General features: G+C 43.3%; 2 protein-coding genes across 2 annotated transcripts; both read left to right on the plus strand.

Annotated features, from left to right (window-relative positions):
• Window positions 1–3,696: 3,696 nt before the first annotated feature.
• nog2 (noggin 2) lies at window positions 3,697–6,200 on the plus strand. Its single transcript, XM_010786396.1, has 2 exons — window positions 3,697–4,566; window positions 4,803–6,200. Exon 2 carries the CDS (start codon window positions 4,876–4,878, stop codon window positions 5,506–5,508), a length of 633 nt encoding a protein of 210 aa, XP_010784698.1. The 5' UTR covers window positions 3,697–4,566; window positions 4,803–4,875; the 3' UTR covers window positions 5,509–6,200.
• Window positions 6,201–32,671: 26,471 nt separating this feature from the next.
• ntn2 (netrin 2) lies at window positions 32,672–59,598 on the plus strand. Its single transcript, XM_010786414.1, has 7 exons — window positions 32,672–33,798; window positions 44,403–44,591; window positions 47,492–47,504; window positions 50,673–50,818; window positions 53,045–53,098; window positions 57,418–57,492; window positions 57,587–59,598. Exons 1-7 carry the CDS (start codon window positions 32,760–32,762, stop codon window positions 57,970–57,972), a joined length of 1,902 nt encoding a protein of 633 aa, XP_010784716.1. The 5' UTR covers window positions 32,672–32,759; the 3' UTR covers window positions 57,973–59,598.
• Window positions 59,599–72,089: the final 12,491 nt, after the last annotated feature.

A 72,089-nucleotide genomic window follows, 5' to 3' on the forward strand; every position in this document is an offset into this window, starting at 1 on the left:
AATGACTTTGGTAATTGTTCATCTCTAGCGCCACCATAAAGCTCACATTTGTGCTTTCTTTATTTAACTTTTAGATAGATTCTCATGACTATTGTATAGCATTAATACCCCCTCAGAACGAATTTAAATCAGGTTGGAATTTCAATTTACTTTGATTTACGACCAAATACTTACAAACCAAAGCTAATTGATTAGCCTTAGCTGTGACTGAAAACACACAAAATCTAAGCAAAACATTTTATATTCAGATTGTGTGTAGCACAGTGATGTTTTTCTGGCATTGCTTGAGTTCATCAGTCTCTGAGTTCAAAGTGGGCCCCGCGATCGCATCACAAAGACAGCGAGCCGTCTACGATGTGATCACTATTAATCACAGCTTGTGATCAAGCATGGAGCAACATTTTTTCCATCATGACTGGAATGTCGTAGTAGAAACAAAGGATGCAGGGCCATGCTCAGATTAGCTTCAGATTGCACATCAGAGTGCTGTTACGTTCTTTCAATAACAGGGACGAGCTTTTCACTTAGTGCTTCATTCTTTTGTTCTCCCTGTCATCAGAGGAAAGGGGAAAATATATCACTTTGATGCTGTTTACTGGGTATTTTGCAAAAATAACTTTATGATGAATTTTAGGGGGGAGAAAAAAAAGTGTAGAGGGGGCTTCAAAAGTAGCGTTAACGGGAGACAGATTTTTGACATGCCTCCCGAGCCATCTGCTTTGGGTTAAGGCTCGGAGACAGAGTCGAATATGGAGGAGAGAAGAGGGGAGTAAGACTGGAGAAGATGGCGAGGGCAGCAGGGAATAGGGGGAGTGCAATATTGACAGGCAGCGGTGGAAAGCTATTTACTTGCATTTTGAACCTCTCTGTTTTAAATTATTGTGGCAAGAAATATACATCTTGCCAATACAAGGGTACAATGAGTTGATATTGTTCGTACAGCTAATACAAGCGAATACTTCAGTGGGCTGTTATACAACATTTTACAGTAGAAACAAATATGCTGTGGTTCCCCAGATCTAGGGCTCTTGGAGATGTTTAGTTAAAAATATATATATATTTTGACAATTTCCAAAAAAGACTTGTGACAGCTGTGGTTGGTTCTGAAATCTGTTAGCCTGCCAAAGATCCAACAGAGAGTGTTCTGCTGGAGACGCCACAACACAAAACTAATTAGGATACGTGCTCCAGGCTATCTGTCGGGTGGAAGGGAGGTGGGCTTTGGGATTTCAGAGTTGCAATATCTCCATCACTTAAGACTATTTCCAAATGTCTACAGCATCTTGCCAAATCCCTCAACTGTCCTTATCTCCTGACATTCGCTCATTAAATGCAGCAAGAAAGAGATATGAGAGTAAAGAACAATGTTGATTTTGTTAGTCCAGCTCTGCTTGTTGATGGTTTTCTGAGTCTCCCTGCTTACTCCCCCTCTCCTCTCCAAGCTGTCCGTCTCCATCACCCCCCCTGTGCCATTCTACCAGTCCCCAGTGGGCACAGCCAGCCAGTCTGGCCAGGCCTGCCCCTTGCTGTGCCCCCGCACTGGATAAGCTCCTGGCTGGACCTTGGGTAGAGGCCTTTGTATAGAGCTGTGGGGGTGTTATAGTGTGTGTATGTGTTTGTGTATGTGTTACGTGTTGGTGTGTATGTGTATATAGCATTCACAGCACAAGGGGAGAAGGGGGTCCTATCTGTGCCTAAGGGCTGCCCCCCAACTCACCCTCACCATGCGCCCTATTGAGACCTAAGGGAGCGTGAACAATCACTGCAAAACCAAAGAGCTAAGTCCCCTTGTTATACAAGGCCAATTTTCGGCACCAGCCCCACCTCTCTCCTCCGTGGTGCGTCCTCCCCCCCTCCCAGCACCCCAGCCCCACTCGTCAGAGGTTGACGGGCTTCGTTAAAGCGAGCCGGGGTCCTTTTATGGCGTTATTTAATTAGCCATTCCACAGCAAACTGCCATCCGGCACCACCACTGACCCCCCCACCGATCCTCTTCTCTTCGCTGAACCCACCATCTTCATCATCCCCACCTCACCCCCACTTACTGAACATCATCAACACCGCCCCCCCTCCCCACTGTGCTCACCGGTCCCCTCCTCTCTCCTCTCCTCGTCTTTATCTCCAGTAATTAGCCAGGGGATGGGGGTGTAACCATTGCTAGGTTGCTCGCCAGTATTAGTGCTTGAGACTAAGAGGAAGGGAAGTGTCTCTCCCTGCATGGGGTTTTCTCTCTCAGTCCGGCACCCCAATACCTGTGGAGTAAAACAAAGAAATGGCCGGTTCTACAGTAGCCAGCTCAGCCTTACTGTCCCCGCTGCCCACTGAGCTCTGTCTGCACTGGCACCCTAATCATTAACCAGATTATGACTTTGTGTCTGCTACATGTTGTAGGGGTCAGCGGAAATTTACTCACAGTATGCAAAAGACTGCTGGCAACTATTTTCAAGTGATTCATGCAGATTGGTTAATGAAGTCTCTTTATCCTGCCATACTCAAATTAGATTGATTCAGGTTTACTAGTTCATTTTGGAATAATAGCTCCAGCATTGGCTTTCAGATCTTTGATCACAAAGCTGGTGAGCAATTTCATTTGAGCTGCACCATAACTATGTATGAGTGCACATTCCTTCCCCATGCACTCAAACATGAGTAGCCAAACAGTGAGAGTGTGGGAGCCCCTGTCTGCAGGGCCACACCGTGCTGGATCGACGCCCTCTAGTGACCACTACAAAAGACAAGCACAATGACAAGCCCACATGTAACCCTGGTCCGCCTATCCAAACACAAAATGGGACACATTATTGGGAAACATATAATAAAAGACTGACTTTGATGACATAATAGACACTTTATTTGTTTTTTTTAATGATTTTTTAAATTTTTATTATTGATATTTATTGCTATATTTCCAGCTGGAGGTCAACTTCATTATTGTTTCTTATGCATACAATGTTTGTAACACCAACTTATTAAGGTTAAATACAAATAATTAAATATGTTAAACTTAATTTTCAATAACTTAAACTTGCCAGCGTTATTTTTAAAGCAGCATTATAAGAAGACAAACATAGTTCAAGCTAAAGTAAGTCCAGCATGGCCTAATGACTGCTTAGCATGGGAAAGGTACCGCTTAGTTATCCATGGCCATTTATAGCCTTAATTACGCGCCTATTTTGTGACCCCTAAGTTCAACGGGCCAATTCCTGTGTAGACCCAAATGCTGACGAACAAAGGTGGAATGTGATGCCCCTTTTCCGTAGACAAGCTACTAAACGTTTCCCATCAATTTCATGGGAAAGTTCAAGCCAAGGAAACTCTTTTAAACGCTCGAGCTGAGTATTGACAGCGTATTGAACCTATTAGTGTACATAACAGACAGCCTGCTAATGAAAAGCGCAGGGGAAAATAGTTGCTATAGCACTTAAAAGTTGGTGTTAGATTTCAAAACCTCAGTAATATAATAACACTGTTGATGTTGTGGAATATTACACTTTAATACGGGTTAAAACTGGTGCTTTAGGACCCAGTTGATCCTTGTGATTGTGGCTGATATTTTCCACGTTGTGAGGGGAGGGGGTGGCCAGGAGGAGGAGGGTGGTTGTCAATCATAGTGAAAGTGGCCGGGGTGGGCAGGCCCCTCTGACACTTTGTACCGTCGGAGGGGGATATTTAACTTGGGACTGAGCACCACTCGCTACAGACACACTCACACACAGTGTGCCTAAGCAAAGAAACGCTCCAGCGCCAAGTCTCTCAGACTCCTGAAGTAGGAGCGACTCAGTAGGAGCTTCTGTAGTTATCAAAGGAGGAGAGACGCTCCCTCAGGAATTGACCGCTTGCATCGACCGGGCAAAAAGGCTCCAGGTTTTTTGGACTGTCTCGTTATGCAGCGATTTTGGGATCTGGAGCTTTTCTGAAGGGATTCAGCAATGCCACAGTGAAAGGAACTCTGAACTCACAACGTGTACTGGCTTTCTGCAGTTTGCATTTGATATGCACTGACACGCTGCTTTTTTCAGCGTCTCTTTTTCTGTGGGAATACACCAGACTGTTATGTTAGTAACTGCTCTGCGATTTGGAACATCCTCTGGAAAGATACTTGGCTGTTATTTCATAAATTGAGATTGCATCCCACTGCTGCGCATTTTTCTCCAAGTGTTTGGACATTTTCAGAGAGGTGCACAGATCCACGGCTGGAATACCACAGGGCTGCACACAGCGTTTCCTCAGTGTATGGATTGTGCGCGCTGGGACCTTGTCAAACCTGAGAGCGTCAGGCGACGTTAAGAGAAGCCACGTTTATAAAAGCCGTGCGTAAAAATAACATTGGCCAAGGCAGCCCTCATTGCCGGGTGCGTGACATTTAAAACTCGGTGAAGTACTCTTTTGTGCGACCCTTCTCTCCCGGGACGCTGCGGATCTATTCTGCCTCTTTAGAAAACACTTCATCCCATGCAGCTCTCGCCTCGGCCGCTGTCATCCAGTGCAGACAGTTCGTCGTGGCTTCGAGTCCCCGGGGTAACCATGACAACCGAAAGAAACCCAAAGTGAATCCAAGGGAGCGGGGTGAGGCTGGAGAGAGCGTGAAAAGAGTTTTCCCCATTTAGATTATTTTTTTGTGTTTAGACTAAACACTTCTTTGCAGAGCTTGGCGCTGCACAGTTGCATCAGCGGGCAAAGTTGAAGGAGCCCTAAAAAGAAAACGCTCCATGTCATTCAAACCCGACGTGGTCTATTAAAAGTATCGCCTTGCCGGTGACTGAACTTCTACTATTTATGACGCCCCTGACTTGTCATTGCAGAAAACACAGTGACCGGGAAAAGATTTGACTTTAATCTACGCGAGAAGAACCGGTGTGTAAAACCAGAGGAATAATGGGCCTCTCACACACGCTGCTCGTGTACGTGCTGGTGTGCGTCCACCTTGGAGTTTCACAGCATTTCCTTCGCCTCCGTCCATCGCCCAGTGATCACCTCCCAGTGCCCGACCTCAAAGAGGACCCCGACCCGGAGTATGACCCCCGGGAGCAGGACTTGGTGGAGAGGACTCTGCGGAAAAAGCTCGGCAGTAACTTTGACTCCAACTTCATGTCGATAACCTCGCCCATGGTGAACATCTCCACGACAGACATGCAGGGGAAGCTGCCGGGGTCCATGCCTCCCGAGATTAAAAACATTGACCTCACGAGGACCCCCTATGGAAAGAGGGTTAAAGTGGGCAAGAAAGCCCGTAGGAAATTTCTGCAGTGGCTGTGGACCTATACGCACTGCCCAGTGGTGCACACCTGGAAGGATTTGGGCGTGAGGTTCTGGCCACGTTACATCAAGGAGGGAAACTGTTTCTCTGAGCGCTCGTGCTCCTTCCCCGAGGGGATGTCTTGCAAACCCGTCAGGTCAATCAACAAGATTTTCCTCCGGTGGTATTGTCAAGGGTTTCTAAGACAGAAATACTGTACGTGGATACAGGTGCAATACCCAATCATCTCAGAGTGCAAGTGTTCGTGCTGATTCTCTCTAAGGAAGGAGTGGTGGTCGAGGGGGAGTGGACTGGAAATACGGTTTCTATTGCACTGTTAACTCTCTACAGAGGTGGGCACCATAGCAGATCTATTTTTTTATATAGCATTTTAAGTGAAATACCAACATTGTACATATTTAAGAAAAATGCAGCTATTTTTTCTAATTGAACCAGGACCATATTTTATTCTCAACCCTGAAACGTGTTTTTGGGGGGAACACGAGCACTTCATAAGGAAGAGCTTTTTTTGATATTTTTTATGAGACATTGAAGATGCAATGCATATGCTACACTTCTCCAAGAGGTGAACTTTTTTCTTCAACTGAACATTGATGCTGACTGTTATTTCACTGCAATGCTGCCTAGAGTTTTTGTATAATATTAATATCAATAATAATTAAATTGTAAAAAAAAAAGAAAAGTTGAGGTTAAAGATATATATTAAGGCGTGAACTCAGCTTTTTTTGGAATACATAGTATTGTAGAAATAAACAAATCTGTATGTTTTATTTATTATTTTAACGATTGTGAGTATAGAGCATAAGGAAAGAGAATAGCAGAGTATACCAGAAAAAATATGGGAGATGTCTACTTGAATATTTCTAAAAATAAAAAAAAATCAATAAAATCAATAAAAAAGTAAAACATATCGGTGTACATGTTATGTTTACACGTTTTAGCAATAAAGTCTACCTTTTCAACGTGTATTAGTGTCAAGCCATGTTGCTTACAGTGTCTATATCAAGGGGAAGGGGGGCGTGTACACTGTAAAAAAAAATGTCATCTGAACATGTTGTCTTATTTAATCTTAAAAATATTTCCTTGCATGAAAAGTTTGCTGGTGGTTTACACTTGTTTCCAAATGAATTATCTATAAATAAGTGTCATTTCCTTTAGAAAAACGAGTGAAACAAGTGAAAATTAGCCACATTTGATGAGAAATTTCGTTCAAGACTGACATTTTTTGCAGTGTCCGGGCTCCGAAGTGGAGTGGAGTTACTAACTGCACAGTAAGTCCGAGCTTCAGTGACTCTGTGTGGACTGCCTGACGCTCCACGCCGTCACAGTGATTTTAGAAAGAGCTGATTTACTACGCTGTGTAATGCGCAACACATACCTCAAGCGCCTCCACAGAACTGGCATTCATTTGTCTCAGCCAGAGAGAGAGAGAGAGAGAGAGAGAGAGAGAGAGAGGGGAGGCCACACATTCATCTCCCCCCTGTCTACGCACATGCTCGTTTCAGGGCTCCGAGGTGTTAACATAATGGGTAAAATATGATTCAGACATTTCAAACAGTGTCAGATGATGAAATGGCGAGCGTGTATGCAAGAGCCAGGGGCGTCTGGGGTCTGTGCTTTTCACTCTGGAAGCTCCACACAAGTTCCACTGAGGTATTTGTATAGAGGTGGACTGCAGCAGACCGGCGCCTATTCAAGTCTGACCGCCCTGGAGAGAAAAAAAAAACACAAAGCCCATAAAACAATGGTCAACTGTTTTTGACGTTAGCAGACTATTAATTGGAGAGCCGGGGCACGCTGTCTGCAACTTAAAGAGATATGGCCAATTAAACGCGCTGCAGACGCGCAGGGAAATGAACTATGAAATCAAAGCGAGGAGTCATTTTCTGTAAGTAGGGGGTTTATGGTGTTTATATTATTCTTTAAATGCAATCAACGACTTAAACAGAGCTATGACTAAACGTCTGAGAGCTAAAAGCAGCTTTCCACTGAGCGCATCTTGTGTGCGTTACAGTGATTTGTGTTTTTGCGGGCAGAGTTGGATTTGACACTTGCCGCCCGGTTATTGTGACAGAACCACTGAGGGGATTTGGTAAGCAGAGGAGAAGAACGGCAGCATGCCAACGGAGGGAAGGAGGAGGAGGAGAAGGAGCAGGAGGGGGGGCTGCTTTCCTTACTGTCAGCTTCTTTCTTGATGATGTCTCGGGGTTTTTAGAAACTGCGTCTCTGACTCGACGGCGCCACTCAGCCGCCCCCTCTCGACTGCGCAGAATGAGGCACTTTGGGAAACAGTAACCCTTTCAGGCTCTGCCCGGAGAGTATTTTAGAAGCGTGTGAAAGGCAATACGCCGCCCTGGCTCCAGCCAGTTAGGTGCGCACCTTTTAGAAGCAGACCCTGCCAGCCAGTCAGATCAGTGCTTCTCAAAGTGGGGTCCGGGGACCTCCAGGTGGTCCTTGTGGGGAGTCCAGGGGGTCCTCAGTAAAAGGATGAATCTATATAATATCAGCAAAGCATTTAAATGACTAGAAATAACAGTTTTGGGATGCATTATTTGACCCACTTCAATCCTCATTATATGCCAGATAATAAATAAATAATGATATTCCCAGTACCTGCACAAACATGTGATTACATTTGTATCCTTTAAAAATAAAATAAAATGTTGTATGATCAGGACACATGTTAAAACAGATATTCTGGGGTTATTTTTTAAATGTATCACTGTCCTTTTGGTATTATCTGATTAGAAAAGCACATTTCTTCTAACCCTGCTTGCCTCTGCTCAAAATCCATATTCTGTTTCGAACCCAATACACCCACTAAATGAATCCAAGAAATAGAAACCTTTTGAGTGCAGAGTTAGAAGCATCTAACTGGTTGTAGATTCAATACAGACCATGTGGGTTTTCTCTTACACGCAGGGTAAAATGCCAATCCTTAAATGAGCTGAACTGTCAGAGACTCCTGTCTTCACTTTATGCAAAACAGCCATGTTGACTCTGTCACAGATTCACACCATTCATAAAGTCTGCTCTCTCATTCATCACCGTATCAAATGATTTCATCATAAAATTCACTTGAAGTAAAATGTACAGTCGCAATGGCTGCAGACAGACCTTTGACGGATGTGTTACGCTGAGAAAAATGAGAAAACGTCTCCCTTTTGACGCCATCAGAGCCATGTGAGGCGCTAACACATTGGAGCAGCCTGCATTCACATACTGTTCACAAAAATGTCAAGACAGTGGTGGCCGCTGCCCTGGCAGACACTCAGCATCATTATAGTCTGACAGTCTTCACATTCATCCTCATAGGCTTTTGAAAAGGTCCCCATACAACACATATGATTGGAAGTTTCTTCTACATCTAAAATCTCATGTGAAAATAAGTTAAATCACACATTTGCAGACTGTAAGGAGAATTAGATAAAGGCCTGGAGACAATTAGGATTGGGGAGGAGCTGGGTGGGGGGGGGTAGCAAGTTTTGTGGTGAAGATGATGAGGCTCTGTCTCCTGATGAGACTCGATTATTATGAAGGATTGCAGTCCGATTGGGGATGATTGGAATGCGTCAGCGGGTGGGTGGTAAAGGGTCTGCGGTGACTTTTATTCAAGCAAACATGTGAAAGAAACATCCATACCTGTGTGGAACTACTCGAAGAATAAGTGTGTAAGTACTCGTGTATGCTGATTGCATGCACCAATCAGTCACACACACATCTTCTTGTGTGTGTGTGTGTGTGTGTGTGTGTGTGTGTGTGTGTGTGTGTGTGTGTGTGTGTGTGTGTGTGTGTGTGTGTGTGTGTGTGTGTGTGTGTGTGTGCAGTGGGCTGACAGACAGAGACAGAGACAAGGGTCTGTGGCTGTAAGTAAGGCCCAAACCCCATGGTTGTAAAAGCCAGTGAGTCAGCACTGCTGAGGTTATTGATGATGACAGGGTATTAGATGGAGCACTGAGGGGAGGGAGGGCACACATGCAAACTACACAAACACACACACACACACACACACACACACACACATGCACACACACATAAATGCGGTCCCCGCAGATGATACGCGGCATTCTGTCAGACCACCAACCCCGGCTTGTGGTGTCTGGAGGTGTGTGTGTCATGAATTTGCTCATGTGTAAGAAGCGAGAGATACATCTGTGTGTGTGTGTGTGTGTGTGTGTGTGTGTGTGTGTGTGTGTGTGTGTGTGTGTGTGTGTGTGTGTGTGTGTGTGTTTCCACGAATCCATTACAGTCTTATTCTCGGTGGTCTTCAGCTTATTGGACACTCTCTAAACCACTCTAAAACCCAAATTGTTTGATTATTCTTCCCTCAACAACTTTATGTCTGATATGCATGTGTGTGTTTTTATCTGAGTGTGAAAGATGGGAACTTTTTCCCACTTCCAGTGCTTCAGGGCTGATCCAATGATGTCAACCATCCATCTCTGCAAGAGCTCACACACCCTGACCTGGAGTCAGCAGCAGCAGCAGCGGGCACCGAATTCATGACATGCCATTACATCAACACAGCGGCCATCTTTGCAACAGGTGACTGTAGTCAAATAACTTGTGATTGTAATCAAACTCCGGTCATCGCAAACGAGCGGCGCTTCTGATAATTAAGCAGACTGGTACTGCCATGGGAAATGCGTGCAATTTATGCCACAATAATTCATGAGTACATTCATCATTCACTAGACTGTGTTGCTTCAATCTCAACGTTGCAAAGACTGCCTGGAGAGCGGCTTGTGAGGCCGAGCGGGCCTTTCCTGCTTAAAGTGCAGAGCAAAGGCCAAAGTTGACCAAGCCTTATGTTTGAAATCATCTCTTAAAGAATGTTTCTATGCGCAAAGCTATTTATTTTTATACGTTTGCTGTTTTGCTGCCTTACCGTAATCTTTTGTGTCAACTTTTTTATCGCTTACTCCAAAGCTCTTGACACCAACCATTTGAATAGTAATAATCAGATAAATGGTGTCGATTATATGCCATTTGTGTCCTTGGAGCTCCCATTAAAACGCACTGCAGTAAGAGCACGGTTGCCCTATATGCTCTTATGCTGCTACCCTTTTAATCAGTCGCATAGTGTCAGAGTCACATTTCTGTAGTCATGCTTGCTGATTACTCAGTTTAACTCTTGTTAGATGTAATGGATATTGTAAGTCCAAAGTAAGGCCTAAAAATAGAGCTGTGGGTGGCGTGGCACTCGCAGGGCTGGGAATAGTGCATATTCTGAGCCCTGTTTCCATGGTTACTTGTGCTTTCTCCCATAGCCAGCATGGGTCTCGAATTCAGAAAATAGTCCTTTTGCATCAATGGCCGTGTTTTTATCCCTTTAAGAACAGCCTAATTTAACTTTTCATCCTGTTTTTTTCCCTCACCGACCAGGAAATGTGCATTAAAGTCGGTGGACCGTGTTTGGGACATGCCGATGTCACAGACTGAGGATTGTGAAAGGGTTGAGCCCCGGGGCTAAAAATGTGTGGACACAAATACGCCATTAACCACTACTGACTTTACCATCTTTACCTCATCAAACTAAAATCAGAAACCTGGCTTGTCAGTCAAATGGGACACAAATTTGAGACTGTTTTAAGCCTATTGACCTCCCCGGCCCCAGCTAATTGAGTACAACACACACACACACACACACACACACACACACACACACACACACACACACACACACACACACACACACACACACACACACACACACACACACACACACACACAGCATCTCAGTATATAAATTAGAGTTGGACAGCACTCAACCCCAGCCCACACAAACACAAGGTGTTCCCAGAGTACTCCTGATACCTAATTGGTCCCTGGTCGTCATAACGACACACACAGGTAAACTATCTTTAAGTTGTTTACTAGACTACTCAACCTGATCGTGATTGCGTTGGCTGGATTATATACACACACTTATGAGTTTTTCCCCAATTAAAATCTATATTTTCCATATCCATCTCCTCTCAGCTCACTGATTGCTGCTGTACTCCACACACACACACACACACACACACACACACACACACACACACACACACACACACACACACACACACACACACACACACACACACACCTCCCCCTCATAGCCTGTCCGGCGGCTGTCTCCCAGTACCCCTCTGTGCGCCTAGATGGCATGCTGAGAATGTTTACTTTCGCCACAGTGTGTATTTACAGAGCCTAATAGTTTTTTAGGCCGCAATGGCGCCTTGCTTCGTAACATGTGTACAACCCACCTACTCCCTCTAACTCCCTCTCTCTCTCTCTCTCTCTCTCTCTCTCTCCTCTCTCTCTCTCTCACACACACACACTCACACACACAGAAAACATACATTGCCCCCACCTAACAACAAATCAAACCTTTGGTATTTGGGGTTTGGCAATGCGCAGGCTTTAATGCGTCCAGGTGACACACGACGAGGAAGCAGCGAGAGCAGAATGGGATGCACCCTCTGCTGTGATCGCAGTGAATGGATCAGATGAAGCCAGAGATGCGAGTGTGTGTGCTATTAGAGTTTGAATGAATGCACGAAGGGCCCGCAATGAATGGACACATGATGTCTTGAATAGTTATGCGTGACATGTGGCAACCAAAGAGATTTGGGAATGTGTGTACACACTGTGTGTGAGCAAGTTTGTGCGAGGGAAAGAGAGTGAGGGAGATCGCGATGTGTTTCTGACTCAAACAGATTATTCAGATGATGTGGCTTGAGTTGGATTTCTGATGGCAGATGGCTCCACTTGTATTTAGTTTTTGTTCATGCAACATGTGCAAAAACATGACCATATACAGTGGATTACATACCGTGTAAAGACCTGAATTAAGAAAGACTAAGTGGATTGTAATTCTGCTCTGCCTCTTCCTAACAGGTTCCCCTCCAGCAGTCATTAAAAAGGTAGGCCCCCACAATTAAAAAGTACGTTCAATTAATCTTTTGTCCCCATGAGCAATTAGGTTTATTAATGAACAAGGTAAAGCTTGAACACTGAATGAAATGAATATCCTGTTTCTGTACCACCTGAATTCAGATGTAATTAATGTTTATTTGGAACTTGTTGATGAAGAGACGAGTGAAGCTGATGTATGCTAATATTACTTAAACACAGCCTCGGATAGAAAAGGAGAATTGTACAATCTTGGGTGCTTTTCCATTTAAATCCATTGCAGAGAGGCAGATGTTACAATAATGTATCATCACTGACTAACTGATCATAATCTGTGGCATCCAATACGACCCTTGTTTCCATGCGTTTAATAATTGAAGCCACTTTAAGGCCGCTTACGAGACAATCCTGGTGAAAGTGAGTGAAATGGGTGCCATTTTTGTGTTGCTTTAAACGCATTTAACTCTCCGTTCTGTATCCAATGCAATCTCTATAGCAATATCAAGATTAGCGCTGACAAGAGTGCTGAGAAAAGGTTGCATACGTAAGAAATGATCACAGTGAACTCCTAGAACACTATGGTGGAATAACGATGTAGTGTATCGGATGAATGTGTCCTTTAACACTGATCACTATAAAAGGGGTGAAGAGGGCAGTGTACTCGATCCCCCTGAAAGGGCAGGGTAGGCATTAAGAGTGGAGTCTAAAACACTCGGCCCATTGTTTTATTTTCTTTCTCCCATAAGACAAAGACCGCGAGGGAACCAAACAGGTGAAAATAACTGGCTGTGTTTTCCCCACTGGGCTGCTGATCCTGATGTACTGACGCCTGCCTGTCTGTCGTATTCAGCCGAGGTGGTCTATTCAGAGTGAGGGACCAGGGGACACACAGCCCAGGGGGTGTGGACGTCCATGTGTGTGTGTGTGTGTGCTCATGTATGTGTGTAAGGGGGAGGGAGGAGGCACTGTGAGCAGCAGAGAATGCTTGGTGATGGGTTACCAAAAACAGAGCACCAGGGGACAATAGGACCCAGGACATTCCTGACATAACCCCAACACACCGGGGAGGAAGTGGAAGGGGGGATTTATTGGTGTCAACGGCCCCCTCGCCCCGAGAGGAGGAACGGGTGCCTCTTTTGTCCCCTCCGGCGTTGGAGATGGACTGAATCGAGACGCCTTGCACAGAGAGGACGCCTCTAAACACATACACACATAATCACTCCTTTGAAAGAAGAACCACCAATTAGGGAATGGACATATATGGCTATAGAGGTTTACGCTCAAAGGGGGGGGCAGGTTTTTTGGTGTGTCTGTGTGTGTGCTGTTGCATGCCATACTGCGTGCACTTGTCAATAGGATCTGGATGTAAAGGGAGAGCCAAATGGGATGCTTTTCAGCTCAGATTGCACGAGGGTTGACCCCATGGGAACACTGCTATGAACTTGTTTGAATCAGAGGGCATTTAGTCTCATTTAGGAATGGTTCACGTTACACTGAAAGAGACCACAAGGAACAAGACAATGTAATACTCTCGTAATTGGACGGACAATTGTCAAGTGAATTTCCCATAGTGTTACCCAAAACTTTGTATGCGCCACTTAAGACATGGGTCCTAATCTATGTTGAGTGAAATGAGTTTATGATATTGATTTAATGCCTCAAAGCAAACAGCAAAATCATTGTTGAGTCAGTTACATTTCATTTTCCCACAAAAAGGGCTAATACCACCCATTATGCCCACTTTATATTATTCTACCGGTGTGAAGAAACATTCTTTTAGTTTGTGTCGGGTTGGTTTTGAGTTGCATTGTAATTACTGAGCCATCCCGAGCCTCCTTACAGATTATGCGAACCATGTTGAAGGTAAATACCCCTTTTGTGAACGGAAATGACTACGGAAAGCTGACCACTGGGCCTGACATAGAATACTTTTTCCCCATAGATACTTGAGACTCAATCCCGAGAAAACATCAACACCGCATTGGCCGTAGACTATATTTAAGATGATTGATTTGGAAAAAATACCAATATACCTGCTGAAGCTGGATAAAAACATCCTTGGAACATGCCCAGGACTTCTTATATACCAAAATCCGTCTTACCACAAATGTTTACATGTAAAAAATAGAATTCTTCTTGGTAAATCCAAAGAAACTTATAGCTATCTTTAAGGATTTAGACCTGAAGAGTGCTATATTGATGACAGACGCCCTAAATCACAGCCTAAAGTTTTTTTTGTTTTATCCCAGCAGCTACAGGAACAACCTGGGGTCAGTCTGCAAGATTTCCTGTACTACACATGACAACTTTGAGCAGGTTTGACTGTCCGAGATTAAACTCCTATAGATTTACTTTATTGATTCCTATTTGAGAAATTGTATTGATATAGTTCTGGTCTCATACTTTGACCGGCTTAGCAAACCCTGAAACAGGTGGAAGAAAATGGCAAACTAAACCAATACTACCATCTAGTGGTCAAATATGATGCTATCTCTTACTGTCAATTTGATTGAAAAGCCTTAGAACTACACTGAGATTATCATATATATAGATAAGGGATAAGAGGCTAACCTGTTGACAACTCTTAAGAACCAGTGTAAAGGATTTTAACTTGAACATCATGTATCTGGCATAGGCAGGGATCACATGGTGTTTTATAAGCAGATAAAAGGACTGTTATCTTATTCATTTCAAAAAAAGATTATCCACCCATCCTCAATTTTACTTTTTAACAATGGGTCATTCAAGTTGGATATCTTAGAAATGTCATGGCAATCAAACAGCTGTTGGGACACTTTACTGATAAGCACACATGTCAAACTCATGATGGCACTGGAGAAAACGTCAGGGGATCAGCGTTTGTTCATATCTGTCCCAAAATGTGTCCCAATCTATCCATTTTACACGATAATAGAAAATGTTACCTGCTGTTGGAGGGAAAAGAAAAAAAGTCAGGGAATCAAAGGAGATGTTTATCCTCTGGAAACTATGAGTGTAGTTGAGATATTTGAATCTGGACTGAAGTGGTGACACAATTGACGATAGCCACTTGCACCCCAAGAGCTAAGGGGTTGCCTTGGGGTTAATGATGACAGTACATTATTTAAAGCCACAGTGTGTCCACTCTCTCCCCAAACATATCAACTGAATGAACACCCACTATTCATAACTGTAGAACATTTCCATTTTTGATGTTGATGAACTTTGACAAGTGGGAAAATCTGAAGCATTTTAAGTTTTTCTCTAATAGATTACAGATTTATTGGCTGTTATATACTATCAGTTTGTTTGAATTGAACATCCGCCATCTTCCAGCTCACTGGATTACAACTGATTCATATAGAGAGGCTGTGTAGCCTTGGGTGGCATTGTTGTGGCCGCACAATTTATTAGCTAATCGACAAGACAGTGCCAGATTCTGCCGCTCATGAATATCAAGGCGGAATGAGAACCAGAACATGCGCGTTCATTAGAGCGTTTCGGCTCTCTTGGTCTTTCTACATCTTCAGAACACACATCGAGTTCAAATGGGAACTCCCAAGCGCTTCCAGCTGGCAACACTTTGGGATAATGATGCTGGATTCCACACAAATGAAGGGTCTAAATACCACCAGAGAGGCACCTGAACCCCCTCCTCAATGCATAGACATGCATACATGTATGTTAAAACACACACATACTTCCAAGTACTCTTTTTTTCCCTCTGTGGGTTAATCACACATGCACTACACACCAAGTGGGAAAGCCAATTTCCCACCGTCATCCTGGACGGTCGTTGCTGTCAAATGTAAGCAGCTAACCCGAAAATAATCCCACAGCAAGTCAACAGTATCCACACACACACACACACACACACACACACACACACACACACACACACACACACACACACACACACACACACACACACACACACACACACACACACACACACACACACACACACACACACACACACTTACACGTACACACTGAGACCCGGACACATCCTCCGAGTCTTCGGGACGGCAGATTGGGTTACTGCAGATTCCTCTCTGCGGCCTCAAGGTATCCTCATTTAAAAACTCTCTGCGGTTGAGTCATCAGTGTGAGTTGGGAAGAGACCACCTTCCGTGGTGTGATGTCAAAATGATGGATGGGACAATAATACTAGCAGAAGAGCTATTGATAGCTCTCTTTCCTTAATGTTGACATGTTGATACCGCACACCCCGAGCCATGGAAGTGTGAGTGTGACACACAGAGGCAGAACTACACACACACACACACACACACACACACACACACACACACACACACACACACACACACACACACACACACACACACACACACACACACACACATTGCACAAGGACATCCTGGTATTATAGCCATTAATATCCCTTCCGTTCCCACTCAGGCCCTGGCTCTTTGAAGTGGAGTGGCAGCTGAGCCCTGAGCGAGTGAGTGTGTGCGTGAGAGGATGTATACAATAACGCCAACACGCCGTCCTGACTTAAGATGAGTCGGCAGAGGGAAAGTAAACAGGCGGGGTTCCCCAAGAGGCTGCCGTTATAAACAGGGGGTGTGCTGAGAGGGGCTCAAGCTGTTTATTTTTACATGGGACCTCAGTGCCGTTTGAAGTGCCCTCAGTTGTCTCTCTCTTTCTTTTGACCTTCTTTTCCCATTTCCCCCCAAAACCTTGCCGTAACCTTCCCCCCTCTCCCCACCTTTACACCCACCCACCCATCCTCTCTGGGGTTCTTGCCAGCAGCAGCTAATTATCAGTCGGTTGGTTTCTGTGCCCCTGTGTTTGGCCCACTGCTCTACCGCTGACTGTAGAGGTGTACGGGGGTGCAGTGTGTGACACAGAGCCTCAGTGCTGAGCTGAAGGGCATCAGCAGGGGGGGGGGGGCAGAACAGTGGGAGTCAGGGTTTGTGTTCGGGTGAGATGCATGGAAACAGTAGATACTTCTTTACTTGTTCATAGCATATAACGGTACAAAATGCTCATAAATAAATAACCATTTGCAGTGGGGAAAAGTACTTAATTTACTTGTGTTTTGACTTGAGTGCTCAACAAAAAAACAAAAGGCAGTCAGACAAACAGTCAGACAGACAAAACAACAAATAGATTAGTGGCCAAAGGCCTTGGCAAACAGATGGGACTTGAGGGCTAAAGCATCATGCCAGTATTTGTTTTATATAGCTACACCAGCTGCAACGTTGAAGTAATGCTCTACAAGTAAATGTATCAATAAATACAATCCATTTATAAAATATATATTATTCCTGATGGATCATTCTGCATAATAAATAGTTTTGATACTGAACAAAAACGTAACTATGCACTTTAATAATGGCACTATATGCACTATATAAAATGTAGCACAATACATGTTCCACTTTGCATTATAATGTCACATGTTGTACTACTCCATCTATTGTGTTGTCGTCTGTCAGGTACAGTCATGGGTTATCTGCTCTGCCTGAAAGAGGGGACTCAGATCAGGCTCTGATAATAATACTGTTTGTAAGTAAAGGTCCGTGCTCTGGCGAGGCCTAAACGTGGATCGAGTAATCCAGGAAGTGTTCAGTGACCCGCGTAAAGGCTTGTATCGTTTTAAACCAATGAGGTAATTGATGACATCCGAAGCCTCGTATGGGTTACATTTAAACCCACTCAAAAACACTATCATTGCGCCATTATTAGCATATATCACAATATTGGCAGTATCATTATATTATTATACAAGTATTGCTCAAATAATCGATTTACACATATTGGATACTTTATTCACAAGAGTAAGTTCAATCATATTCTATATACATTGCCTATGGTTATTAGCCATGCAATGACATTTGGAGAGTACCTGTTAATGGAAGCATCCAATCAAGTATAACAGGGACACGGTATAAAAGCACGCCAGTTGCATGGCTGCCATTTTGATATTGCTTGTTGTATGTGTTAATAACACCGTATCAAACAGCTGTTAAATGGTCATTCTTGCAAGTGGTGTCAAGAAGCTGGAGCCCACAATGGAGTGTAAAGAGGACTAGATTTGGAAAGAAAAATGGTGGTCAGTCGACCCAGGCAGCATGGCAGAGATCCAAAGCAGGAGGGAAGCTGTGGAGCTGGCAGGTCTGGTGATTTAAAGCAGCGTTAGATCAACTAGGAAGTGTCCTCTCTTCAAGATCAACAATAGAAAGTAAGTAGCATCCATTTTTTATAAATACAGTAGCTTTTCCAAAATATGCCTAACACAGAGTGGACCATATCACAGCTTTTACAGCAGGCTTACCTTTCTTGAAGTGTATCAAGGAATATTTTATGAAACATTTGCAATGAGCAATTTCCATTAAAGAATTTTGCATTAATTTAACAATTTCACAATGAATACATGTTCTTAATAATATAATAGGGTAAAGCAACTTGTTCAGGAAATATGGTGGTACAAGTGTTGAAATGTGTTAGCACTGTTTTTAACACCAAAGGACATTCTTGAGAAAATATAAAAACATATATAAAAAAGGTTCAATTGTTCATTAAATAGATTTAATGAATTAGAAATATCACATTTAGATCATGTTGGGAGGCTGTGGCGCCGTGGGTTAGTGCGTTGGTGTACAGATCAGGGGAGCACGGGTTCGAGTCCCACTGCAGTTAGCATGTCGTTGTGTCCCTGGGCAAGACACTTCACCCCAAATTGCTCCTGTAGGGATTTCCCACAGTATTGAGTATGTAAGTTGCTTTGGATAAAAGCATCTAACAAGTAACATGTAATGTTGAGGCTAACCCTAACCCGTTCTTGAATGTCTATTTTTTTTTTACATTTCTGACTCAATGTGTCGTTTAATTTCTGAAGTACAATGAATTAATGCTTTTATTTGATTTAATGTAGTGCAATGTAACGTATTATTTATTCATATATTTTTTTAAATATGTCTTTTTTTTACATGACCTTTCCCAAAGCAAAGAATCATGCACAGGTGCAACTAATAGCATTAATGATGGCTGCATTCCATTTAGGTGTTTTGTGTTGGTCAGTGCTCTGTTGTATTTGCTGGCTGGCTCAGTCGCAGGGCTTTCTGTGACATTTAAATGGAACAGGGATTCATTAACGTTATTAGCAACACCTGTGCTTCTCTTGCAAGGACAAGTCTAAATGCCTGCATTAACGAAACCGGCTTCTACACTACGTTGCTAAATCTTAAATTATTGATAAGATTCTGGTTTTATGAGGACTACAACGATACAGAATTTGACGACTTCAACGTTACAGAAATTAAATGTAAAATGTTCTGCTGGTGGATCTAGAAGCCTAGCTTTACACGTGCTTAGCCACAAGAGGGCGCCATTCCTCCACTATAGCCAGGTTTGTGGTTTCCCCCCGGGACAACAGTAAGCATCTCTCCTTGCGCCCAACAGCAGGGGCGCCAAACAGCAGGGGTGCCAAAAAATGAAGTGAGGAAAAAGCCGGAGGCTGACATTTTTCTCCAGGGTGTCCGCCGCAGGGAACCCAGCGCTGAGAGCCCCGGGCTTTGAACAGACACACCACCGAGGCTTGTTTTGCAGACAAAAATCAGCAGACTGATCCAAGTGCAACCACTCTAAAGGACCGAGGAGAGCTCCCCTCTTGAATCCCATCTGACAGCAAGTGAGTTGCCTGTTGTCTTGCTTTCTTTCATTCTGTCTTTTTAAAGCATTGTAATGTCTCCCATTTGTAATTAGAAAGATAATCCAACTAGATTAGTGTCTGGCTGGTGGAGCTCTTTTATTCCACAGAAATGCTTCAAAATTAGCATGTATGGGAAATGCGTGAACATGCTTTCAGTGTAAATAGACATAGTAGTATAAGAACTAAGTGAAGCTCATACGTCACAGCAGAATGCTTCACTTTATAGTTGTATTACTGAACTCCTTGCAGTTGTGTTCAATTCCAAGAAAGTCTGTTGGACCAAATTATAATAAGCCTGTAGTGATTGTTCCAGTTTCTCTATTTACTGGCCTACTTTCACAAATGGCTCAGTTTGAACTCAAGCATTTTAATTAAAAACATAGTAGAGTAAATGATAAAAGTGTGTCTACAGAATCATTCCCACACACATTTCACAGAGTTGCAAAATAAGGAACAGGGATCACTGGAAAAAAAGCAATTAAAAGGAATAATGAAGATTCATTATGAAGCTAATAGACTCTTGTAATACTGATAGGAAAAAAAAGTAATTTTAGGGTCTGATTCACGTGAGAAAATCACAAGAAAGGGAGGAGATAAAGGAACATTGATCTAAGCCAAACAGGATAATAAGTAGGCCTAGCCTGCCTGAAGGCTTATAGCTACGTAGAGAATGTATGTTTCCTGGCATCACTTCATACTAAAATTGCTCTAATTCTTTAATCAGTTAGAGTTTGATTTACATGTAATTGATTTAAGCCTGTTTTGGATGAAGCTGGCACCACTTTTACCTTTTGGGTTTAAACCCATTAATTGGCAGTGTCTCCTTGATATGTTCCTGTCTTGTTGCTTCACTGGCATCGTCAAATTGTAGTATTGGTTTCTTCAGGTGTGTGTTCATGTAGGCGTTAAACTGCCATAGGATTGGGGTTAATGCGTATTATTTTAAATTGTCCGGTGGTTTGAATACGTATTTTAACGCTCTTTGTTTAGAGATGAATTACTGCAATAGAGGTTCCTGACCGTAGCTCGGTCTCGGGCTGGGCTGATCCCCCAGAGGATGGTGCAGTGGGCCAAATACAGAAGGAATGTTGATCAGCTTACAGGGGGCCGGGACGTGATCGGACGATGCTCGAATAATGCTCGCCCGGTAGGAAGGCTGCACCTGCAAAAACACGGAGCAGCACGCACGCTTTTGCTATGACCTGGAATTATACATTTGCTCGTGTGGACTGGTTTTTCAAATATTTGTCTACATGAACTTAGACAGTATAGTTCTAATGCTCTGATGTTATTGGCTGAAACCATTTGAAAATGTATATCTATGCAAATATCATCCATTTTATATTAATTCACCGCTTTGTGTATCCGTTTAAATATATTCATTACTATTGGCTGCAATTAAACACTGTCCAATGTGAACCAGTGACCTCTCCAGTGCGCTTTTACGCACGCTCTCCCCGGATAGCCTACATAAAATTGAAAACTCTCATCATGGCAAACCACATTTAGCTGTTGCTATTTAACCTACACACTGAGAGAAGCATAAAGCCATGTGAACGCAGTTAATACGTTAATGTGCTGCTGTCATGGCCGAGGGCGCAGAGCCACATTTTCTGTGCCAAAACGAACTCTCTCTCTCTCCAAACAAACTCGCACACGCTACCCCATCTTCATGATGCAACAACGAATCAATGCCATGATACATTTCATGTGATGCTACTTTAATTATCGCGTATTAATAAGCCATCTAAACGTCAACCTTGTTGCTGCTTTGACGCACAGATACGCTAATAAATCCAGCATGTGTTGGGCTCTTATTTGTGATTAATAAGTTATAGCATTCTGCATCTGCCTCTTGTTTCTGTGAGCCCTGGAGCCCCTACTCTTTTCCAACAGGTTCAACGTTGTGTTCTCATTACGACCTCCATATGGCTGCCTGTGAACACAGCGAGCCATGGGGCATTTGGAGCTGGCAGCACAGTGAGAATCAGTCCGTAAAGCGGCGGAGGTATTTGTTGTAAAAGTGAGACCAGTTGTGTTGTTAGAGGTAAAATAATCTTGAAGCAAGTGGTCGCTTGGTCAAGTGTTTATGTTCGTGTGCACATTATTTTTGGCTACAGGAGTAAATTACACGCATCGCCAAATTGCAGGTAAAATGACATTTAAGTTAACAAAACACAGAACACAGCGGGATTTCGGAATATTTAAACCCCACACACACACACACACACACACACACACACTCTGCCTCTCTCTCCTCCCTCTCTCTCGCTTATACATGGTTGGGAAAATCTGGGTTTGATTTTAATGGGGAGTAGCCTACCACGGGCTCGCTTTACAACCTATGGATGTACTGGAGGGATTCCAGTCTGTTTGAGCTTCGGGCGCGGATGCAGCGGTCCTCCTCTCGTTGTCCCCTCACTTTTGACTGTGTTGCACGCGTCTCTCTTGTCCTTTTTCATTTTTTACGATGCGACTGTGAGAAACACGAAACACTTTTTGCGTTTGGAGGGGACCTTTTCTGACGGAAGACAACCCAAAGGCTAATTGGTGTGGATTTCGGGGGACGTCCTTTTAAATTCAGACACGGCAACATTCACGACTTGACACCGGGGGTAAGTTTATAATTCTCGGTGTCTGTTTATCTGACATGCTGCCTGTGTGTGATGGGAACAGACTTTAATTTTACGCACCACTTGTTCTCTCAGAGAATAAGTGACTCACAGCTCTTGTCATGACATGCTGTCTATTACTTGCAATTTGTTTTAAATAAAGAAATGACTGTTATGACTTCATGAAAGGCTGAAGTAGTGTGACTGAGGTGTGAGGGTCGCTGAATCAGCGGGGCGCGCTGCATCAGAGCTGCGGACCACAGACAGGTGTCTCCTCGGTTTACAACCAGCCCGTCTTAGCGAGGAAATCAGCCCGCGCCGAGGATTGAATACGAGGTACAAGAGGTGGACTATACGCAGCCATGAGCTTTAGTAGCGACTTGGATTCAGAGCCAAGTGCGGATGCCAAAGCAAGCAGCGCGCTCCTCGGTTCCCCTTCCTCAACACTGCCCTGGCCGAGGCTCGCAATGCGTTTGTCACTTCTAATATCTTCCCTTGTTGCTTTAACACCACCACTGGCATGTTAAAAACACATTTCTAGATTCTGTAAAGACACTTTCAAGAGAAAATCAGTTGTCTTTTAAGTTGTCTTATCTGGGGTTCATTGAGCATTATAGTGATGATGAGCTTGATTTGACAGTGAAGGTGTCAGAGGAAACCGCCTCCACAGAAATGATGAGCTCTCTAACTCTACTCACAAGCAGCAACAAGCCTGGAAGTGAAAGCGAGAGTACAGATTGCTTATCTTCCCTGCTTCAATAGACTTAAAGTATGCCCCTGTTACACACTGAAACAGTGTCAGCCACTTGACCTACTTCTCACTCTCACCACAAATGACTGGAATCAGTCCATAAAGAGGGCCTCTGAATCCTCAGCGTACACTGAGGTCAGAGGGGATGTGAAGTGTAAAACGCTTGAGTTTAATTCCTGTGGTGAAGAGATGTGATGTTTATCTCCAACGTGGCTAATGTTTCTCTGTTTTTGTCAATTTGATAATCTATATTTGATTGCATCACACCCTCTTTCCATCAATAACAAAGTGAGGGAGGTAGAGCCAGGAGCAGCTGAGGGCACGTGACGTGGAAGCTAATCCAAGGCAACATAGTGCAGATTTGATTCACTCCTGTGAGTGTGTGTATGTGGTATTTATGGACCCCCGAGAAAAGCGTACGGATGAAGATGGAGATGGAGAAAGCTGCGGTAACATAAGTCGATCGTTTTCTTGTGCTTGGAAAAGCAGGATTCTTCAGAACTGTTGGCTCCGTCCACCTGAGCGAGTAAAGTCAACACATCAAATATGTTTTTCTCCTTTGGGTTTAAAATGGGGTGAACTGATCTTTCGTTCTGTCAGTCCTTCATGTTCAGTATTTGAATGAATGTAAACATCCATCCCATCTTTGAGTCTATCTTTTGTCACTTTTAACAAATTACCTTGAGGCCCTTAATACAATTATCTCAACCATGACCTCGCGTATGAAGCTGTCAGTGAGATCAGAATGATCCTCTTTCATTGTTCAGCTGCTTCTCTGCAACCACCATATCAGGCTCTGGCACCAAGAATAAAACGCGCTTTAGTTTTCCTGAATGGCAGCTTAATATTTTGATTGGACTGCACTTGGAATTTCACATGTAGAGATGTTATGTTCTTTCCTTCCTGGATCATTCCCACCCCAGATAGGAATCAACATTTAGATCTGCAGATGGATGTGGTGATAAAGTCAACTCTTTTCACACAGTCTCACACTCACACATTCGTTGTCTAAACTCCAAAGTTGAGAGTGCTGTCTTGCTGACTTAAGTGGCCGTGTGTTTTCTCTTTGAGTGACAAATTGGGTGTTACGTTTCCTGTTAAAATACCTGTCATTCGTCAGCGTGACACCCAAGATGTCTTTCACCGTGTGAAGAGCATCCAGGGGCAAAGATTCCCATGATTCATCCTGCCGCTCCCGCGCCCTGCTAGGCCAGCATGTGTCAACCGCACATTTCCTCCAGATGCACAAGGGATAAGAGTGTGTGAGGTCCGCAAGTGTGTCTGTGCCCACTTAGTACCTATCAGTATCTTTATCTGACTTGGAAACACACAGTATACATCTTCTGGGTTATTGGCACACTGTCAGACATGGTGATCTGATTTTTGCCAAAGGAACTACATTTTTTTGTTTTTGCGGATGGGCCGTGCTCAATTATGCTCACATTGTCAACATTAATTTGGCATTTCAGAGGGAAGGGCAATGCATTGTTATACAGATAATATAGTTGGACCACTTTTTTGATAGTATGCTAACCTGTTAACGGAGAGTTTCCAACAGGAGTCGGTTGTTTTACAAGTGCCCCAAAATGACAAATGTTCCTGACCAAGTCACAAAGACATCTTGCGGCCATAATAATGATCAGGTGAGCAAAGGAGGAACTGCATGCAGGGAGGCAGGTGTGGATGGTCAACACCTGACATGGAAGACAGCTATTTAGTACTCTTTTTTTTAAAACTTATTTTATTTAGCACCACAATCATTTCTTAAACCCTTTTTAACATTGATAACAAAGCTCTCCTAACCTGCAGAGCGTTTTCTTTTAGGAGTCAGCTGAAATGCAAGAAATATCATAAGGGATCCCAGAACTTAATACGAAGGGATATAACTTCCCCTCCATGACTCCGGGCTCTAGATTGGTGTGCCTAAACCTTAACCATAGCGTGTCTCTTCATAACCGTTGATGGTGATTTGTTACAGTTACAGTAGACATGGTGTCGGCCTGCAAAAAGGGATGTTGAGTCCGAAAACGCCTGTGTCATTCTAGAGGGCAATGATAAGATACGTATTTGTTGTTTGATTTGGAGGTAAAGACAAAAGACAGACATGCGGCTTCTTTCCGTTTTCACAGGGAGGCTGCTGACCCCTGACCTTTAGACAAACGGTGCGTTTTAACAAAGTTAAGATGGAAGAGAAACAAGGGAAGAAGGCAATGGGAGTTTTCTGATGAGTCACCAGCTTTGGCATCCTTCAGTGTGTCTTCCTGTGAGAGCGAGGGCACATATTGAGAATGAGAACTAGCGTAGAGCATGTGTTTGTCCGTCAACAACGTGTGTGTTTAAGTGTAATGTACGCAACCGTGCGAGTATTCCAAGCACTTAATAAAATGATTTCTGTTTTTTTTTTTTATCCCCTGCGAGTTCAAAGCGGGTCCTTGCTTTTGGCTTTGGGGTAGAGGTTGCTCTTGTGCAATGGAAAAAAAAAGAGGCTGTTTTCCTGTTAGGGGGGCTTTTTGGGAAAACCGCGGCTCTGCCTACCGCAGCCAGCCTTCAAAGGGCTTTGAAGGAGTGCTCACCTCTCCTTAAATCCTTCCCTGCCGCTAAACAAGCTACTTCCTCTCAGGAACACCTCACCTGCCGCTCCCCGTCCAACCTCACCGCTGCGGTCAGGGTTAAGCTCAGGTCCATGGGAAATGTTCAATCAAGGAGCCCTCAGTCCACCCACACACTCTAAAAGCAGAACACTCAGCTTTTTTTTTTTTCAGATGTCTCTATCATCTCTGTAACGCTGCTGCATGTTCTTCATCCAGGGACAAACAAGAGGAAGGAATCTGCCTCGGCCCAGCGTCGCAGGGCGGAGGGTGTCATCCTTCACTCCGCGCATCTTGAAAGCACATGTAGAGGAAATATTTCTTGTATTTGAAGGCAGATCATAGTTTGACATGGAAGGCTGTAAATCTTTGAACTCTTGTCCCTTTTCTCACAAGTCCATAGCTCTGCCAGTTAAACATCCAAGACAGAGAACAGCTTTTTCCTTCCCTCAAGTTGACAGCTATATTTTTCATTTGAGAATTTATTCAGGACTGAAGCCTCGTGGGACATTTATACCACACTTTCAAATGTTACCCCTTCTTTGATGTTTTATTTTCAAAGCAATTATGCCCCTGGTTGCAGAACAACGTGGTATTTTTATTATTTGTTAATGACACCCAAATATAATGTTTTAATGCACACATTTGACCCAAAACAAATGGATAGTTGGTGTTAGTTTAAAACTCAACTAGTATACTTTGTAGTGTCATCTAAATCTAACAAACGTGTTGTGTTCGGCATATAGTAAAAACGGTAGCTATACATTTTAAAATCAAATGTTCAAAATACTATTTGAAGTTCAATCACTTCATCTTTGAACCGTGTATTGCTATTAATATTTACTTGAAATATTCAGATTTACGAAAAACAACTAAGTTACTCTTCGGTGATCTTAGCAGCATTTAAGCATTTGGATATGTTGGGGTTGAATTCCACGTGAAAATGGAACAAAGAGCCCTTATATTCTAGATATTTTCATTTGTGCGTGTCATGTTTCTCATAAATTAACCCCCACTAAACCCTGAGTCACTGTTACCCAGAACTCTCTGCCTGCTCATGTCCTTTTTCCTCCCTAAGCCTCCCACTTTCTCACTAAAAACACTGACCTCACAGAACACTTCATTATCAGAAAGGGTCCTATCAGCATTTTACTTTTGCTTTTGAAATACCAACATGTATATGTGCAAATGAAGGTGGTGGCTGAGCACCGCTTCCCGTCTGTGTGAATTACCCCGACCCTCATATTCCACCTCTTGCTGTCTGTCTCCTCTCCTCCGGTTCGGTTCTGGATCAGGTTCTGTTGATCCAGAGAACCGCCGTGTGGGCTCGGCCACGGAAGCTGCTGCATTCCTCCGCTGGGCGTTCAGCCGTTTCTCCTGCAGTGTCTCTTTCTGCCAGATGCAGAGATGGAAAGGCAGAGATTATATCATATATATGTTTTATGATGCTTTTTAGATACTCCTGCTTTGTGATTAGCCCTTGTACTTTAGAGCCTCATATTTATTATCCTAACAGAAAACTAGTTCAGGTATATGGCCACAAGTTCAGGTGCCGCAGTTTGAAGTGATTTTGAAGGTTGCAGTAAGCGTAAAAACTCTGGTGATTTATCCGATGAAGGCTTCCAGAGACTGTGAGCAGACATAAGCAGACTTTTCAAATTTGTCAGTGATCCCTCTGCTAATGACGCTCTCAGCTGTGAGAGCTGACCCCCTCCTGCCCTCGGCTCTCCCTGCTCCTCCTCCCCTTCTCCTAAATCCCTAATGAATGCCAGCAAGGAACTCTGATCACCCTATACCCCCCCCCCCCTCACACACACACACTCACACACACTTACAACAACAGTAGGATTGCCGTCACCACTGCGGAGACGCCCATCATCAAGTGGAATTCAGGCCACCAATATCTGACCCCTGTTACCTGAGGCCTGTCAGTCATGTTGATTCATCTGGACGTGTTTATTTACCTATTCAATTAGTGTGTGGGCGAGGATACAGATGGTGATGATGTGATTGGGGCTGAACAAATTATTCAATTTATCGATGTGGTCATTGACAGAAAATGAATCCCCAAATCGTTTGACAATCTTACTTTGTTTTAAGTAATTTGTTCAAGAACATTTTTTTTTTTCTTGAGTCAAAATGATTAATCTTTAATTAAAATGTGACCCAATAATAAAGCCCATATTAGCTGATATGATGTTCCCGTGTAATGCATCAAAGACAAACTAAAAATGTTGCGTTCAGGGTTATTTTTGACTGCAGGCGCTCTCACTGTGTTCTTTTATATGAATACAATGCATCTTTCCATAATGATAATGAGAATGGAGGTGGTCCTGTTGTTAGCCTATTAAAAAGTCCTCCATGGTTCTGAGCAGCCACTAATAACCCCACCAGGGATTACTGTACAGCAGGCTGGAGGACAGCAGGGCACCAGTTTGGGCCCCAGCTTGCTGTCAACCAAGAGAGGCCGACCCCATAGACCCCCATTCACTCCCAGTCTTAGTGGGGCCACCACGCCAACTCTGGAGCAGCGTGAAAGGTTCCCACTTGGGATACAAAGTGGCTCAGCTGTCCCTCTCCTATCCTCACCTCCCACTGCGCCCTCCCCTCTACACCCAAGCCAAATAAAGCCTCTCAGCGACTTCTGTTTTCCTAATCTGTGAACTCTGACAGAGGAGCCCACGCTTGAAAGAGAGACAACTCAACATGGGATGATCTCCCGGTGACAGAGAGAAGCTGAAAAAACGTTGCTGAAACCACCGGACCACCCTGTCATCTTCCTGTTCCTGTCTCTCTTTCTCTCTCTATTCCTCACCCACCTCTAATTTCCCTTCCTTCTGCCCTCCATCATCTACCTTCTCTAATTGCGCTGTCTCAGTTTGATTAAATCCCTTGAATACGTTCCGATAGCCAAATGGCCTGAGTAGCCTTTTTAGGTGAGACACGACTTCTTATGCAGGGGGGCTTCCACTCTAAAAGTCCCATATGTTTTCATCCATTCACATACTGTGTCCATAACACTAATGGGCAAGTCATCTAGAGTAACACTGCAGTAGCTTAGCCAAAGGGGGTTGTAGCACGTCGGCACAAGTACATTTTCCTCGCCATTAATCCACAGAGGAATGCTGCAGTGATGAATTGGCTTTACTGTTTGTATTTATCACCACACTCCCAGCAGCCATTCACTTAGAAATGTCTGAGCTGCTGCAGGAACAGTTTGTCTTTTAGCTTGTTCTCATACTCTGATACCTATGACACTTTATGTGCTGTAATGTGTGTATATTCCATGTTATTGTGAATCAGGAAGCATAAAAAGCAAGGGAGATGGTTTGGGTCAGGAGACCGCTGTTAGTAGAGAGCAGTTTTGTTGCCTAAATGGAACTAACTTGTGTGCTTTGAAGACAACTTTTATGTTGAACCGATTATGCATGTTGTAGCGAGGGAAAGTGAACATTCAAAGGTTAATGCACAAAATATGAGGAAAAACGTTTTGTAACATCAGACAAACCACTGTATAATAAGTTGCTTTTAACATATTATGCTGTTGCAGGTTTTTGGTATTAAAAACACAGATTGAAAACGGATAGGTTGCTTCATCTCTGTGTTGCTTACTTAGTTGATTAAATCAACTAAACGATAAGTCAACAAGAATTTATTTTGGCAAGAACGGCCTAAGAAGCTTATATCTTAGAAAAGTTGACAGGTTTTACTTCATGGATTAATTCTTGATTTATACAAGCAACAGTCTGACATTTGACAAATAGGCTTTTTAGCTTCTGTGCTGAATTAGATGAGAAGATCGATACATGTTTGTAAACCTAATATGAAGCTCCAACCAGCAGCACTTCAGTGTGGTATTCATTGTCTCCTTCAGAAAGAGGGGCCTGCAGCTGTTGCTACTTCAACCACATTTAATGAAAGACAATGTCTGCCCCCACTGAGGGAAGATCGTTGCTTGTTAAATACTCTGTCAATGCTGAAAGCAAAGAATTGTTCTGGCTGAAACAGATTCTAAGTATCTAAAGGTCAGCCAGCTACACCACTGTGACATCCTGGCAAAGCTTCACGGATCCAGCAAGATTTTGTGGAACTGGCTCAGTGTTTATAGCAATGTGGAAGACGTTTCTTATAAAGAGCAGCTCTTTGCCAGAGCATAGTGTTGCTGGAGCGCCTCCGAGAAGCCCTAACACTTGCTGCGAGGCTAGCTTCTATTTCAGAGGGCGTACAGAGTTGAATTAAACAGCCGTGTCACTGTTCTCTCTCTGTTTAACCTACAAGCTCATCTGCCAGACGCGCCTGACAGCACCAGACTCTGGGAGAATCTCCCAGCAGGCCCGGCGGCACACGGACCGCACCATATTTAGTCATCCGAAGTCCAGACACAGACCAACGCTGTCCTGCACCTTAATCTGCCTCCAGTCTCTTTCTCTCTCCATCTTTCCCTTTCTCGTTTTAAATGTCCTTCCTTTGACTCCCTCCCTCCATCTCTGTCACTTTCCCTCTCTCTCTCATACTGCTTCCATTCATATCTGTCCTCGCTCGCCCTCGAGTCATTTCTGCTTTATCACTGTCCCTCGCTGTTTCTCTCCCCCTCTTTTGGCTCTTATCTACTGAAACTCTTCCTTGTGCCTGTTTGTCCTCTCTTTCAGTCTTAAGTCTGTAAGCATGTTTCCTGCCTGCTTTCCATTAAACTTCCTCTCACTCCCTCAACAGCATACCCATCAAATACTGTCTGAATAATTCCCTCTCTCCATATTTTTCCCTCACCTGTCATAAAGTCTACTCCTTCCTCCCGCTCCTTCACACCCCCCCTTCTTCCCCTTCACAGCCTCCCCACTGTCTCTCTTCTCGGATGAACATGCTGCTGATGGAAGCTGGGCCCGGATGCTAATGAGTTGCTAATTCTATCAGCCGGCTCCCGTGCCCCCCCCCCCCCCCCCGGTGGGTGTCGGGCCCGCCAGCTTTACCGCGGCCAGCCTTTTGATGGAGTGCCTTGGCTGATGAACTCCCGCCTGTGTGCCCACTTTAACCTCCTCGTCCTCAGACACATGTCATTGATCAATGGCCTGATCCGTCCTGGCAAAGCCCACTTACTCCAATCCTTTATGAGTAGGCCCATTTCCATGCACTCCATTTTTCATATATGATGAATATTGTAACAGCATAGCACTTTTTTTGTGTTCAAACTTCTTGGGCTACCTCAGCATTACAGGAAATACACACGTATCCCTTTAGTTCAAAATAACCTCCAGATATTTGAATTTTTCTTTTTGTATTATGGTCACATTTCTATCATTGCCATAAGAAACAGCTGTGCCTCCGCTATTTCTTCTCCAAAGTCTTATGCTCGGTATAATTCCCTCACACTATTTTCCCTTGAGAAGGGGCCAAATGGCTGGGTTTAAGCACTTGAACACAGAAGACTGCTCCTATTTACCAGGCCACTGGGCCCTTTTTTGAGGGGTTGCTAGCTTTGGACCCCTCACATAAGAAAAGAACAAAACTTTTGTTTTTCCGTCTCCCCTTAAACCGTCTGTCTGCCTTCCCCGCTTGACTGAAGTGGATACAGAGGCGGCCTTTTGTTCTACGGAGATGAAGAGCGATGCTGTAGTATAAGAGGGAGAGTGAGGGTAAGAGGAGGTGGGTGGGATTCATTGTCATTTAATAAATACCTCGCTCAGAGGGCTGGGGTGCCTTCTCACCCCCTCAGCTGTCTGTTTTGAAATGGGGCTCTTCTGGATTTGACACCCAGGGAAGTAAAAAGGGGATTAAGGAAGGAAAGTCTCAGGCTATATATATCTCTTTCTCTGTCCTTTTCTTCGCCAAAAGGCTTTACCGCCCCCCCCCCCCTCCTTCAATCTTTCTCTTTTTGGAACAGAGAGGCCCCTCGCCTAGCTGTGAGCGTATGAATGATGTCATCCAGGTATCTATCTTGACCCAGAGATTGTGAAAGGCTTGAATGGAGTCTCATAGCCTCAGTATAATCCTAAGCAGCTATCACTTTTGGAGAATGTTCTGCTTCAGTGAATGAAGATAATGCTTCCTTCTCCAGGGTCAGCACTGTGTAACAATAGTGCTGCAACGGTTGATTTCCCATCAAATTCGTAAGAACTTGAAAAGTAAAGCCATGTCTTCATATATAAAAATAGTTCCCTTTTTTTCAAAACATAACCCTGAAGCAGAGCCATGACCAGGGTCACACACGGTCCACTGCTTTGCAGAATAGCCAGGGATTATGGGGTGGCTTCTGCCATGCTGCTGAAGCATGACCAGAAAGCTTTGGTCAACTTTTGACCTGAATGGAAGTCCTGAATGAGAGGCCGGCATTCAAATTCAGGATGCAGTCACTTGCAGCGACTAATGTCTCTCTTTAAATGGTCACATCCTTTCTCTTGGGGCCCCTGTCTAACTGTCTTATCCTTTGACAGGCTTTTAGTCAATGAAAATATGCACTTGCAAATGTACAGTACAAGATACAATTTAATTTCCTTCCTAAGGTAAAATGTAATTTAGCTTGGAAGATGGTCAAAGTTGTTTTATACAGTCGGATTAGACCAGAGTTACATTCTATTGGATATCCTATTATGGTAAAAATATGTCCATGACATTGACCTTTTCTGTTTGTTTCTTTTTCTTGCAGGAAGGCTCTGGTCAGCCTGAAGTGAAGGGTCACTGAGCTCAGACACTTCGCTTCCACTGACTCACAATTATACACACATAGGGGAAAAGTCACACACACAGACACATCTGCACCACGACATCCACACTCACCCTCACAGACTTTTGGGGTACACACCCGAAGACACTGCATTAACGAAGACACACACACACACACACACACACACACACACACACACACACACACACACACACACACACACACACACACACACACACACACACACACACACACACACACACACACACACACACACACACACACACACACACACACACACACACACACACACACTCAGGCCCTCTGAGCAGGATGGGGGAACCCTGGAGGTGCCTGCTGGTCCTGATCCTCCTGACATGCTCAGCCTTCAGCCACAGCGCCATCAACCCCTTCTCAGGGCAGCAGACCCCTCCGGACCCTTGCTATGACGACCAAGGCGCAGCCCGCCGCTGTATCCCCGAGTTTATCAACGCTGCCTTTGGCAAGGAGGTGATGGTGTCCAGCGTCTGCGGCCGGCCTGCATCCCGGTCCTGCAGCGTTGTGGAGCGGAGCGACGATCGGCCATCTGTGCGCTCGTGCCAAATCTGTGACGCCGCGGACCCTCGCCGTGCCCACCCAGCTTCCTACCTCACTGACCTCAACTCAGCGCACAACCTCACCTGCTGGCAGTCGGAGAATCTGAACACCTCGCCACACAACGTGACTCTCACCCTTTCACTGGGTAAAAAGTTTGAGATCACCTATGTCAGCCTGCAGTTCTGTTCACCTCGACCCGAGTCCCTGGCCATTTACAAGAGCATGGACTACGGCAAGACCTGGATGCCCTACCAGTTCTACTCCTCGCAGTGCCGTCGTTTGTACAATCGGCCAAACAAAGCGTCCATTACCAAGCAGAACGAGCAGGAGGCTTTATGCACAGATGGCCACACCGACCTCTACCCGCTGTCTGGAGGACTCATCGCGTTCAGCACTCTGGACGGACGGCCTTCTGGCAAAGACTTTGACAACAGCCCCGTCCTCCAGGACTGGGTGACTGTCACCGACATCCGCGTGGTCTTCAGCCGGCCCCAGCTTCCCCGGGAGCAGGGACTGGGGGCTGCGAGCAACAGCGACGACCCCATGGCGGTGACATCGTCGCTGCCAACTTATTTCTATGCAGTGGGAGACTTCCAGGTGGGCGGGAGGTGTAAATGCAACGGACACGGCTCCCGCTGTCTGAAAGACAAGGAAGGGAAACTGGTGTGTGACTGCAAGCACAACACAGAGGGCCCTGAATGTGACCGCTGCAAGCCCTTTCACTACGACCGGCCGTGGCAGAGGGCCAATGCTCGCGAGGCCAATGAGTGTCTGGGTAAGCCTTTCTCACCATTTGTCATTCTTTATATGCTTTTTAACATGTTTCAGTTGTTCTGCTGTGGGACATACTGCAGATTGCTTTTTGACTGAAATCATTACAGATCATTTATGAGAACTTACATTTGGTGCAAGAGGTGTTCTGGGAAGCGTTTTCTTTTTTACATTAGAAGTAAAATTACATTATTTATTTTTTATAAATTAAATGCTGATACTTAGTAATAGTAAATAAAGTCTGCAAAAAGGATGAAGCTGGGCTAGGTTAAACAAACACAGGAATTTCACCAAACCAAGTCCTTTTTTAAATGTACGTCCTTAACTTAAAACGACATAACAACATTTAAAACCATGATGTTTTACTAAACCTAACCAGAGAGTTTTATGGACAAAATCTACAGCAAACAAGTCATTTGATGGTGTTATGTGTTTGAGTGTGGAGACAGGGTTGTTCGTAAAGGATATAATTTAGCTGTGTTTAATTCAGTGTGAAAAATGTAATGTGTTGAAACCCGCTCTTTCTGCAGCTGCTCCATTTTTAGTTCAAAGCGTTTATGAAAATTAGGACACTTTTAAAAAATCCATGTTGTTCGGCGTTATGACCTTTTCACCACCCACTCAGGATATGACAGCAATGATTTAACTGTGATGACCTGTGTTTGACTGTCACAGCGGTAATTAAGAGAGCTGCCAGAGCATACCGGATAGGTTTGTGTTTGTGCAGGTGAGGAGTTCTGGTAGCACATAGTGGTTGAACTTATAAATGTGGGCACCGTGTCCGAAAACATGAGCCAAACCTGTTCCTTGCATTTCCCATCAGTCCTTTCTATGTGCCGCCCCTCTACAGGGAAAAAAACAACCCTACTTGTAACAAAATTCATGTTTTCTGGACTTGTCTCTTTTTCACGAGCAAGTCTAAACAGTGGATGACAACAGCTCGAGTAATTGGCGCAGCGCTACGGCTAAGTCTTCCAAGAATGTTTTTTGGCAGTGTTTGCCTGTACCTCAAGACATGCTCTGTAAAACCCATCCAGACGTGCTCTGAAAGCTTGCCAAGTAAACATTATAGCAATTTCTGTGGCAATTTTTGTTAATGTAAATGGGTTATATTTATATTGGATTAGGCTTTTATGTGATATTTAGAACATATATTAATTTCATGGCTGTACAAAGATTTAAGACTCATGCCATGTTAGCTATGTGTTTTCCCCCCTCACTCTGGAAAACGTTCTCAAACATGTGGCTGTTTCTTTGGTGGTCATTTTAACAGCATTACTCTTAGTATAAATAGAAATAGGTGGGAACTCATTCAAGTCAATTTTGTTTGTCATAAAAATGTGTGAGCGTAGAAAAATGAAACCGTATTAGCACCCACAGTGCCCATTTGAACCTTTCCCCATAATGACATGAAATTACAGCCAGAGAAAAAAAACCAGGAGCAACACATTGAAAAGCAGTGTATATTTTTCTAACATGTTATAATTGCCCGGTGAGCTGGCCTGAGATCATATTTAGCGTTGAACAGTGCCAGATCTGTTTAAACGGGACAGAGAGTGACAGAGCCAGAGCAGCATTTGGGCCTTTTTAGCACCATAAACCTCCTACTCCAACACTACCTTACTTTGGCTTTTACACCCTCACTTTTTCTTCTCCAAGATACAGGCACACACGTTACACACCTCGCCCCTTCTACAACAATATCCTGTGAATCCCTTAGTGTTTTCTCGCTTAAACTTTTGCACACGCCTTCTTTTAAATGGCCCGTAGTTGTTTCCGAAATGTTACACCCGCTTCCCGTAGGGCTCTTCTCAGCGGGTTTGATATGTCACTTCCATCCATGACTACTGGACTAAACAGCCCCGCTGCACAGGCCAACTCTGATGACCTAATCTATTGTTGATACAGGGCAGTTAAAGCCTATTGCAATTTGCACGCTATACCTGATCATACATCCGGACACGCCAAAAAGTATGTCCCAGACGTCCATAATTTCATGTTCCTAAAGCCTCTTTACAGCTTAGTCCGGTAGAACTGGCTCCAACATATCCTCTGAGTAGCCTTTAAAAGGCCTCTCCAATGTATATTTAAACCCATTCTTAAAATGCGCCCCCGCCCCTTGTTGATTTTTCTCTGCATGCTTTTCTTCCTGACGCGGTGCACAAAAGGGCGGTGGGCTACAGTGCGAGCCACTGTGGCCGCGACGTGTAAGTATTTAGCCCGGGCAAGTGTGTAAGAGTGGCATGTTACAGAGCCAAGGAGTCCCTTAGGTGTCACCAGAGCCTGCATGAGGCCTGCCGGGTGTTTGGGTTGGAGTTAGGGTCTGAGGGGGGCAGGCTGAGGTCACCATCCTTTGCGAGGTGATGACAAGGTTAAGCTGACGGGGGAGATGGTTTGTGGATAATGAGGAATTCAGAGCAGAGCCAAATCAATAGTTGTTGCACACTGAATCTGTCAGTCCTTGGGAAATCGAGTGCCTGGTTACCTATTTCACAACAGTATTGTTAAGATGCTTTCAAAGATGTTGCCATGCTTTGCTCTCACTCGTAGCCGTCCCGACTTAAATCTTCCCCCAGCAGGACAAGAACACTGTCTCTAACAGGGTGGTTTGATTGTTCGCCAGTCTTACTAAATGTTTGACATGCACCGCACCAAGATTACTGTCTGTGCTCTTGGCAAGCTTGTGTACTGTCTGCAGACACAAGCCATGCACACACATGCCCCATCTGCCTCCTCCCTCGCTATGAATCCTGCCTCAAGACATGGGTTTACAAATCCCTGCTCTAGTAGTCAGAGAGGGCAGCCTCGTAAAGGAGCGTGCCTGTTTGTATTGAGGGAGACATGATGGAAAAAGCTGTGATTTATCTGCCCACAGGACAGAATCAGGAAACAGATGGATAAAAGCTATTTGGTTACTGGTTGTGATGGAGTATTGGCTTTTCTGCTGGCATGGTCGATGCCGTTATGTAAATACCTTTATGTTGACTTAAACATGCGAGACGCTGTATGATGCCATAATAGAGCCTGCCAGAGTCACTGTAGAAGATGAAGAGGCCTCTCGTGGAGTCAACGACAATGTGACATCCTGAGTAGATGATAATTTATGGCGGTGTAGGAGCGCTCTGCTTTTGGCTGTGTCTGCAGCCATATTGGTCCCGTTTGGCTGCAGCACCTTTTTATTTTCTCCAGCCCTTCCTTTCCCTCATTTTGGACTGCAGGAAGTCCAGAGTCCTGCTTTGGGACGCTAAGAGTCCAGGGCCAGACATCATCCATCCCTAATGGACCCTTTAAGCAGGTCTGCTCCCAGTGTTGCGCCAGGCACACTGTTATGCATTCATAGCATTAAACACAGAGGTCACATGAAGGCTGTTTGAAAAGACTTTTTGCTTGATTTGCCAGAAATGCAGGTGACCTGCGGTTAGTAGCAGATCCGGGTGTTCCTGCTCTGCTTCAGCGTCTGGGTGTGGGGTTGTTGAATATTTGTAATACTAGGCTTTGACAAATTGAGTCCAGTGGGAAATTAGTGATATTATATTCTGCACAAGAAGCTTCCTTTCAAATGAAATTAATCAACTAAATAAGTATTCACTGCAGACTCTCATTATACATCATGTCATCACCTGAAGGAAATTCCCACAAATTAGTTATTACTTGGGCTGAGCTTTTTCTTGGAAAACTATTAGGGGGAATTCGACAGATGTGTTTCTTAGGGAGCAGAGTACATCGAGTAGAGGTGTGTGTGTGTCAGAGGAAGAGGCCAGAAACACATGGCTCAGAGTAAGCCCTCAGATCTGCACAGATCAGTGGAAACTCCAAAGACCACAGAAGAACAAACTCACTTTTTTCTCTTTTAGTTTCCCTTCCCGACAAGAGGAAGATGTTTTTCTTTTTTATATGCTGATTTCAAAATAGGCTTTTCCCCCCTCCAGAGGTAAGACCGTTGATCCAGTCACCTAGACACTTTTTATGCCCGGTGATCAAGAAATTACCTCACTCTCAAACACACCACACATTAAACAATTGTGGGTTTACATGATATTGGATAACACCATCAACTCCCTGTTTCTTAAACTTGTGTGCTCTTTTTCTTGCAACATTATTTTGCTTGCTCAAAGTCAGATGTAACTCTGAGAGTCCTGCAGCCTGAAATTGTCCTCAATGGTCGGCTGCAATGTAGCTGTCCGTGCCTGGAGGGCAACATGATATGAAGTCAGTGAGATGCCCAATATAGACGGGTAGGGATGAAAAAAGCCAGAGCTGCCTCGATATTACTACATGTATGTGCCATGTTCCTACTTTCGCTAATTGACTTAAAGACCGGCTCCCCCCCCTCCCTCCCTTCCCTCCTCTGACGCTGGAGGCTAACAAGGAACCGACACTTCAATTACTTACAGCGCGACACACAAATGAGCAAGAGATGTTTGTGTGTAGGTGGGGGAGCTGGGAGCTGGGTGCTGAGCGAAAGAAAGTCATTTTGAAAAAGAAACCTCCTGTGCGTTCAAATAATTACACAGGCTAGGAATGTTGTTCTAAAATCAACAGCCCTATGAAATGATGCCTCTGGGGTGGTTAGCGTGAGACGCAGAGGCTACAAACATGAGGCGTGTGAGTTTTGTTTTGGTGGTGTGTGTGTGTGTGTGAAGCAAGAGTAACCTCCATCTGAATGAGACAACAGGATTTCGTTTGATTGGTTTGTCCCATAGCTTTGCTCTTTGCTTGTATTCCCTCTGTCAGTATTGCAACTCTGGTCCTCGGCCAACCCACAAGAGAAGGGATTGATGCTTTTCTCGTTCCATCAAGGCACCCATAAAGGCTCTCTGGCAAACAGGGAACATGGTGAAACAAACGTTAAGGACAGCAAAGTGTCAAATAACAACATTAACGTCAGCCGGGTTTAAACTCTGGATTTTTCGGATATGCTCTGAGGCCAAGTGTGTGCAATAGTGTGTGCATGTGCATCTTTAGTGCATGTGTGAGAGCCACATGTACTATTCTAGTGTGATGTAGCGTTTCATCCCCGTGCCAAAGCAAACCGGTGGAGCTGCAGCGTGCCCACCCTGCTCTCCAGGCCCCCATCGACTCTCCCCACAGATGGTAGCAATCACCTCCGCCGGCGCTCTCTTCCCCTCCATCCTGGTGTAACTGACTCTTGTCAAAGATTAACTCTCTGCGTGTTCCCCTCTCTTCTACCGCTTCTTTTATTTCATATGTATTTTTTGCTGATATAAGCTCTTTACTCTTCTCTCATTGAATCCCCTCTGTTTGGGTAACAGTTTGCCTCTATTTATGCCGCTGAAGTTGGGTTAAAATATGTGGTTTTTGGCTGTGGTGTTGCTGGTGGCAGCAGGATTCGGAGGGGATTGAGAGAAAATGTTTTTAACAATGAGTATGCTATAATCGCTCAGCTCACTTGGTCCGACTGTGGCTGACATATTTGACATCATATGAATGGTCTGCATTGATGCATATGAAATAGATATTGTCTGTTATCGTATGTCTTCATAGAATGAATAAGAGCAAAAGTGATTTTTTTCACTGACAGCATTAGGTCGAACGATGCTATGTCACTTAACATCACCTCCATAGCGAATCAAGCATACTATCTTTTATCTCACCCTCATCAAATAAGTGTGTTGCCTAAACCTAACAAAGTAGTTTCAGTCTTCAGAAAACATTTGTTGGACGAAAACTTGTCGGCTAAAAAAATATCATTAAAACTGATAGTAATCTCATTTCAAATTGAATGGTGGTTGTTGCAATGGATTTTGTCAGCCATCAATCTTCAGGCCAGGACTCATCTGCTTTCCTTGCTGCGTCTCAACCAAAACTAAAAACCATTATGTTTTCCCTCAGCATCTCCACTATCATCTCTGGCTGCATTGGTGAATGTCCACAGTAGGCTCCATCTGTCACTTTCTATTTCTAAACCAGCCCAGGCATGGCATGGCATGCATCCCCCTGACTGGACCTCATGGTTGTGAATGCCAAGAGTCATGTCAAAAGTACATCTGTTTTTACCTCGGTTTTTACTGATGATTTGATTGCACAGCAGACGTCTACTCCTGCGCTCAGGACTTCAGGATGTTGCCGGTGGGAAACAAAATAAAAGCAACCGAGACAGACAGAGAGTGAAGGAAAAGGCGGGACACAGATAACAATGTTTAGATGTGGGGAAGTGAAGTAGACCAGGGAGAGGGAGTAGAGCTAAGGACTCAACTCTCCGCTGACAACAGGCCCCCCAACATGGCAACCCTCCAGCCTAATCTTGTTCAAATCTCTCCCCGCCTGATGCCATCCAGAGAGAGAGGAAGGGGAGACAGAGGAAAGGATGGACAAGAGAAAGAAAAGAGGGAGAGGCAACCAGTGAGAGTATTTGGGACGGTGTCTCATGAAAGTAAGAGCAGCGAGGAAGGGAAGCTTAGGGGAGGGGTGGGAGAGGAATTAAGGGGACTCTCAGTTCAAAAGGGCTCCCAAGAGCCGGCTCTTAAGCCCATGGCGCGAGGCTAACCGCAGAAACCAGCGGAGGGGGGGGGCTGGGCTGAGACGTGGTGTCAGAGCCAGAGGAGAACGATATGGCTGTGTGGAGGAGATGGAAAGAGCAAGTGGCTTTGTTTCAGAGAGGGAGAAGCTACTTTAACACAGCAGGACTAGTTTCCTGTTAGTCTTCAGCTCGGAGCTCTTGAATCTTGGTCCACAGCTCATTAGAGTCCACTCTCTGCGGTGTTTACATCCGTGTAAGTCTCACTTCTGTTCGACTTTTTTTCAGCATTTGTCACTTGATCCATTTCATTTTGCGAGCGGTTACTAACCCTTGAAGCAGTGTCTCTGGTGTGTGTGTTGGTGTGTGTGTGTGTGTGTGTTTGCCCACACTGTACACTGCCTTGGCTCTAATGAGGAGCTAATTAACCGGGTGTTCCCCCCGGTGCCCTGAGCAGGTGGCTGGAGCAGCCAGGCGTAACTCAGCCCAAACACACACACACACACCGGCACACACACTTACACACACTTACACACACACACATCATGGCAGGATCCCATATAGCAGAGTCTGTTTGGCCAGCCGGAGAAGGAACCCAAGGGGGCTGCAGCAGGTCTGCACTACAGGCCTGGGCCAAGAGGGGAGAGGTGATGGTGGGAGAGCAGTCCTCCAATTTTCAAGGACCAATTTTAGCCATGGGATTTGGGTTTTGCACAGGCTTCCAAAATCAATTGGCTGTGCTTACTGGCTTGGCTTTGGTGAAGCCGAAGGGAAAATAAGGTTAGATTTATCCCTGAAATATGAAGAGGACGAGTGAGGCGAGGCCCTCCACAAACACACTTGATGAGCATGAGTCTCAGTCTTTACGGGCCAACTTGTCACAGCACACATGCCACACCAGACCAAGAGCTTGTTCAGAGCATTATTACTGTACGTGTTGAGGCACCTGTAATAAAGGCTGAAATGTAACAGTTATTTGTTCTTCTGCCAGTCGACCTGAAATATACCTATTTGTGCATGTGTTTAAAAAAGTAAGCTCAACTTAGATCACAAACTGAAGATATTGGATAAAAACAAAACATTTACTCTTTTGGCACGATTCATTGTGATGACAAAGTGGTGCAACTATTCTCCACTAATATTTTCCTAGGGGCTTTTTACTCCTTTGCCTCGATTCTTCTCTTTGTTGGAGCATCTCTCTGTTCGCCAAGCTCGTAGCTTGTGTTTGTTGTTTGATTTCCACGACAACACGAGGAACCAGATTTTCGCATCCTTGAATTGGACACTGACCCATAGAGGAGCCACGCTTCACTGGAGGATCTCAGTTTCTTTGCTGACTTTCCACCACCGACAGAAAGCAGAACAACAAAAAAGTGTCTGCTTTTTCCTTCTGACAGATATGAGTTAGTGAGGGATTTTTGCGTAGCACGTAGCGCTGCTGCGGTGGAGAGGGACGGCAGGTTGGGGAGAAAGTGGGGTCTCAGAGAGAGTGTGTGTGTGTGTGTGTGTGTGTGTGTGTGTGTGTGTGTGTGTGTGTGTGTGTGTGTGTGTGTGTGTGTGTGTGTGTGTGTGAGACACTTCAAAACAAACCCATAAACATTCCAGGATCCTTGGGCAGCTGCAGCTCCAAGCTGAAGTGAAGTCCACAAAGCATGAAAACCATACAAACATACAAACACCTAATTGAATGCTTTTTGCCTGATTGTTTTTTCAAAGCAATTACCTTTTTGGACTTCAATTTCATTCACCTTTTTTCCAATGAACTACCATTCCCTCCTTCTCCGTCACAACTGTCACAAAAGGTGTTAAAGCCATCACTGCCACACATGCTAAATCATTCAATTGGAGCTTTCTTTACATTCTCCACGCTTCCACATATCCTCTCCTACTTCAGACTGTGTCGGCCGATCTTGTTGCACAGCTGTGAGTCGAGAAGATGCCATCAGAGGTACCGTCGGTGCTCCAGCCGGGGAAAGAATGTGATCCGTGGCTTTCATGTGCTGCTACAAGGTGTTAATGGTCACAAGTGCTCACAGCTGTGTGTGTGTTTGAGACGCTTGATCATAATCACAGTCCCCCACCTTGTTCTCCCCACCAACAGCCCAGACACTCACCGGAGCGGGTGTGTTTTTTGTCACATTGCCTTTAGAAGAAGTCCGACAGGCTGTTTAGTTCACACAGATAATCATGAATTTGGTGGTTTTATTAAAGCTTAAACACGGACCATATCACTTAAGATAAAAAAAAAGCTTTGTGCAACTTGCAAGCTGCCCTCTGTATCTCCTTTGGACAATTCCCCAAGGTCAAAGGTCAATCCACATCTTGAGCCTACGAGATCTTGAGAGCGCACCAGAGCAGCAGCAGTGTCTCTACACAAACAGCGCTGCCTCAATATTGATCCATCGAGAAGCAGCATTTCATTAACTGCAGAATTCCATACAAATTGGGCCGCGTAATAACCAGATGGAATTGGGAAACAGTCTGGGAATGTGCTCCCCCTTTTTTTCCAGGGTCTGCGACCAGGGAAAACTGGGCCTCTTTCCCAATCTGGTGCCAGGCTTCCCCTTCAGTTTGGATGGAGGTGCATAGCCTTCACTGCTCACAAATCACATGTATCCTATCCAAGTCATTGTCCTTATCTGAAAGAGCCACGACTGTCATTACACGTGATATTTGATCATCTAGAGGAGCTCATTTAACATTATACACATCATTGAGCTCAGTGTAACTGCTGCACTGACCTTGGCTGCAGCAGCAGTGTCAGCTAGGGATGATGAGACTTTAAAATGATGTGTTCACTTATATTTGTTGCATTTTCACACATGCTCCAAACTCACACACGGAAAGGAGACAGAAAAGTATCCAAAGGATGTCAGAATTTAAAATATGTCAATGATTTTTGATTAGTCTGGCAATTATTTAAGTTTAACGAGATATATTAAACTGAGAAAAGCAGTAAATCTTCATTTTTGTGAGGCTTAACCAACTTTCCCGAACCTTTTTGCATTCAAAATTACTTTAAAGAAATTTAATTTTAATTACTTTTACTTTATATTCTCAAAACCTATCATTGCTGCTCTTGTTTTCTCAGTTTTAGATTCATTTCTGTCTTTTCACTAGTCACTGTAATGCACGCAAAGCCACTCGCATTAAGAGCCTCCTATTACTTCAGACAGTCTGTCTTCACTTATTCTCCATTATTGTGTTTTTATTCTCTTCAAAACATCCATTGTTTCTGCATTTTTCCACAATCCGTTCCCACCAGAATAATTAATATCACCTTCTGTTGTGATGCCCTAATAATCCTTGTTTGCCATAACTGTTGACATTTCTAGTCAAACATCTCTGCTGTTGTTTACTTCTTCCTAATTTATCTGCGGATCACTTTGAACCGGAGCTTAGCCTCGTCTTTGAAGCCAAGTCTTCATGTCTCAGGTCTGACTCTGATTTAGCAGCAGAGGGTATGGATCAAACTCTGTTACACCAACAAGAAGGCAAGGCTTCTCATTATGCTGCTCAAATGCAAACCCCACATGTAGAGGACTGTCGGAGCTGGTGAACGAGGCCTAATGTGGAGGAAATAATGGAAAGACTGGTGAAGTGAAAAGACATAAAGGAATCAGCTGGATTTCAAGTGGAACTGCGAGGAACTTTGAAAAGATATTACCTCACTTCTTATGGCCCATATATTGCAACTCGCCTCATTTAGAAGACAGCTAGCTCTGGCCCACTTCTTTATCTGAGAACTTCTAGCTTTTAATAGATCTTAGGAGCCTTTACCCATCAGTGATTCATGAAATTGATGTCTCTCTTTGCAGTGATTAATACCTAATGGACGGAGAAAAGCTGAATTCATTAATTATGAAATGGAGAAAATGAGCTCTGCAAATATCACTTTTGATTGATGAGCTCTTGAATAGCAGCCAAGCACACAGCCGCAGTGTGGATTATAAAACACTCGCTGTTACTGGAAAGTCTCCGCCAGCTCTCTTGGTGATATACACGGAAGTGAGCACAAGTTAAACTGCAATGCACGCTCCATGGGAACATTTCCTCTAACTTTGAAGATACTTTTACCCACGTTTGCTGATGTTATCACATTACTGACAGCATTCTTCTTCCCTCTGCAGCGTGCAACTGCAACCTCCACGCTCGGCGCTGTCGGTTCAACATGGAGCTGTACAAGCTGTCGGGGAGGAAGAGCGGCGGGGTCTGCATGAACTGCCGCCACAACACCGCAGGCCGCCACTGCCACTACTGCAAGGAGGGCTTCTACAGAGACATGGCCCGACCCATCACCCACCGACGGGCCTGCAAAGGTAAAGTCCAACAAAAAACTGTTGTAGAATGCATACTAGTTAAAGGTCCCCTATTTTACTGTTTTTCATTCAGGTCTCAGATATATACAAAACATGTGTCTGAAGCGTTTGGTTCGAAACACCAAGGTGACACTCCCAACGCCCCTCTGCGAGATATTTGGTTAAAAAGAACACAATGGTGCTCTAGGAGGATATGCTGGTGATAAGGAGGGGGGGGGGTTACCTTGGTTGGTGATTGGCTAATGGTTACACAAGCCATCAAATCGTTATGACATCATAAAGTGGCCAAAATCTGATCAGCTCATTTTCAGATAGGTTTTTATATAAATGGATCAGGGCAAAAAGTGAGTGAAAATTTGTTCCCGAAACGTTCAGAATCGGTTTACACAGAGGGGACACATGTTTAGTTTAGTTTATTTATTTTTTTCGAGCGTGTAAAACCAAAGAAAATACAAATGAAACAAAAGATGATACATACAGTACATGATACAGTACTATACAAATGAATGCAATAACAAAACGAAATATTTAATTAATAATTGAATAATCTGTAGTATCATACAAGGGGTCGGAAGAAGTTTACACTTATTTAATCCGACCCCTTCTCCCTTTCTTTTTTTTCTTTTTTTTTTTACATCTTAATATATGTTAACATACAATATCAATGTATACTTATAATCTTGAATAATTTATATAATCATTCATATAATATATACAGGCAAGTTAGACGAATGGTCTCTATATATTTATAATATATACATATGTACATACACAAATTCATACAAACACAAATTTATAAATAGAATACAAATTCATAAATAGAATACAAATCAAAACATTTAATTGTATATAATTACTTGTCTTTTATTCTTGGAGGAAACCTTATTAATTGTTAAGAAAGAGTCCAAAAGCAGAGGATGACATCTATAATGAATTTCAGTTATTGCTAGGTTAGTAAGGTATACGGTAATAGTAAGGTTTTAGCAAAGAAAAATGCACGCGTTTGGGAAGCAGGAACCAAACAACTATGCAAAGAGACCTGGATTATCGCATCAATTGTGTTAGGTTTGTCAATGTTCGAGTTTAAGTAGTTTTGCTGTTAAACTCGCCCATTTAATACATTATCTAAAATGTTCTCTGTTTTTGGAGGCAAATGTATAAACACAGCTTTATTCCCAAATTCCAGGTAACATGGTGTAATTAAATAATGTGATCATTTTAGGGGTAAAATATTTCTTTAATACTTTGAGTTTATTTGTCTGTAATAGATATTTTACAAGTTGGTTTCCATGATATTTTCCTTGGTGCTAATAGCTTCACATTTTTCTACACATAATTTGTTAATCAAGCAGCAACAAAGTCTATTTTCTCTTCCACTTTCTGTTTATAAGGTTTGCGTGGCACTCCTTTCTTGCTCTATTCATACATGGTGCTGATCAGTGCTTATACAAAACTTAATACCCAGTTCTTCTTCTGCTGTCAGAAACCAAAAACACAAGAATGTTTCTGGGAAAGAATTACCAACCCTATGTTTATAACTACTAATGGAAAAGTTCTCATGAACAAGAATCACTTTTCTGTTGTATCCATCAGTAATCGAGTGGCAGAAATGAACGGTTATTTATATGAAAATGTCACGGATTATTAATTTAAGGTCAGTTTGACTTTTCTTTTGGCTCAATGCTGTGCTAAATGTTTAGAAAAAGCTCAAACAAAAGCTGATTGAGACGTTCTAACCCCGCTAATACTTCTGTAATCACGTCTGAAAAGTTATGATTAGAGACACGCACTTTTAATAAGAAATATCAGCATGTCTAGCTTGCCAAACAAAAGCAAAGAGAAACAAATGTATGATTTGCCCAAAGCCTTTCTGGCTGTCACATAACATGTTTCTCTCCACCACACACACCACATAATGTAATCACTTGACCAAGGCATTTCTCTTGGACACATATCTTTTACCACTTTATTATTTCACATTTTCAGTGAATATCTTTTAGGCTGATATTTTACTGGAAGCCTTACTGGACTCATTGCTAAAATAACACCACTTCCCTTACTTGTTGGAAGAACCAGATAATAAAAAAATTGCATCAGACAGAGCTGCCAACGCTCATAGCCGTGAAGATCTTTTGGTTAAAATGTCATGCCGAAAATCTCCCCTGGCCGCCGCTCAGTTTTCCTTCTGCAGCCGACCCAAGCTGAAACCAAACACCAGGAGGTTAGAAATGGCACGATATCACGGCACACTTGCCCATGTTAGTTGCGCTAAGATGTCGAGCCATACATCATATAATGGCAATACTTCACAGCGACTTGGTCACATTCCTTAAAACTGAAGTAATTCGACCTGCTGCTGCACCAAAGCGCTGACAGAAGGAGATCTGACAGGAGATCAGTCCTGAGATGTGTGTCCACGTGTGCAAATTGTTTCCTCATCTTCCATTTCCTGCAATATCTTGCTGTGTGAAGTTCTCTCTCACACACACACACACACACACACACACACACCACACACACACCCACCACACACAAACCCCCCTGACAGTGCAATTTGTCCTTATCAAAGCTCACGATCAGGTGGTAAACAGTTTATCTCCCCCCCTCTCAAAGGCCCCAGATGTGACGGAAATGAAAGTTAACGTCCGAAAAGCCTCCGCTGAGCGTCTGGCTCCATGATTGATCGGAGCAATTCCACAGCCTTCTAGGAGCTGTCATTTTGCTTCAAATCAGGCCTTGTTCACTTATTTGATCTCCATCTCCCGTGATTTTATATAACCGCCATCTTCTCTTCCTCCAGAACTCCAATTTATCTCACCATGACTCACTAGGAGCCTTCAAACCTTTGTCTTTTTCTTTTACCGCAGAGTCCCTGATGTGTGCCCTCCTCCGTGTTTTAGGGTCAAGAAAGAGGTCAGAGGTGCGGTGCGGCTGAGCAATAAAGTACAGGTGTTTTTCTAAAAGGCGAGACAGGAGTGGGGGCCGCGCAGGCTCTGAGATGACAAACAGGCCGTGTCTGTTTCTAATGAGACGTGTTCTGTGGACGGGTGTCTATACACACTCAGTGGAGTATATGAGGAGGTGTAACTGCCTCCATCACCACCCACACACAGAAAGCTGCAGGGTGCCAGCTCTCCCGTTCAAATGCCCAGGAACCAGCCTCTCCACGGGCCCTTTACAGTGTCACGAGCATTAGCAGTCAGCAAAATGAAAGAAACATGGCAATCCCCACATGGCCTGGCTGCAGTATATGAGCTCCTCAAAAGTACAAGGTTTTTATGTGGGTCCAAGCCGTACAGCTGTTATCCGTTTGACCACAAGGAGCATTGGTAAAAGGCATTAAAAAAACGAGGCCAAGGTCCATTTGAAGCAGCACGGGCCAACATAAACCACATTGGCAGTTTGTCATATTATGTCGAATATCTTTTTAAAGCAGGGCATGAGGATCTACTGTAGAAAACACTGCGAACAGAAAGTGTTACACAACCTAACCTTAGGGTCATTTTAGGTTAGGAATATGGTACCTGGCCTATAGCAGCATAAACATTTTTCTTTTTGCCCATAAAATGCACAATTTTGAAATTTGTATTTTCACAGTTAAAAAGCCACGAAACATATCTTACTGATACAAATATCCAACAAAGGGCACCAATAACACCCCTATTGGAATGTGCAATGCTACTGTCAATAACAGCAGACAAAAAGCAGTCCTCAACAGTGCTTTATCCCATATGCACGCACAGGCACAGAGCAACGCAAATCAGTTAAACTGAGCCTGTCAAAGGACTACAAATCCCTACGCACTGCCTGTCACGTCTAGCAGTCGCAAAGGCTTGAAAAGTCATCAACCTCTGAGGACGCTTTTTACTGCTTCTAAACTGGCCCGAGCCCCTGCACATAAAAACTTCAGAAAAGCAGTTCAAGGAGGAGATCTGGGGGGTGGAGATTGACACCAGCACCCCCGTCCTCATCCTGCCTCTTACAGCCCGTTCAGATCTGGCACTTGCTGGCTGTTTACAGAACAATGTGCACGGACAATAAACAACGATGTCTTAACAGCCTATGATTGTTTAGACGGCAAGTGAGAACTCCTAACATTACTCACATCTTGTTCGTAGTCAGAGGATTGAGTTGATAGCTTGTGCTGTTCCTCATCATGTCTCTGCAGGCATGACAGACCGACTACAGACTTCTATCAGATGAAATAACGGGGGGGTTAGTCCCACATGGGCTTTGGACAAATTATTTAACAGAAAAGGAGAGGGGAACAAACTACAGGAATGACAGATTAGTAGTTCATCAAATGCCAGAAAATTGATATGTTTATCAGTGTTTCCAAGAGAAGTAAAGAAACCAGAAAGTATTCACACTTAGTAAGCTCAAATCTGTTAACACAATGTACTCTGAGATTAGTACCTGTTAACAGCTCTTGTGGATGAGATTATGTGGTTGACACAGAGCATCAGACACACAGCAGGGGGACTCTTGTTGATTTGACCTCTGACATCCTGCCATATGCAGATGTGTATTCCCTTTAAGTCAGACAGGAACTCTTACCAAGTGCCATCAAAGCTTGACTTTCCTAAAAGCTTGAGTTTTGCACGGACGCTGAAGCATCAGATTTACGTCTCTGTGCACAGCTTCAAACGGAGCGCAGGCACTCTGACACCTGTGGACCGCTTGGCCTTGCCGGAAAAAAGGCAAACGTGTTTCTGAAGATCTGAACCGCCGTTAATCCCCTTCCCACCCCGCAGCCAGACACACACGATCACTCCTGGGTCAGTTTCAGCCATTTAAACCCTCCCTTTGCCCAGTCAACAGGTGGTAGGGTCTTTAGCCTCTCCTCTGTTGTAGCAGCGAAAAATGTTCCGGCACAAATAAACACATTCACAGTTCCATCCAGTGGTGGGAAGAAAAAGCGTGACATGTTAGCAGCTGCCTTCCTCTGGCAAGCCCTGTAACAAACTGTTGGGTTACAGGGTTTTTCCCCAAAGTGTAATTTTGGCCTTTCTTGTCTTTTTCTTGATACGTTTGGACAATTAAAGCTATCGTGTTACGTTTGAGTCACTCTCTTCATTCATTTTGCACTAGCCTGCGCCTGTTTTCCAAACACTCACATTGCAAACAAGGCAGAATGTTCCCCTTTAATTTCCTGCTTTGTTTTATTTCTGGCAGCACGTCGGTAGATAAGATATGAGAGGATACCTTTCTGTACTCGGACTTGTTTTGTTTTGCACAGAAAGTGTCACATTCGAAGTGAAACTAATCAGTCACACCCCTGCAGACCACTCAGCGAGATGTAAAAGTCTTACATTTGTTTTGATATGTCACTGATGTGTTTGTCTGGCTGGACTGCTGTGAAATGTTAAGTATGCGTTTATTACTCAAAGAACAAATGTGTGTTTTATTTAGTGGAGTCGGAGTAGACACAGTTTGGTTAGAGTCACTGTTGTTTACGCTGCTCAGCACACCAGAGGCTCTGTTTGGACTACACTGACACGCTGTCTCTATCCCCGTTCCTCTCAGATCCTCCACTTCACATTTCACTCTCCAATGTGTTGCTTCATCCCATCTATCATCTAGTAAAGCTCTCTTAGGCTTCACCAACACGCCAGCTCTTTTATTTAACACCTCTTTAAATAAAAAAAACCTCACCTTGCTCAAGGGGAATTTAATAAATTGGCCAGAACCAGCAAAAGTCATAAAATGAGAGGTGACCGGAGCATTTTTTGTTGCTGTTGGCTTTCGCTGGGCATCGACTGAACTTTTGGGAAGTGATGAACGGCAGCATGTGTCACCTGGCGGAACCAGACAGCGGTTAGGGAGCGGAAATGAGCAGAGAGGAGAGAGGAGGGCACAGTGATCTCCTCTCAGTCTCCTGACAATTTCAAACACGCTTTTTTTTTAATGAATTTCTGTTTTCGCATAAACAAACAAATGTTCACAGTTTCAAGGAACCCAAAGCATCGAAGCAGACGCTGAAGCCCTGAACCAAACATTTAGCCATACCGCTTATCTGTTGTCTGCTGCAAAATCAATAGACAACATTTAAAGCAATGCTTCAAACACCGGTCATAAAAGTGAGTCATTTTCCGTGGGCGCAGCCGGCAAGACGTGCAACCAGACCACCGGCCAGTGCCCCTGCAAGGACGGCGTCACCGGCATCACCTGCAACCGCTGCGCCAAGGGCTACCAGCAGAGCCGCTCGCCTGTGGCCCCCTGCATCAGTGAGTGACTCACACACACGCACACGCACATGCACACGCACACACACATACTGCATTCAGCTTCATCATTTAGTCATCCTGGCAGTGAGTCAATGCATAAAACTGCAAAACACTGGCACACCCCTTTTTAAAGAACATAACAGAAGAGGCATAATGGATTGTTACAAAAGAGTAGAGAAATACGCACAAAGCAGAACATACTCAAAGCAGTAAGATTACAGATCATAATTGAAAGCACACGTCCCTGTAGCCGAAAGTCATTCTGGCTTCATGAAAGGCACACCCAACCCACACAATCCCTGTATATACAGTACACTGTGGGTTAGCATAGCCACTGAAATGCTCTAATGTCATTTAGAGCAGCCCAAAACATGTGTGCAACGGGCCTAGAGACAAAGTCAGATCTGTGTGGAGAGCTGGTAGTGTGAGAACTCATGAGTTGGTCATTGCTGTTTCACTTGCTGTCGATGATATAGTGTGTATAGTTTGCATGTCAACTACATCAGCTTTTTAATTTCCTGTGACAAACGCGAATGTGTGCGTGTGGGGGTTATGAAATTTGCCAGTGGCCCGGCACATGCGGGCATGTGTAATCGAGGGCAACTTTCCACCACACTGTGTGCCAGGCGGTACGGGCACAGGCTGCACACACTCACAAGAAAAAGCTCCACCAAAGCAAAGCGCCGCACCAATCTCCGCCACACTGTGCCACATGCTGCCGTGCTGCTTCTCTCACATGCCGCTCCAGAGCAGATGGCGGACGGGCGAGAAGACGAAAACAACTGTGGTCATGCATGGCAGACCCCACTCAGCTGAGTGCCACTGAACCATCCCAGTGAGAACAAGAAGAATTGTGTATGTGCGTTTTAAGTACATGCGCACATTTGAATCCATTACGAATAGAGTTAATGACAACTGTGTGTGTCAATATGGCGTCACGGTGGGCAATCTTACTTCCTTTGAGGCTCCCGGACCCCAAGACAGAAGACAAGCCCATTAAGCAGCCAATTAGTATGATGGCAGCAACCCTCATCTGAATGATCCTTTCATCATCTGTCTGTCTTCACAAGATGTGGCCATGGGGGCACGCGGACTCAAAGTGGCTTCTAGCAGCTGCGCCTGCCTTCACAAAGCTCTGTGCCCTTGTTTGTTTTTGTTGGCGGGGTGTCCATAATTTCAGCGAGACAACTGCTGCTTTTCCCTCAAAACAGCTTTCCAACAAACCCCCCCCTCCTCCTGCCAACACACTCCCACTCGCTTGGTTCAAACCTTCAACCTCCAAATCCAATCAAAAGCAGATCCTCTGGGTGGACGCTAAGCCGGCGTTCCAGTAACTCTGTTTACGGTAAAAGCAGAGGGCCCGTTGTTAGCATTAGCATTTGTATTGGAAAGTTGCATACGATTAAAATTGAAGTCCTGGAGGAATTCCACAAGGCACTTCTGAGAGGAGCCAGCGGGCACAGCGAGGGCGGGCTGCATCTGTCTCAAGACGATCCAACCAAAATTGCCCCCTTGCCATCCGTCCATCTGTCTTGTATGGAGATTACATAGCTGTGTTAACCCCACATCTGTTAGGGGAGGACGAGACTAATCTAGTGCAGCCACCTTTCTATTTCAACCTCAAAGAATCAACCCCTGCCTCAGATGTGTGCCGACTTTGAATGGATTGACTTCTCCAAACTGGATTACTGGGAGAATTTGTGATGCATCCTCTGAGTTTGGCTCTTAAACTTACATTTGCTCCTCTGATCTCCATTAGTTCTTCCACTTTCTCAGGATTTTCAAACATATTCTTTAAAAATGACATGTGGAATGCATGGTTTATTTAAGCCTGTTTTCCCTCTCACCACCAATAAGTATCCCCGTCAGTCTGCCAGTGTTTATCTGGCATGTCTATCTGCACTGTCCCGTGTGTTTTCATGCATGTAGTTGTCACAATACAAACCTACTGTATGACAACCTCGGTATTTAGTCCTGTTGACCTTGGTGAACTCATACACCTTTTACTTCTTCTCAACACTATTTCTCCCTATTTTGTGGGCTTATTGTATTTCTTTCATGCCAACACTTCGGAGCAACTTGTTAATGATTTCAGTTTGACTTCTTTAATCACACATGCACTTTAAAGCAGGCATTGAGCAGAATCTAAACGACCCTACTTGAAAGGCATGAATGTACATTTAAGCAGCAAAATAACTTTGTGTTTCTTTTGTGTGTGTGTTTCAGAAATCCCGGTGGTCAACCCCACAGTTGTGGTGAGCAGCACAGAGGAACCAGCAGGTTAGTATTCGCTCTCTGCACCTCGCCCATGTGCACCACTGCTTTATGAGAGGAACAAAAACATCTTTTTTTTATATTTCTGGAACCGAGTTTTAAGGTGTGGAATAAATATTAATGAAGGGTGGTCTCTGCTTTTGAAGTTCGGCAAAGAGAACGAGTGCACTGGGACCTGCAGACTTTTTCCATTGTCTTAAAATCCTGTGTCCTTGGCACAGTTTCCCCCAAAACCGCTAACCTCAAGTTAGTGGAGCCTCGCTGTGCTCTCTCTGTAACTGCAGCTAAAAGCCAAGGCCGCTAGATAGGCAGCAGAGGTGATTAGTTAAAGTTTAGCTGGGAGATATATTGGAAGGGTGCTGGGAATTTGAGTCTCTCCCTTGAACTATTTGCGCTCCGGTCAATTACCCTGCCCTTATTTTTCCTTCTGTGGCTGTTTGATTTGAAGGGTGGTGTTGATTTGGAAATGTTGATTCATTAGTGAGATAATAAAATATATCATCACTCAGGCTGTAGACAAACACAACACACACACACACACACACACACACACACACACACACACACACACACACTTTACAGCATCAGCATGTAATTTTATTATTCTTGTATCCTCTCTCTTCTCAAAAGTTTATTTTGTCAGTAGATCTCTGCTCATAACACTCTTAACTTCCTACATTTCATATACAGTTTGAGTTATAGGGTAATGAGGTCTATAATGGCTGATACAAACTTAAATTTACTGGAAAATATTGAAGTTGAATGGCAAACTTGGTCACAGTCGCTGCACATTACATAGGCCTATATATAAAGAGAAAACCCTATTAAATTGATATATACTGAACACTAGTTGGACAGTCCAGAAAATATGCCTATTTTACTACTGCCAAGAGTTGAATGTGAGTATTTTTACCCTTCTCATGTGCATAAATAAATATAATAAATTGGCTTGTTTAAATGAGCTGAATCAGTTAAACACAAAGACTGGAAACAGGAAAAACCCAGGAGGAGAACCTTGATAGGCGAGCAGTTACAGCACATGCAATACAACTACAGCGTTTAATAATACTATATTTCAATAATAACTTTTTATATAATATTTTCAGATTTTTTTTTATCAGCGTCAACCCTACGAACTTATACCATTTTGATGGTAATAGGCCTAGTACAATGTGACCTCACAAAATGCATTTTTGGCCATAACTGAAGAATTGACATGCTAAAAATGACTATTTTACCTACACATCTAATAGGACAGATTATGAAGCGATAACACACATCAATGTAAGCTGCACTACTGTGTGTCAGAGGCATACTGTGAGGAAGTAATTCTAGTTTTTTATTTTAGACTTCTCACATTCTGTTTCCGCTCATTGTTTGGGCCTTTGAACTTTTTCAGAAAAACATACACATTCTTTTCTTGTGTGTACTTCTTCCCTGGGAAAATGTTTCAGGGTCCTGAAACACAAGAGTTCTTGATCACCAATTCACCTCAGGTGCCACCAAACACCCCGGAGCATTTCCCCCAATCCTTGTCCAAACCCAAGGCCCCAAAAAAGTTTTTGTGTTAGGGGCGGTGGGTGCAATTTGTCCTTGTCATGGCACAGTGAGAGGGGCTGAAGGGAACGAGGGCATCGAGAGCCCCACAGCCAATAGTGAGTGTTTTCAGTGGGCCGGTCTTCTGGGTCAGCGGGCGATTCACCGAGTGCTTTTCCAGGTGAACAGCCAGCAGTAAGTGGCTCTTCATTCACGGGAAAACACACACTGTCTCCCAGCCACTGATACCTTCAGGCAAGCCACTGTATAACATTGGCGGTGCACTAATGAAATCCATGCACAACTCATACAAATGCATGCCTGTCACAGTTGCATGCACACTTACATGATAATGATCTGCACATGAAACCACACGCTCACTTATAATGAAAAAGACCCTAAGCATGCTATGATATTTAACATCATCTATTTAAAGTATGTGAGCATCACAAATCCATCCACACCTACACCTCTGAACCCGTCCACTCTACACCTCCAATCATCGTTTTTTTTTTTTAAAGCCACCCTGTTTCGGAGTTATTGGAAGCTGCCATCTGCTCTCTCTTTCTCCCTTTCCTTCCTTGTCTCTCCTCTCTCTCTGGCTAATAAAATCTCCAGCACTCTGATATACAGCCAAGCCTCCTGGACATTTTTATGGGCTCCTTGGTCCCCTGTTTCTTTCTCCTGCTGCACTCCTTCCATTGCTCCATCCGTCCTTCCCCCCCCAGAAAATGAACGATGAAACACCCCGACTCTCATGCAACCCCAAAAATGTAATTCCTCTTTCTCACGGCTGCTTTTTTTTTCTAATTGGGGCATTTCACTTTAAGCTATTTTATTTGGTTTGCTTTGGGAAGCAACATGACTGAATGGTTTTCCTCTTGAAGGCAATGAGCGGCCTGACCGCAGATACCAGTCCAGCATGTGGTTTTTCAGTTGTATGCCCCCACATTCCCAGCCAGCAGAATGGTCAGGTTTTTTGTACCCCTTAATCTGACAAAAACCATGTTGACTATCTTGGCAATTGTGTTAATATTTGTGTGTCCTCCTCATAGTTTTGCAATTGAAATAAGTGGGTCTAATGTTCTACGGTTCATAAAACCTAATGTCATGTGCAGTAGAGCCTGGCTAATGATTAAAAGGGTCCATTTATTTTTCTTGTCACATCTCCAGTAGCAGTAGTTACCATGAGCACAATTTAAAAACACTTGTTATTGATTCTAACAATAACATCTGCTTTTTAAAGTTCATTAAGTTTGGCCTGTCTTATTAGTTCTGCATGCTCTTTGCTTTAAGCTCATGGAAAATGCATTTCGAGATCACAGAGAAGCAAAGCTTGACGATGACAAAATTAATATTTCAAGATTGCTTGAAAAAAACATGGGAAAAGATGCATGCATATGATCTTTCCAACTAAACCTTTCTCCAACTTTCTTGGTCTAAAGGAAAGGTTGTCATTTGTTATTCAGGTAGAAAGTAAACTTCGGCCAACTTGTAAAATAATGTGAAGTAGTAGCTTCCTGACCTTGGCTTGCCTGAAAAATCTGAGCGTTACTGTTTCCACTGCAGTTTCCATATTCACGTGACGGTTTAAAGAAGTTTCAACCTCAAAAAGATGCTTGACAACCAAACCAAGGCTGTTTTAAGACAGTCAAGAAAAAGATCGGAGATAGTTCCCTGAGCCAAGAGGTCTATTTTAACTGTCACGATGGTAATTACAACACCTCATCACGGCGGCTCCTCCCTGATTGGTCAGTGGAGGTCATCTGTCCGGTGTGTGGTCTCTGTCGTCACGCTGGCAGCCAAGGTCTATTCACATGCATCCAACCATGACCTCCCTCCACCACGCTCTGTCTTTTCTCAGACCCCCGAAAACCTGTCAAACCGAACACTTTACTACTCTGGTGTGTTTCTCAACTTGTGTCCCGGCACCGGCTGCTGCAGCAGTTTGATGTGTGATTCGTCAGAAGTTTTATTTTAGCACACAACAACCAAATCAAGCTCAACAATATCCAACCTTTAGCCCTGTCAGTGAATATATATTATTGTGAGGGCAAGTGGGGATATAAGCGTGCTCGAGTCAAGTAGACATTTAATCCAAAAAGTAGCTTTTTTACATCCGGTGCAAATGATTTTGTGTTTTCATAGTAATAATGCATTCTAAGTTTCTTACTATGTTAACTGTGTACAGAATGCCACTGTACATTTTCAATGCATTTGCGGAACTGTTTATTGTTCTACAATAAATCTAACAGCTGGCCAAAAAAGTTCAGTTCAGAAAATATTGCTTGTGACTCAAATTTTAGACTCAAGGAGATTAAGGCTACGGTTGCATATAATATAATACTGTGCAGAATTTTACGGAATGACAAAGTACTGTAATAAGTGTAATGGTAATATAACAATGGTATGAAATACAGCAATTACTATATCCTTTTTGTTAAAATACTGTTAATTTGACAATAATCTTCTTACAGTGCACATAATGTGTTTATTTCACAAACTTGGCATGTGTCCATGTGAAAGCCACCTGGTGATTTGTTTTGTTATAACTATCGTTTCTTGGTGGTTTCACAGCACGTAACAGTTTACAGTGTTTTTTCAAACTAACTTTACACATGTGCTGATGCTGCTACAAAAGCATCACATAATGCTTTTTGACAGCCAACCTTATGACAACGATTCCAATTTCAAGTGTGTAAGTGTCCCATTATGTGTGTAATTTGAGTGTCAGTAAGTATTCTTACAGCCTGCTAGAGTAAATATGTTTTGTCCTTGTCTTTTTTCAGATTGTGAGTCGTATTGTAAACCAGTGAAGGGCAACCTGAAGATCAACATGAAGAAATATTGCAAAAAGGATTATGGTAAGAACATGTAATTTAACACAGCTTCATAATCAAGAGACATACTGTGTTGGGACTGTTGACCTGAGGGTGTCTTTTATGAATGTGTCCTCAGCGGTGCAGGTGAACGTGCTGGACATGGAGACGGTCGGGGACTGGGCCAAGTTCTCAGTTAACCTGGTGTCTGTGTACAAGAGCCGCGGGGAGCCCCTGAAGCGAGGCGACAACATCCTGTGGGTCCACATGAAGGACCTGGCCTGCAAGTGTCCCAAGATCCAGATGAGCAAACGGTTCTTGGTGATGGGCGGCAGCGACGGCGGGACGGGCACAGGGACGGGTCCCGGGGTCGGGCCCGGGGGCGGGGCCACCAGTCCAGGGGGGGAGCGCATTGGCCTAATGGCTGATAAGAACAGCCTGGTGATCCAGTGGAGGGACGTTTGGACGAGACGCCTGAGGAAGTTCCAGCGCAAAGAGAAGAAGGGGAAGTGCAGCAAAGCGTGATGGGACAGAAGTGTTCATCCCTACCTCCATCACCCACCTTCATGAACCCTTACCCAGCAACTCTGTCTCCTCCCCCGTCTCCCATCATCACGGGAACACTGCACATTAGAAAGACTGCATGTACCCTTCCTGTTTTTAAGGACCACGTTTTGTGTATATTGTATAATTATTTTCCTTTTTATTTTTCAAGGTTTGTCTTTGTTGTGTCTTTGTTTTGTCTAATTGGTTTGCCTTCAAAAGGGACCATTAAAAAGGGTATGAAGTGTAGACAAAAACAGACGCTATTCCCTCCCTCGACGACGACAGCGACACTCGTCCCCCGACGACGACCCTCTGACCCTCAGCCTCCGCTTCCTGTCAAGACCCGACTGTCTCCTGCCACTTTGTTTGACGTATGAAAATACCACATTTCACACTCTGAGGATTTTATCCAACAGTGTTTGTCACTGACTGATCTCAGCAACAAAACAGGCTGCATATCCTCAGCTTGGCCTCCTCACGTTTCATTGTTGGAACAACTCGGATCACTTCGAGCTGGATCACCTGACAACCTTCCAACGTTTTGCTGTTAAAATGTTAGACCTACTTGCTAAAGGTCTCTTCAGTAACTTCTACAGACTGTAACTATGAAACTGTTGTCCCGCGAGGAACCAAGGGCTCCCTTTGCAGGGACGTTTTCCCACAGCAAACCTCAGTCGCACCACCACTGCTGCTGCAACCATACAGCCCTCACAGAACGAACTGCTCGTGTAGGCTCTTGTATCTGCAAGTATTCAACGCCACAGCTCATAGTAGAGTTTATATTCTTCGTGTGGCTACTTGTATCTCATCCATCCATATCACAGCCATATCCTTGTTTGAGATATATCCTTTTGTTTCATTTAAGCAGAACAAACCCTGTTTGCATGTGTGAGTCACATTCCAGGCCTCCGGGGCTGTGCCTCTTCACCACTAGTCCTTCTCATGAGTGGTTTATAAAGTCATGCATCACCATCATGACTCATGGCTTGTCACATTTTTCTGGAAGAAAGATTAAGCGGTGTGGACAAATGGCTGGAATTTCAGAACAATCCCAATATTTCCAAGGAGACTTTTTCTTTGCTTTATGGATAATGTCTTCTGCTCGGTAGTGGCCTTCCAGATGTTGTTGTGTAACCATTGTCATTTATTTGTATTTAAATGTCTGAACATTTGGACTGGCAGGCTCTTGTTTGCCGAAATAAGAGATTGAAACGAGAGTTCCTTTTCATGCAGTAAAAAGAAAACAAAGTTGGATAAACAACATAATCGTGTTTTTCTCTAGTGTATTTTGACAAAATGAATGAGGCTGGAAAGGTTTTAGTGCTCACTGATTGTATTATGACATGTGAGGATCATATTTCATTCCTCATGTGCTTTGTTATGTTTGCATGTTTGTGGTTTTTGCTGGTCCATCAAAACCTTACAGTGAGCCGAGCAAGAACTAAACTAAAAATGAGCATCCAAAGGAAAACTTCCCAAGTCATCTTCCCCCCACTTGCCTACCCTTACACAGTCCCTGTCATCCTTTGCCAAATAAGCGTAGTCAGCTTTTAAATTCAATTAAGAGGCTATAGATGTCAGGACCAACGAAAACCACAGAGAGACCGTCTGAAATAGAGTACAAGATAAACACCGTTTTGAGGGGCACATCAAGCTAGCGTAGCAGTGAGTGTGCGGACAGGCCTGTCATGCTAGCGAGTGGTTACGCTCCTCTGGCTGCGGCCGTATGTTTGGTTTGTGATTCTTCCAAAAGTGTCTCTTCCCTGGGTCAGCCCCAAACTTTTTATTTGCTGTACCGCGCTGTAGCTCTTGTTTTCACGTCTTCCGAGAATGTATGTCAAACTGTGAAGAACACGCTCACTCGGTCTGATTGTGAAGTGTTTATTAAATGTATGTTACCAAGAATGTGGACGCCATGACAGTCAATGCTATTATACACTTTGAACGGGATGTTGCTCAAGGATTGTGGATCTTTATGCTTATCTGTCTGTTTTTATAATGACACATTTCGTCTAATCCAAAAACAAAACCCTTAACCAAAATGAATTATCACCCACGGTGATTGTGTGGTGTGACAAAAAAGCAAAGAACACAAAAAGACAAAAGGTTTGGTAACACTTATCTAAAAACATTATATCCACACTTGCAATGTGTTATATGTTTATACTTTTGGTTATAAGCACTCGTAAAATGGATAATGAGTTAAACAATTACCATCATTTATGACCTAATAAGTCACGTATAATGACTGATATAGTCAACTATCATAATACTTTATAATAGCTGGTCACTCAATGACATTTTTGTATGCATTATCCTAATATATTATAATTCACATGTATGTAATACATACCTTTTGTATGCTTTTTACATGTTATAGGTTACTCTTAAGCTTAACTTAAAGTAAAGATGAAACAAGATAATTAAACATAGACAAGAACAACAAACAACGTTTCTTACATTCATTATATTTATTACCTAAAGCAAATAATGCTGCACCTACAGAAATGTGTTATCTCCTTATATGCATTATATTATTAAGTGTTATGGTGGTTGACATATAGATTATTATAACATGTATATATATATATATTTCTGAGTGCTTAAAACGATAATGAAACAGTGCTATTAGCAGGTTATAAAGCATGTTTTTAATGCATTATAGATGTGGGAGTCATAGAAAGTGTTACCAAAAGCTCTGACAGCACTATGCCCTGGGCACAATTCCCACCGTTAGAATTTTGCAAAAATGCAGAACCAAACAGTCAATTATTTGTGTGTTGGCTGTCCGCAGTGGGCCGTCAGACAGGTGGTGTTACAGTAGCACCAGTCTCCTCGCCCCGGTATGTGAGTTCGGCGTGACACTTTATGATTGATGGTCAGAGTGCGTGCCCAGGAGGCCTCTCTGGCTCTCCAGCGCCCAACACACTTGCAAAGAAACCGCGGTGTCCTCGAATCTGGACTTTCTTTCATGCACAAAATCCTTCTTTCCTTTTTCTATTGGCTCTGTTTTCATTTTCTCAAGTGCCCACCCTGAATGTTGGAAAAGAAGCAAAAGTGAGCCTCGGGGGGTGAAGCGTAGGGAGAGCCGTCCTGTTGTTTCACGTTAACAAGCCCAGCAGCTTGGCAGTGGAACTGAGGCCATAACGGCTTTGCTTTGTGTGCCCCACCTCTTCGCGTGTGTGTGTGTGTGTGTGTGTGTGTGTGTGTGTGTGTGCCTGTTTAATGTTTGACGAGTCTGAACAGCTTATGATGAAGAAATATAATTTACATTTCCCCTGGCCTGATTCCCAATTGTTTTGTTTTGGTTCACTTTCATCATGTCTTGTTTAATGAGTCTTGACACATTTGAAATGTTGTAAATATGTACTGAACTGCCTCTGCCATTCATGTTTGTCTGTTGTTAAAGCGTCACTTGGCCCCGGATGACTCACTGTATGGATGTACAAACCAGATGATGTTATATGGATGTGGAAACCAGAAACATATGCTTTTGTGACCACGGCCGGAAGATGTGGTTTGGATATTACACAGAATGTATTATTTTTATGGTTTTATGTTGTTTCCAGACAACAACTGCCCTATCGCTAATGACTTTGCGGAGAACTTAGTGCAAATGTGACGCGGGTTAATCCAACCCTCTGCTTTTCCCATAGAGTCACGGACAGGATCTGACACAACAACCACTTTCATTAATCTCCCGGGAATATTGCTTCACTCACACATAAATCGTCCACCTATCACTCTTTGGGAACAAAGGGATTCTTCCCTCATATCAAAGTCTTCCTTGTACATTTTTCCTCTGAGGCAATGAACCACTGACTTTTTAATCTAAATGATACAAAAATAAATTATTAGTTAATGAGCTGTGTGTTGTGTTGATCATCTGTCTCTATAATTGCAGTCATTAGACTGAGCTGTGGAAATAATGTCAGATTGATGTGTGTGTGTTTCCCATTGGAAAGTATGTTCGCATACAAGTGGGCATGCTTCAGTGTGTTTCCACTCACAGGGGGGAGCTGAGGTCTGGAGGGGGAGAGGACCAGGGAGAGCGGCTCCCCTACAGTAACAGAGCAAGGGCCAAGCTCTGTAAATAAACAGCGTGTACCTCGCCTCTGAGGGAAACCCAACTCCAGAGTCAGGTCCAAAGCAGGAAACTCCTTCCTCTCGTTTTCTCCCTCACCTACAGTCTCCTCTCTTCCACCCTCTAACCAAACAGGCCAGCTCCATCCATCCTGCTGAAGGTCATTTACAGGAAAGCGACCATTTATCATCCCTCTCCCCAGGCATGGCCATCAAGGCTTTGAGAATAGAGGTAGCTGAAATGTCAGGACACACACACACACACACACACACACACACACACACACACACACACACACACACACACACACACACACACACACACACACACACACACCCCCCAGAGCATTCATTACATTTCGCTGACGCTTTTATCCAAAGCAACTTACAATTACGATTACAGGGACATTCTCCCTGTAGTAACTAAGGGCTAAGTGTCTTACTCAAGGGCACACTAGTGGTGGTGTTCCTGGGGATTTGAACTCACAACCTTCGATCTTCAGCCCACCTCACTATCCATTAGACCACCACTAGAGCATCGTTCCATTAGCTTGCCTGTCTTTCTTCCTCTGTCTATGTTTTTCTTCCCTTATTGCTTGTGACAAGGCTGGGAAATTGGACAAAGTAAAGAGGCCAATTATGCACTCTGCCCTTCAAGACTTCTCCAACGCAAAGCAAGGTTTCTTTTTCTTTCTTTATTTTATGAAGTTAACCCCCTCACCTGAACCCAGATAAAAACCATGGAAAGTGTAACTACTATATGCAATCATCACCTTCAGCAACGTCTGCATTATCTGACTTATCTTAACTCAAATACTCACCAGAAGATATTTCCATTAATACCTGTCCCTTGAGTTTTCAGATTGTAGGATAAAGAGATATGAAAACTTCTGCCAGCGTTATCAAGTTGCAACCAAACAAATAACTATTTTGTAAATGTAGTTGCCTCTCTTTATCATGCCTGTTTAGCCACGTTTAAGTGAACCTTGGCTGGTCTTTCATCCCCAAAGTCTCTCAATCCAGTAGGTTACTTTCCATCCATTAAGAGGCGTTTTCCCACACTCTATGTATTAAAGGATATATTAAACAGCATTTACTTGCTTTACGATTGGAATCACGCCTCTGCACCAGTATATTAATATCAATAACAGGCTTTGAAAACCGTTTTTTCACACCTTTTAAATGTATCCCTTTTGTTTCTCTTTCTGTCCCTGCCAACAACATGGCTTTCTCCCTAATCCAGCTTTTATAAATGTGTAATTGTAGGCTCCACAAAGATTTGAGGAACTTTCCTTGTGATCAGAGAATATCTATAATAACAACAAATGGCAAGAGAGAATCATATTGATTATTGTCGGCTTCCTGTGTGAAATTCAAGTGTGTTTGGAAAACGACTCTGTTTGCAGAGAAAGCTGGGAAAAGCTGCTTCTTAGAAAAGAGCAAAGCGGATCTGGCCAAATACTGTCCATTCTTCCCCCTCCCCATCTTACTGACAATCACACATCCACACCACCCAGCGCCGCGAGGGGGGGGGCTTACCAATCGTGCTTTCATAAGCTGCCAAAGCGGCTTCATTGGCTTTAAATGGAGCCTCATTACCACTGTGCTTCAAAGCTCAACAACGCCATTTTCCAGCATGGGGTTGTTGATTTGTAAAATACATGAAAAAGTTGTTTTTGCATAATAGGTGACCTTTAAAGCGCTACTTCTTTCTCAAAACATTTAATTGTATATCAATTACTTTGTCTNAGAGCCTCAGAATACTGAAATCTGTATTTTTTGTCATATTTTTTTCCTTCTAATTTGTTATTATTTGGTGCAGGCACGAAACATGTAGTTACCAATAGAAATACATTGCTTCTAAAATCGTTCTGTGTCAGAATACTGAAATCTGTATTTTTTTTTATCTGTTTTTCCTTCTAATTTGTTATCATTTACATTGCTTTTAAAAATCGTGCTGTGCAACACGAAAAAAAAGTGGAAAATCGTGATGGTGAACACGAAATGCCGTGAGACTGTGTTGGTTATTGACATATTCCCCAAGTGTGTAGAATGTCATCTTTTTTAAACAAGACAGTATGACAAAAAGGTTTGAGTTTCTTTTATTTTGTGAAAGATGTAGCCCTAGGAGTGAAGTGTTAGCCAAATGATTACAGTTCATGCCAAGTAAAGGCAAGCCCGGTTCATTTCCAGCCATGGGACATTTGTTGCACGTCATACTAATACCTATCGCTCTCTCTCTCTCTCGAACTAACAGTCTGTATCTTCACTGTCCTTTGTCGAAAATAGACATTCAAAGATTGCTCCCTAAATATACATTTTATCTTTCAGGAAAGTAGAATACTTGAAGAATATTGGAAACAGGAAGGAGGTGCAAAAATATAAAGATGCTGACAAGGAATTAATTTCTTCACTGGATAAGTGTGCTGGGGATGGAGCCTTTAACGGGTGGAAACATATGGTGCAACAAAATTGGATACTTAATCCCTTAAGTATCCAATTTTGTTGCACCATATGTTTCCACCCGTTAAAGGCTCCATCCCCAGCACACTTATCCAGTGAAGAAATTAATTCCTTGTCAGCATCTTNATTCCAGATTAGTTTTTTTCTCATGTTGTTGTAATTTAGTTTTTCTATTTTTAGCTCATTTTATTGTATTTATTGACCTCACTTGTATTCCTGTACAATTCATATTTGTACTAATGTTATTTTCTTTCTTGACACAAGCTTAAAACGACAGCAATAAACAACATTGCACCAGAAAATCATGACTCATCCCTGTATTTAAAAACTTGTCTTAAAGGGGACCTATCATGCAAAATGCACTTTTTGATGTCTTTTATACATAAAGATGTGTCCCCGGTGTGTCGGGGAACTCACGTAGCGTCAGAAAATAAAACCCTCTCTCTTTTCCTCCGTACCCAAATCTCTAAAAACGGGGCTACAACGGAGCTGATCGAGATTTGCGTCCGATATGACGTAATATTGGAAATGTAGGCTGGCTTTACACCCACCCACGGCACTATCAGACACGTTGCTATCAGAAACAATGCCCGGCTGTTTTGGAAGTAATATGGTCGGTGCATGTTTACATTAGCATCGCTAACACTCAGAGCTAACCTGTACTGGAGAGCATGTGTGTGAAGAAGCAGGAAATAAAAAGGAACTCACCTTGTGGTATAACCGGCAAGAGAGAAAGCCTTTGAGCTCCATACTGTTTCAGAAATAATCCTTGATAATCCATGATAAGGCGTTTTATCACGGCAGTATTTGCCGGTAGAATCTCCCGCATGAGCTCAGCCCCCTCCTTTTGTTTTTTATCAATTTAAAAAAAAAAGAAGCTTTATACCCCAAATCAGCACTTTTGAAACAGGAAGTGAAATAGAGGGATATGAGGCATGGCTAGAATGGGTGATCTGTTTGGTATTTTTTGCAAAACACTTCATAGACATGTTTTTTATATATTTGTATATATCTGAGACCTATTGCCTAAAAATAACATGATAGGTGACCTTTAAAGCAAAAATGCCACCATAGGGGATTTGATCGAATCTATTTAACTATATCTCCTCTTGTGGCAAATTCTAGTAGATGGTATTCTCCAGACTCTTTTTAAACAGTTTATTTTATTTAGACGTCAAGCAATTATGAAGCAACAATATTATTCACCTCGAGTTGATGTGTTAAAAATAAAAATCCAATTGTGTTTTTAGCTCTGTTTTTGGTCTCTACCAACTTCATAGTTTACAAAGGTCAAATTCCTCCCTGAAGAATAACAGTTTTGCTGACATCAACAGTAGCTTATTAATCAATGTTTATTGCATACACATTTCTTAAAATGCTTATTCATTTTTGACATATTCTGCAATGTGTAGCCACCCTTATTCTCTGAAAGAGTATCTCTCAGGTATAAGAGTGAGCGCTGCACACATGTTTAACTTTCCATCTTTTGAGGGGATGGGGCGTATGAGGTGGGGGTATCCAGATGGCCCCTTAATTAAAAGCAGATGGTGGCAGTTAAAAAAAGAATGAAAAAATGAAAGGATGCATGCATTACACTGAGAAGTATAAATATAGTAACCTGGAAAATGACAGTGAGTGTACAGATCATCTTTTGTTTGGAATCAAAAGTGTGCATCAATAACAAACAGGAAGAAGTCATACCAAAGTTTTACATACAAAAATAAAGTAGTACTGTAGGAGTACTTTACTCTTCTGGAGTTCTCCTTAATTTAACATTAATGGGAATTCAGAGGGAATAAATTCAGAGGGAATAAATTCTCAGTTTTTACACAACATTTATTTTGCCTTGAAAAAGCAATAAAAGTAAGATTGTGAAATTCTCACACACACATGTTCTCATTCCCTAAACTCCCTTTACTCTTGTTTTGGCTAAACCTCAGAGCAAAACAAACATGCAAGTCAGAGAAAATCTTTCAGATGAGACATGTCACAAATCTGCTTCAAATTATCCACCCACAAATAACGATTCAGGTCCATATATTTTCGAAGTAAACTCCAAATGGCTCCAAGTCAACATGAATTCACCCCAAAGCGCTTGAGTCGATCAAACTCCACAGTAGGCCGTGCTCACCGCCGCTGAAAAGTCATAACCACAGTGATTATTGTAGGGCTGGTGTTAGCCATATTGTAGCTCAACACCTTCTAATGACCGTCAGCTTATTGCAGCGCACTTTAAATGTGTAACGCGATACCGCTGTTCACACCACAAACCAACAGGTCTTCAGGGACTTTTCAGAAGGTGTCTTGTAATTGACTCCCAACTAACGCCGCCCTCGACTGACTGACTAAGATTTGTTGAAAGAGAAAAAAGGAATGAAGAGGAGTTTTGGTTGGAGATTAAAACAGGCAAGGGCTGCCAGCGATTGATGGAGTTTCTGGCGTAAAACAAACACATTTTGTTTAAAATAGTAAGTTTGGCTTGTGACCGTCTGCACTCGACTACAAATTTGGCATTTTCGTGAACGTCAAGTATGGTGTTTACAACAAGAAGACATCAACAAAATCCCATTTCTATTCTTGCTCGCTTTTAATCCCGTTTTTTATATTTGCAATCACACAGAGCTTCAGGAGTCGTTTGCATTCCAGCGAGCTTACGAAGCCCTCTCACCTGGTTGTTATTATGCATGCTTTTTGTGTGGTACGGCGGCCCCACTCCCTTTCCCCCAATAACCCTATCCTCACCTCAACCTTGAAATAATAATCATAACTTTGTCATGGCACCGTGGCACACATAGCCCCCCTGCCTCCTGACCTTCGACCCCAGAGATAACTGTCATTTGTAGGTTTCTAGCGCTGCAGCAGAGCGGATATGGTTGGATTCAGGAGTTAAGTGTTTCTTCATGATGCTGCGTTCAGGTCTGCTGTGTTTTTGATTATGCTCAAAGCTGCTTTATCTCTCTGCAAAATGGCCTGCTTTTGTCAGTGGGCTATGTAAACATCCTATCCTTCATATATGAACATCAGTGTTGACTTTTCAAAGCATGAGGAATGAGAGAAAATATATATAGAGTTCACAGGAGAGTGCATGATGGTTCAGGGAGGGTGATCAAGCATTGAAAAAGGTCTTCATTTTACAACAAGAGTGTAGAATAACGATGTCTCGCTGCTTAAAAGATGGTGTGTTGAGCAAAACACACAAAAGTCTGTTGAAATATATAAAAAAACTCCACACATCTGGCCCTTTCACAATCACTTCGGTGGGGTTTTCCCTGCCCCCATCCCAATCTCGGGTTTCTTGGATCGCTAGGACAGGTGCACATTCAGGTGGAGCATTACTCAAAGATCCTCTCTATTGCTCCTTACTGACAGTCCCATATCTCACAATATCATTGCTCGTGTTGTGTGGAACGGTTTGAACACCTGCCTTTCATAAAAAAAGAATGTACAAATGTAGTTTTTGCCGGTCCTTTGGATGGAAACTTCAAAGCAAACCATCCCATCTTAATTTCAGTTATAAATTGCTTTAGTGAGGCTAAATACGTTTACATTCCTAGACCAACTTCATCAAGACAAGCTCATATGGTAAAATTATCCAAATATGACATTCTTACATAATGGAAACTGTAAGGTAAAAATAACCATAATCTGTTTAAATAGTTATAAATAGGTTCACTGAACATTACGATGGAAATCATTTGTGAAATACTTTTCAGTCCGGTTTCCCTGAGGCTGAAATGTACTGTATTTTAAAGAGGAAAGGATTTATGTCTGGTTGTGCAGCGAGTGGTTCTGATTATCTGGCCAATTTCACTGGTATGGATTGTTTTTCCATTCGCTTGTTTCTGCCACTGAAACAAATGCTCGCAAAAACAACGACTTACCAACACCTCGCAACACTCCAAAGCTCATCAACATTCAAACCAATAGGACTGCTCTTCCTGTCAAGATAAAAATAAAATAGGGTTAGGATTAGTAATTTAGTTAATGCCAGGATGACCCTTGCTTAAAATGTCGCCTGTGTCTTTGAGCGCCTAAGGGTCTCAGTCGGCTTGGTAATTCTGAGGTTGGTGTGCCAAAGTAAATCGAGATGTCTTTCTGGTTATACCACATGAAGCGATGCTTGTGTTGCCCTGGCCGTAGCTTGGCATCAGCTATAACCGCTCAAGAAACAGGAGTAGAGGACGGGAAGTGTGGTTTCCTCTGGTTTTACACAACCATGTCAAGTCCTGGGTCCTACACAGCTCAGCAAGCCACTGAACTGTGACACACACTCATAGGAATTTCGCCTTTATTAAAATGACTGCCTCTGTTGCTCCTTCTATGTGTAGTTTGATGTTTTGCAACTGCTGAGGTTGTTATTCCTAGAATAGTCTCTATATGCTTTTTTTTGCAGATCAGAACCTTCCACACAGTTTAACCTTTGTTTGCCATTCATTTGTGCTTCAACCAGAATTTATAAGCACGCAATGTTACACAAATGAAGCCTCTATGGCACGAAAACCAGATCTAGTCCTCAGCCCTACCATCACGCTAGCGAGGTGTTTTATTGGTCTGCGGGCGTGGCTGCCGAGTGGCATCTGTCATCAGAGCGTGCCCTTGCTCCACGCCAAGGTGAGTTTATTTGGTTTGATACGTGGTGTGCTGCCCATATTTTCACAGGTGCCTGTGTTGTTGAACCAAGAGCCTGATTCCTGCTTTCCCTGGCAGACACAAGGCCCTGGTTGTCCAGAACTTCCTCTGGTGGACGGGGGGGGAGGAAGGGTGCCCCTCTCCCCCTTAGGAAGCCTTCCCCTTCAAAATATCCTTCCTCGCAATCCAACCACACTATCTCCCTTAATCGATTAATTGGGGTTGAGGTGGTGTTTGTGTAATTGAACATAATTTGTTTTATTTTGAAGAATTATTTTGGATGAATTGAAACTCATTTTGTGCGAGTGCTCTGAAGTGACGGGGCACTATTTTCTCCGGGGAAGCAGCACAGTTTGACATTGTTTTTTAAGAGTTACCAAGTCTGTAAATGACAAGTATTTATTGGGCCATTGAGTGATTGAATGTCAAAGAGCAATAGAAAAAGCACCATGGTTCAAGTCTTTCACTTTCTGACTATTTTTAATACTACATCAACACATTTAAGTTCAAATATCCATGGCCGATTTAGACATGTTGGAGGAATAATGATGGAGGAGCTGTCGTTACCTGTGATGGGTCTCGGGGAAGGGGGTCTTCCTGGCAGAATCACGTCCTGGTGAGCAGCTGCAGTCGAGTCACGCATCAGCTGAAGCTTCGAAAGAGAAGCCAAGAGCAGGTTGACTCTGGTGAAGATATGGAAAGTCCGTCACACGCCTGTTGATGTCAATCTGGAGTCAGATGGATATATCTTTGCCTATGGAACATGGGGAGAAGATGGTGTCTAGTCCTGGCTTCATTCAACTCTGGAGAGAATACATTTACTGTTAAGTTTGAAATGAAGTTATTTTCAAAGTATTGGCAATCATAAATTCAATTCTTTGTCCTATCCTAAACCCTGATGACGATTAGCCCATGGGAAAAACTGCCAATATATTTCAGGATTTCCACAGTAGGGGATATCTGGCCAAAGTCTTCCTCCTATGTGCGTTGCTCATTGATGACAACAAGAAGCCAACTTAATAGCTAATTTTAGGAAAATAATGCAATGAATTGTTGTCAAACTATGCTCAATGGGTTGTGAAATTGCATTTGCGGCAATGTGTTTTGCCTCCTTTGCCCTTGACATAGATTTGTCATACTTTTTCTCAATTCAACAAAACCCAGTTCCAATGTGATTGGTTAAAACTATTCGGATTAGAACCACTACAACCTACACCAAAGCCTTGTCCTGTTGCCTAGAGATTCTGCATTCATAAAGTGATTTCTAATTATACAGAATAATGTTTACACAAAAAGTCAAATATAATTTGTCAATACTATTCGGACTAACAATAACATGCAAATTCCAAAAGTTGTTCTCCGTTTTAATTAGCAAATGTTAGCATGCTAATTTAGAAATGTAAAATGTTTTCTCTCAGAACGTTATTGACAATGCAGTTTTGTAATCATCGTAATTTTAAGGAGAGCAGTCAGCTCCATGACAAAAAGAAGCTCCTCAAGCCCCCCCGTGCAAGCACTATAGATCTTCACTTGTCTAACTGTCACAATGCTGACAACGACCACAATTCCCGCCAGCTTGCAGAATTCCTGGTCCTTTACATGAGAAGTGGACTCAGAGGAAAATAAAAAGTCTCAGAATGGAATCTTTTTTATTTTCACTGGGGGATTATGTGGGCCTGCATCGAAGCTTGACAACTGAAGTCCCGCTGAACTGTGGGGCTTGATGACATCTCACTCTGGACTCTTCACTGTCGTCTCTGGGGGGGGAAAGCTACCGTCTCCACAAAACCACAAAGTTCACTTTTAACACATTTCATGAGTCGTCTCAACCGCTAACCCATCCAGCGTTCCCATGCTGTCATGGGGTTTCTGTTCTCCATGTCATTCCCTAATCACTTTCCTTTCTTCTCTCAACCTCTTTCCCTAACCTTGCTTGCCCCTTTCCTTTTCAAACCCCCACTTTCCCCATTCTCTCTGTCCGTCTTCACAGATAAGTAGGCATCCCTCACCTTTCACATAGCATCACATGGTAGCAATCAGAGTGGGCTTTGGCAGACAAATTAGGGCAGTTAATGTGGACCGGAGATCAGTGCGGAGGCGGGGAAGCTGGTGCTAAATGCCACCAGATGGGGCCTGAAGTGGATCGGCCTGACGCAGTACGGTACAGTATGGCCTGGGGTGAGGAGCTGAAAGAGGGCCTAAGCCTTGAGAAAAGAGGAGCATTATTACTAAATCAATTTTTTTATTAGCAAGAAATGGACCGTTTCCAGAGATGGTACACACATTCTTTACTCAAGTATAGTACAGATACTCGTGTTTAAAAATACTCTGGTAAAAGTAGAAGTGCTGACTAAACTTATTTTCTCAAGAGAAAGAAGAAGTATGGGCTTCGGAATGTACATATAGTAAATAGTACCCATAACTACCATCTGTTTTAAAGAGTACCTGACCTCCCTTTATATTAATAGAACAATAATGTCATTGTTAGCTAATGAATGTTTCCATGCTGAACAACGGCAACATGACAACGTTTTCATCGGTCCCTGTTCTTTAGAGAAGACCAGGAAATGATGGATACACGGATCGTGTTCAAATCAATAGGCACGCAATGACTCTAAATAATAATGATCACGCCACCAAACACAGATTAAAACTAAAGTAACTAACCTGTATTGAAAATGTAACAAGTAGAAAGTACAGGTATTTGTGATAATAATGTATGAAGTAAAAGTTAAAAGTCGTAGTGGAGTAAAGTACTGACACCAGAAAAATCTACTTAAGTACAGTAACAAAGTATTTGTACTCCACTACTTCCCACCTCTGACTGCTGCATAGAGAAAAGACACATTCAAAGCAATTTTTAGTTCAAAAATGACAGTTTTTTCATTGGAAATCTATTAAACCTGGGTCTGATCTGAGAT

Source organism: Notothenia coriiceps, unplaced genomic scaffold, assembly GCF_000735185.1.
Source record: "Notothenia coriiceps isolate Sejong01 unplaced genomic scaffold, NC01 NC01_scaffold00029158, whole genome shotgun sequence".
Taxonomy (NCBI): domain Eukaryota; kingdom Metazoa; phylum Chordata; class Actinopteri; order Perciformes; family Nototheniidae; genus Notothenia; species Notothenia coriiceps.

What these genes read in the sequence shown, in the direction of transcription:
- nog2 (XM_010786396.1), top strand. Translation starts at nt 4,876, where the DNA reads ATGGGCCTCTCACACACGCTGCTCGTGTACGTGCTGGTGTGCGTCCAC.
- ntn2 (XM_010786414.1), top strand. Translation starts at nt 32,760, where the DNA reads ATGGGGGAACCCTGGAGGTGCCTGCTGGTCCTGATCCTCCTGACATGC. An exon ending in CAGCACAGAGGAACCAGCAG is followed by an intron (nt 53,099 to 57,417) that starts GTTAGTATTCGC and finishes GTCTTTTTTCAG; the next exon opens with ATTGTGAGTCGTATTGTAAA. An exon ending in ATATTGCAAAAAGGATTATG is followed by an intron (nt 57,493 to 57,586) that starts GTAAGAACATGT and finishes ATGTGTCCTCAG; the next exon opens with CGGTGCAGGTGAACGTGCTG.